Below are 70,620 nucleotides of genomic sequence, written 5' to 3' on the forward strand. Positions count from 1 at the left end.
AGTCCTGACCTGCAGCACCCCCTGCTACTCCCATCGCCACCACACATACACACACCCTCTCCTCCACCACCACCCCTCAACCCCAACCCACAGTTTCCCCACTATTTCAATCCTGACAAACCAATGCAGCAATATTGTGGGCCCAATTCAACAGCCTGTCGAATCCTCTCATGTGGCCTGAGACAGTCAGTTAGGTGAGTGCAGGAGAAAACATCTATGCCTAGTTAAAGGAGTTCTAAATTACCTGTGTACTGTGTTTAATGCAACAGTGGGATTTGAGTGGCCTGTTGAGTGCATACCAATGAGCATCTGACACCCCCCCCATGGCTAGCAGCCAAAGGCTAATACGATTAGCATGACCCATTCTCTGTGCTTGGTTTCATTATAGTCCTTTGATGCCTAAAGTCCTTCCCTGTGGTGAAAGTTCAGTTCTTTGTTACCACTGGAGTAAATTCATCTCATTCAGCTCAGCCACCATAAGTAGAGTAGAAAAGCAGAATCCCTGCAAAGACAAGAACCTGCTTGTGACTCTGAGTCGACCTTTTCTGGGGACAGAAATGAGCCAGCAGAGGAAGAAACAGATGAAGGAAAGGAGTTTGATGAAGCGCCCTCTCCTGGGCATGAAAGATCACTGCATAAGTACATAAAAGGCCAAACGAATGAGAGGAGAAATGATAAAACAATCAGAAAAGCTGGATGTGAAATGAAATCTGGGGTATCCGTGAAATCCACCCACATGGTGACAAGGTGGAGAAAGCACTCACAGTCTCAGTGACCCATAGATGTTTCTGTCCCTGTAAACACTTGGTGACACTTGTTATAGCTTGTCGTACCAGTAAAAGATCATTGTCTTGAATTGTATTACAAAATAAATGATGCAAGCTACTGGCTTGGACCTGCCTGTGACTCCCATGGGCCTACCACATGTTAGAACAGATACCAGCCCTATTGACAAATATGAGAGTGACGTTCACTGTCCACTGTCCAGAGCTTTCGGAGCAGGCCAGCATTCTCCTGAAACACGAAACCAGCTTGCTCCAAAGGAACAGGCCCCAGTGTACCACGTGGACAGTGAACGTCCAACAGTCCTGAGCAGCGCTCAGTATGCAGGGCAGGATGAAATGACTAAGGCCCCATATACTCTAGGAATGTGGCTACCTTGGGGCAGCTGCTAGAACAAGGTTTGGTCCAGTCCACACAGGCGAGACTAAGGTCTGCATTCATTTTAGGTGATCTCTAGGTCTCTTTCTGAAGGAGATGCCACCAGGAACCCAAATCCCATGGTGATGGGCACAGAATAAAAACAAAATAGAGCAGAATGGGCTTGTCTACACAAGGGAGTTTGACCATTTACACTGGTATAATTATACTGGTGTAGTTAAAATGATATAGTTATACCAATATAACCTTCCTGTTATTCTTATGATTATATCCTTATATGTCATACTCTTATTCCAGCATAAGAGTGGCTTTTTTAGTTCAACTTAAACTCCTGTCCAAGTGACATAAACCAGATTGAAAAATGTGCTGGACTACTGAACTAAGAGTTTGCATGTGTGTGTGTTACACCAGTAGAACGGTATCAGTTTAAATCCACATTAATCTTATCTCATGTAGACAAAAGTGCAAGCTCTTTGCGCCAGAGTCCCACATTTTATTCTGTGTTTGTGCAGCAAGCACTAGGATTGCCACCTGTCCAGGTTTTCCTGGGATCATCCATTTTTTGAGGTGGCTGTCCTGGGAATTCTGTGAGGGGGCTCAGTACATGCTGCCAGTTGTCCAGTTTTATGGGCTCACGATTAACCCCAAGGAGCCCAGTTTTTTTTCCTTCAGAGGCAGTGCAGCACCCTACCTAGACTATAACAGCCACGGTTCTGGGTGTTACTGCAACACTTGGGAATAGTACAGTAATACAATTCACCCTGAGCATCATGCCTCTGCTGGGATAAAACATCTGCTTTCTGCTCTCCCCACAGCTTCACTATGCCACAAGGATAAATGAGAGCCCTAAAATCAGTGCTCCCCAAGGGGCAACGGGCCCAGGCTGCTGCGCGTGGGAGAACTTGCAGCAGATCCCCGGGGAATCGAGGTCTCTCATATTCCCTGCAGAGGTGCAGGAGAGTGTGTGGGGCACTATAACCCGGCCACCCACCCCTTTCCCGGCCAGGACCTTGCCCGCAGGTGGGCAGGGACCCCAGGCCCAAGGCGCTGCCTGGTCCCGATCGCTCCGATCCAGCTGGAGCCCTTGCCCGAGACAGGCGCCCGGACGCCCCGGGGAAGGACGCTCGGGGAACCTGCCCCACGCGCGAGCGGGGAAACAGCTTAGACAGGAGCAAATAGGCCGGCCCCGCCCCTTCATGCAAATCGCATCCCGCCCCGTGCCCGCTGAGCCAATAGGCGGCGGGGGGGCGGAGCGTGGCGGCAGGACTTGCCCGGGCATGTGGGAGCCATTGCAGCAGCCGCTTCCGGGAAAGCCACGTGTGGGGAGCCGGCTCGCTGGGTAAGAGATGCGGGGGTCCGGCCGGGGACGGGGGGCTCCCAGGAGGGAGGGGGACCCAGATAGGGGGCAGCGGGGCTTGTAAGCACATGATCTCTCCTGCTGTTCCTATTTTAGTCCTTCCGTCCCAGGCCCCTGCCCAGGGTGGAGCTGGCACCGCAGAGCCAAACTAGTAGGATTGGGATAAGCGCCAGCCATGGTCGTGCTAACTTCTCCCCTCCCCCTCCCCCTCTTGTGGCCGTATCACTCCACTAGGCCTGGGGTGATGCTGGCGCCCCCCAGGCCCGCGTTATGGCTGCTGCAGGCTCTGTCTGCGCTCTGAACCACGGGCCCCGCCCCGCCCTGTCCTAACAAGGCCTGACTGAGTGACCAGCTCTGGTAAACCCCGTGACCTGGAGGAGAGCTCTGCGGAGCTCGTAAGCTTATCGCTGTCACCCACAGAGGTTGGTCCATTAAAAGATATTACCTCACCTACCTTGTCTCGCTAATATCCTGGGACTACAACAGGACTGCATGTGATAAACCCCAGGCGGGCACGTCATGTGCTATCTCCACTCACCAGTGGGAATGGGATAATCCCTCTCAAATCCAGGCGAGGAACATCTCTACTTACCAGGCACTGACTAACCCCGCGTTGTGGGTATCTTTGGCAGGATGTCTTCTGGCCAGGGTTTAACGCCAGGTGTTGTGAGCACAGTGAAGGCCTGTGAGGGGAGGCAGAAGGGGGCCGATGGCTGGTTTCTCGGGTGCTCCAACTCCAGATGGGATCTGTGCTGTCCTCGCCCCAAAGCCCACCTGGCTCGCAGAGCAGATGTGGAAGATCGTGGCTTGCTGCAGAGCCAGAATAAAAAGAAAAGCCGGAGGCACCAGCGGTTTATGGAGCGCAGGACTCTGCTGGAGCAGAGGGGGCTGTTGAGACCCAAATTGGGACACAGGACTGAGCCAATGGCATTCACGCCATCCAAAGAGGGCTTGTTAAACAGAGAAGCCAGCAGATGTGTCCAGCTAGCCAGTGAGGATGTATCTCTCGTGAATAATCAGTCTGTGGGAAAAGTCCATGTAAAGCTCCCAAAGCCCAAGCGGGCTCTGTTGCAGTCTCTGCCAGTCCCTCCGGAGGACACAGCTGGGCAATGCTCCCTTTCACTTTCCCTGGACTCAGAGAGCAGGTTACCTTTGCCTGGCAGTTCCAACTCAGGCAGAGCTTCCTTGTCCCACTCACTGCAGAGACCTGGGAAGTGCGTGGCCATTGATTGTGAGATGGTGGGCACAGGCCCTGGCGGGAAGCTGAGTGAGCTGGCGCGATGCACGGTGGTGAACTACAATGGAGATGTAATTTATGACAAATATATCCGGCCAGAGCTTCCCATCATGGACTACAGGACTCGCTGGAGTGGGATCACCAAGCAACACATGCAGAAGGCTACCCCGTTCAGTGCTGCACAGAGAGAGGTAAACTAGAGGTGTGGTGTGTGTATCTGTACAGTCTGAACAAGGGCTAGATTTTATCCCCTCTTTGGGCAGCTGTCTATGCACTGCTCTGCTGTCGCTGTTAGAACAGCCAGAGTCTGTCACCTGCCCCCCCTTCTCCTTCCAGGCTTTCCCAGGAGATATTAGAAAAGCAGCATGATCTAAGAGCAGGGATCCGCAACCTTTGGCCGGGCCGGTTTGTTTACCTGCTGCATCTGCGGGTTCTGCCGATTGTGGCTCCCACTGGCCGCGATTCACCGTCCCCAGGCCAATGGGGGCCGCAGGAAGCGGCGGCCAGCAAATCCCTTGTCCCGTGTCGCTTCCCGACGCCCCCATCGGCCTGGAGTGGCGAGCCGCGGCCAGTGGGAGCTGTGATCGGACGAACCTGCGGAGGTGGCACGTAAACGAACTGGCCCGGCCTGCCAGGGTGCTTACCCTGGCGAGCCACTTGCCGACTCCTGGTCTAGAGACATGAACGTAGGACCAGGAGTCAGGAACTCCTAGTTTCTGATACTTGCTCTGAAGCTGGCTTGCTGTGTGTCAGCTTTGAGGTGAGAGATTCTGTATTTCTGTGTGTCTTTTCCCCCAACTTTTCTCCCCCTTCCCCAAATTTCCAGCCTGCCTTGAAACCAGAGGATGCTTTGGAACTAGTCTTCTCTGGGAAATGTAGCCCTGCTTCTTCCTTGATTGTGATTGGATAGCTATCACTGGGCAGTTCTGTTCTGTGACATCAGAGAGAGGTCTGACTAGTTGTGGGGTTCGATAGAGCGGGAGAAACCAAAATCAGTGCAAGGAAGGACTTCTAAATCCCTCTTACTCCTGCTGTGATGCCCAACTAACCACCTCTGACACTTCCAGATCCTGAAGATCTTGAAAGACAAGATTGTGGTGGGACACGCCATCCACAATGACTTCCGAGCCCTGAAATATTTTCACCCCAGAAGCCGGACTCGAGACACCAGTCGAATCCCTTTGCTGAACCGGAAAGCAGGACTCCCTGTGAAAGTCAGTGCCTCTCTCAAGAGCCTGGCAAGGCAGCTGCTCCACAAAAAGATTCAGGTAAGGGGCCTTCTGGGAATGGAAAGTAGGATCTGGGGAGTTCTTAACCCCTTCACTGCTGAGATGGCTAAGGCTGCAATTGGATCTGTGTGGGCAGACCCAATGGGAGACCATGTGGGCATAAGAGTCTGCATGTGAGAGGCAGGATGGTCTAGTGGTTAGGGTACAAGCTGGGATGTGAGAGACCTGGGTTCAAGTCACTGCTTCATCACAGACTTCTTATGTAACCTTGGGCAAGTCATTTAGTCTCTGTGAACCTCTGTTCCCCATCTGTACAAAGGGGGTGATAGTACTGCCCTGCACCACCGAGGTGGGAGGGTAAATCCATTAAAGATTTTGAAGTGTTCAGGCCCAAATGCTCAGAGGTATTTAGGCATCTAGCTGCCCTTGACTTCAATACCTCTGGGCCACAGATACTGTGGTGATGGGGGAGGCCCCAGAAATTACTTCCAACAGACTGATGCGTGGATTTGATGGCAAGATGGAGGCCTTGGTGTGTTCGAAGCCCAATAGAAACTGATTCAAACGCCGTTTATCCCCTGGAGCAACAGCAAGTTTTGTTGGGAGTTTGGCTCTGGAGCCTTCACTAGCCCTCCGCTCTAGCGTGGCCTTTTCTCTTTGCCCTCAGGTTGGCCAGAAGGGACACTCGTCGGTGGAGGATGCTCGGACTTCCATGGAGCTTTACAGACTGGTGGAGGTGCAGTGGGAGCAGGAGCTTGCCAGCAGCCAGCCCTCCAGCCCCCCTCGCACTCCTACGGACAGCTGCACAGACAGTGACCACTACATGGAGGACCAGTACTGGCCTAAGGACCTGAATATAGACTGCAAATGAAAGGCTCAGTCTCCATCTTCTCCTTGAGGGTTTCTCCTCCCAGTAGAGAGATTTTCACGCCTTTAGCTTTAAAACTGAGAACAGCTGTTCACTCCTGTTTAATCTTTTTCCCCCTCAGGGTTTGCTCCCCCAACATTGCAGCTTGGTGGTTGTGCATGAGAGCCTGAAAACAACACTGATCAATCCAACTGTGTGGCCCAAGCTGGACACAAAGCAAATGTAGGATGAGAAAATAAGACTTTCAGTTTCATTAACTTGAGTGTAGTAAGAGAGGGAAATTAACCCCTCCTTCTCACCTGCCAGTGCCCTATAATGCCCTTCCTCTGTTTGAACACTGGAGAGGACTAAGATGAAATGTGAAGCACACCTCTGCCTTTCTTTGGCTGCTCTGGAGCCCGTATTGGTGCCCTGGCGGCCATCAATTACACTGCAAAGCATGATGTGGGGAGTCTGGCTGGGTAGTAGATACAGCAAGAGGGAGGGGTAGGAGGGCAGCAGGTGCAGACCCGCCAATGGCATGGAGTGCTGTTGACTAAAGAGAAGTTCTGGGACTTTGCTCCCTAATTCCCACCACAGATTAGTTTGCCTGGAAGGTTGCAGGCAGCTGTTTATCTCTTTAGAGCCCTGCCAAAAGGCCCTTAGACCTAAGGCAAAGGAAATGTGATTACACTTGTTTCTCAATGTCAGGGTCAAAATGTGGCTGATGTTGCTGGGCTGTGGGAGCTCCCAGAGACGACACGAGGTGTTTCTACACTGCAGTAAAACCCGGCTGGCTGGCCCGTGTCAGCCTGCTCAGGCCCAGGGGGCTAGAAAACAGCTGTGCAGATGTTTGGGCTCAGGCCCATGAGGCCCTAATTCTCAGTTGTTCCATTTCAGTCCCAAGTGCCAGACTGGAAGGAGACAAAGGTGGCGCTAAACCATTTTTGTGCTCCCCAGACTCCTGGGCCAGCAGTGGCATGGGCTGCCTGACTCCCCATTAGCGCACAGGCCTGATGTCACTTACCCGGGGCTACAAAGCAACGACTAATGGGGCCCTGAGATCCAGGTCAGGATGAAATGCAATGTCCTGCTTTTTAGGCAGCTCCGCAGTGGGTTTGACTTGACGGAAAGCAGACTTGGGCCCCCTCTTTGCACAGCTTGTGGCTCCTGGATTCAAATCTGTGACATGCCTGGCTCCTTTCAGTACTCGCCACCCATGCTCCTGTGCTGGTTATATCAGATGTAACCCCCCCCGGGCAGATACAAGGATTATTTCTCTAGGCTGCCCCTTATGTCCTGCTGCACTTTAACAGGCTGGATGTGTGATTGCAATGTTGTCTTGTCCCACCTGGTGTGCTCAGACCATCCTTCTGCTCTGTTTGAAACTCTTTAAATTCAGAGAGCTTATGGGGCTCCACCACAGTCTGTGTGCACTGCCCCTGGGGTCTGTATTTGGGATCTTCCTTGGCTAGTGGGCATCTCATAGATTTGGAGCTGGGAGAGGGGAAGCTCTTCTTATGTCCTCCCATGGCTGGGGGAAGCTGCAAACTCCCCTTTCCTGGGGGAAATGTTCCACTCCTTGCAGTATATGTACATCAGGCAGAGCTGGGACCATGCAGGGCAGGGCTGACCCTGCCTGCTAATCAATTTTGGTTCTGAGTTAATGGGCCACTGCACTTTGAAATGATGCAGTGGGATAGCCACCCAGCAGGTTCTAACAAAGGTTAACGCCATGCTGCTGTATAGAAATGTGACATGCACTCCCCTCTGCCCCAACCTTCCTTCATGTGCCTATGTTTTTAAGTTTTATATGACCTTTGTATGCATACCACTGAGCTTTGAGCCTGCATCACCGCCTCTTCATGGGTTGAGTGACAGGATCAAAGGAGTGAGAAATGCTTCAAAGCTGATTTCTGTGATCGCAATCAGTGGTACGGTTTAAAAGGCTAAATGTTTCTCTGGCAGAGCTAGAACTAGTCTCCCTGGTGGGGACTCCGAATTAACCATCTGGAAATCCAAGGCAGTGCATTTACCTCCATTCTAATCTGCCTCAGGTGGTTGTGTTATGCGCAAGGCTGAGTAACTTTAACTATCTCCAAGTGCAATGATTGTGGAACTGCTCTGCCTGGTGCCCTATCGCTGTTACAGATGAAACTCACCCATAGAAATAAGCCGGAGTTGTGTATTTAACTGGCTTTTATTGAGGCATTGCCAGTCAGAAAGGTCTGTCTATATGCAATGTCCTACGGCCAGTTCATACCATAGCCTGTGGGAGCCAGTGACAACCATGGTGTTGACTGCACTATGCTAAGAGAACTTGACTTTTGTTCTCCTCCTCCCAAATGTTTCATTGTTTTGGGGGAGATAGAATTTGTGGGAGGAGGAAGGGGTACCAGGATGACCAAATGTCTTATGTACCTTTTAACCATTCAGCTCTGGTATATTGCTCCGTGGGTGATGGCTTCCTTTGTTCTTCAGTCACTGATTTTGTCTCCTTCTGGGGCAGTGTGAATATATAGGGTGGGAACCAGCCACCTTGCCTCGGATCACACTCCTTTCTGCTCAGCGATGGTGTGTTTGAAGAGAAGCGTGCCTGTATATACTTTCTGTAGTAACAGGCCAAGGAGAAGGCAGATGGTCTAGCTGTGGGGTCTTCCTGCCAGTTTAATGCTTGTCCCCAGTCTACGCTGACCCGTAGGGAAAAAAAGATTCTAGCCTTGGTTTTGAGGATGCTCCCAATGAAAGTGCTGCAATATGGTCTTCCTGACGTGCAGTCTCACAGGCTGAGAGACAGTGTGAGTTTTCCCTCATTCAGTTCACACCTTGATGGTTTGAAGTGGTCCCACTGAAACTATAAAACAGCAGGAAATTCAGAATCAACTCCGTAGCCTCTTAAGGGAGGAGCTCCCTGTTCCGGGCACCAGGGTTGTGGTGAACAAACAAAACCCAGAGTCTCAACTCTGTATCTCTCTCTAGAAAGAGTGAAAAGTGTGTAGTTTGATGCTAGAGGTTTAAAATGAAATATTTATATAATATATTTGTCAAACTGAAACTTGCTGGTGAAAACTTGTGTTTGTCTTGATTGGGGCAGGCTGGGGTAAGGAGTGGGATTTCAGAGCATTTTGACAGTCACCAATCCAGGCACTGATGTGCATAGAATGTAAAAACTGACTGCAAACAGTTCTGTTAAAACAAGTCACTTTCTATGTAGGGACCAAAGCAATAGAAACCTTAATTTAAAATGCTATTCAAAGGTGGGTCTCTGCGGAGGGAATTCCCTGCCTCTGAGCTCATCTGCTCTGAGTGCTGCTTGGTGTATGCCCCATCCCAAACACCTCGGACCTGATCCTATCCTCAAGACAACTTTACAATGGATTTCCCCCCTTTAGAAGGTAAGAATACACTAAATAAATGTATTTTCTAAAGCTTTCTTGGGAGAGGATCCCATTGCCCACCAGTTTCTTGGCCACAGCCCTAAAAGATGCAACTCAATTAGTTCCTGGTATGTTCCTCTGACTCAGATATTACAAGGGGGAGGGAGAGAGAGAGACCGTGAGCAGTAGTATCAGCTGTTGAAGGATCTTCCGATTGGGCCACAATAGGGAAGGTTGACCTATATCTGGTACTTCTCAATTACTGAGAAGCAGCAGTAGTGACTCCTCTTAGTTAAAGATGTTGATATCTAAAGCTTGGTGCTTCTGATTGTTAAAGGAACACTGGCACCCTGAAATTGAGTCGGGTCAGAACAAATGAATCAATTTAGGTTCAGATCCTACACCTGCCAGTGCCTGGTTTTACAATCACACTTTCCTCTGTTTACTATGGCTTTCCACTCCCTGGTGTGGTGTGACAACTTCACCCCCGAGCTACAGGCGTGTGAGTGTATTACAGACGCTCCCTTACTTACGCGAGTGTTCCATTCCGGAACGCCTTGCATAAGTTGAATTTTGCATAAGTTGGGAACGTATCTCTGACAATTACACAAAAAAAACCCCCAAACCCTTTTTCTATAAGTGCGGATTTCCGTAAGTCGGGTGTGCGTCACCTGGGGAGCATCTGTAGTAGAAATATCCCAGCCTTTGCAATGTCTAGTGGCCTCCTGTTTCTGAGCTATTGCGTATTCTGAAGATGAGGGCCCAGTTAGTGCTAAGTATTTTCAGCTGTTCTACCTCAAGGACAAGACAAACCAATAAAAGGTGTTTAAAGAGACTCCACACCTATTCTGGGAGGAAGTGCTTCCCAAACCCTAGCCTGGCAGCCTTCACCTTGCAGACTGAAGCTGGCTTTCACAAATCACACCTGTGCTTTAAAGAGAAGGAGCATCTTGCCAGAATCACAGCCACTGATGCTCATAAAACAAAACAAACTGCCTTGATCACATGTAAGAATGAGGTGAGTTTTGCAAGGGGAAGGAGGCTTGCTCAGCCTTATTTTCCCAAAGCTAATCATTATGTGAGTCATACATATTTGGTAGGATAATTTTATTTAAAATACACTATGGTGTTCTGAACGAAGCTGCATCTTTGCCTGCCCTTCCCATCTACCAGAAAAATGCTTTGCTTAAAGGAAAACTGAAGTCATTTTGATGACAGCATTAGATTAGTGCAGAAAACTGAACTTAAATCAGAATATGGTAGGTGAACCAGGCAGGCTCAGTGCTTCAGCTATAAAAAACCTGCAAATATTTCAAGATCTCTATTTATATGAATTGGGAACTGTTATGAGTCCTGGGGGATGCTTTCAAAATGATAATTCCACTATGAAAAACAATAATGAGGGGGGGCAGTAATGTTGCAAAACAGGATTTGTGACTATCTGAACAGTGGTTTGCCACAAACACTTGTGCAAATAGATTTGTTCACAGAAACGCTCCTCTTTGTGCAAATACCTGTGTTTGCACATCAACAAAGGGATGTGTGTGTCAATACAAGAATTCACTCTTCAAGCAGAAGTGCTTGCTCCAATCAGGGAGTGCAAACACTGCCATATGATTAAGGTGACCAGTTACCCATCACTAATTGTGACTAATCAGAGAGAGTTGAAAGAAATAGCCTACAGCAGGTTATTCACAAACTGAAATCATCTGTAACATGACAGACTAGAATGAATATATTTACCAAACTGTCTGCAGACAACTCAGCATCAGGAAAAAGAGGGCTACTTTCAGACATTTTTTGGAGTACTTTGCCTGGCACATGGTGTTACATGCCTTAAAAATCCCTACAACACAGATCTCTCAAGACAGAAAGATCTGAACTGCAGTGCCATGCACCTTGCACTGACCTCCACCTTTTCTTCTCTGGCTACAGAAGATTCAGAGGGAGCCTGGAGACTCAGAAAACCCTTGAAAATGTTACAGAATTTGTCTAAAAAGAGCTGTGAAGATCTGCAGCCCTTTCTAGCTCTGGCTGTGGTTCTTGTGTTCCTTTCTCAGTACAGGTCACTAGCCTTGAGCTGGTGCTGCTACCTCTATTATTTTGCTTTTTAATAAGCAGCTAGGATGTTTTAAAGACATCCTTGTGATTTAACTATGTTTTACATTACATCATGGGGATGGCAAATATTTTATGCGCCATTGCAGTTTTCCTTTAAAATCTGTTAACTCAAACTTCAGTTTCAATGTTTTTTGGCATGCTAAGGTAACCACTGTTGCCAACATTAATACGCTGAGTAGGTGTCTGGCTTTGGTTTGATGTGGAAGTTTAGTGTGTCAGTTAAATCAATGACCATTAACCACAGGGCTCCAAGGGTGTTAGGAGCGTCAACCAACAGGCTGTCCTGCTGATGCACTAAAAGGGGTCACGTTATCACCCAGGTGCATGCAGGAGAGATGCAGCTAGTTTGAAACTCAGTGATTTGCTCATCACTTATATTTGGGTTCTTTTCCACGAGGGACAGTGGAGAGGATTTAGCTTGAAACCTGTTCTGATTTCACCTCCCCAGTGCTAATTGCAACCTATTTGCTACAAGGAGGGAAAGTGCAAATGCACAATAAATGAGGTTGGGGAGGAGGCAGTATGGGGGGTACAACAGATGCAGTGGGGAAAATAGGCTGATTGGAAATTGCGTTATCTTGTGAGTAAAGCAGAAAAGAGTTCAATCTTCTGAAGAAAGTGACTACCTGTGAAGTCCTGGCCCCATTGAAGTCAACGGGAGGAGGCCAGGATCTCACCCAAACTGTTTGCTTATGCGGCTCACAGGGTCACTGTGTGCGTGAGAGAGAGATTGCAGGCAGAGAGTAGCTGCTGCAGGAGAGAGTGCAGGCAGGTAGCCAGGTAACAACTTGGCGAGCACATGGTCTCCCTAGCAACTTGCTCTTGGCTCCACCTGGGTATAATTAGACCAGGGCTGGAAGAGAGAGATTCTCTGGGAAACTACAGGGTCTCTAATTCATCTGGCAGCAGATAGCAGAGTTTCAATTGGGGGAGATTTAAGAGTCATGGCCAGCACCCCATGGAGCTCTACAGTGAGGCTTGCAGCTGTGCTTCCCTCTTTCAATAAGGAGGCCCAGCACACAGATAAAAGGTGCCAGCATGACGTGCTTCACTTTGAGATAACGATCCTCTGTGCTGGCCCGAGCTAGAGCGTATTAGCTCATCGGTGGCACTGACAGCCTCCAAAGTCCAAAAACCAGGAGTCGGGACCCCCAGATCATGGAATTGGCTTAAAAATTGTTACACTTTTTTTTTAATTGGGGTTATTTTTGTTTGCCTTGTGGTTCTGAGCCTTCAGGGAGTGCTTAGGCTTAAAAATGAGACCCTTCTCCACAACCAGGAAGGCTAGTAACTTTTTGTAGTGAAAGCTGAGATTTTCACATACTCACTTGCTTCCAGGAGCTGGAGCTTTAAGTACCAATAATTGAGAGAGCTGTCAACAATGCTTAAAGTAGCATAGATAAGGCTGGCCCTGTGCTAGGTTATAAACTCCTTGGGGCAGGCAGCGTGTCTCCCTCTGTTTGTACAAGGTCAATAAACAATCTGCTGGTCTCTTGAATGCTCCACTCACAAGGTTGTTGTCTGAACTGAACAACACCCTGGGGAACCGCCTGTGGCAAATAATTCTGCCCTGGCCCCTGCTTGGGTATAGATAAGATCAGCTAACAGGGTGTTCCCATTTCTAACCTGTAAGATCTTTGCTCTTGTAAAAATCCCCAAGCAACCAGTGTCTGCAGTGCAGCAGAGTAGTGGAGTGGGAAGGAGTCAACTAGAAGCAAGTGTGTCTGACACTTTAGCTGATTGAAACCTTTGTTTCCTGGGAGACTGGCTGCATTGACTCTCACAGGTGGGGGCTGTTTTGCATTTGTTCCTATCCGGATTGCATATATTTAACTCTTTTTTTAAGCAGAAACTTTGCTTACCGTAAAAATACTAAACATGCATTGGTTAGAACTAAGCTGTGCCCAGACTCCCAGCTGCTCTGAGAGGTCATGGGACACTGCTCAACTCCAGGACAGCAGGGCCATTTTTCATGTGGATGGGATTTCAAGGGCAGCCAGCATTAAGGACTGTCTTTTTGTTCTGTGTACAGAGCCTAGCGCAATGGGGCCCTCATGACTAGGGCTCCTCGGTGCTACTATAATACAACTAATTTAGGAGGGAAGGAGGCTGTGTAAGGTCTGTCCATAAGAGAAAGCGGTGGAGGGACGTCACAGTGCGTTATAGTGGGGGAGTGGGCAGCGTGAGCAGCCTGTTAGGGGCACAAGGCCTGCTAGGTGAGTGATGGCACCCTGCAGCCTTTCTCTGAAATCCTGCAGCATTCCCATGGTGCCAAATCCCCTCCCTCCTGATGGCAGCGGGCTGCCTCTGGCCTGCCATTCTTTCCCTCACTCAATCTCCACCCTCCTCTGCTCCCCTGCAAAGCTGAGGCACCCTCCACAGGCTGGGATGGGCTGATGCAGGGTTACACCGGGATTAGTGCGTTGGCAGTGGCGGTGTAGCTGTGTTGGTCTCAGGACGTTGGAGACAAGGTGGGTGAGGTAATGTCTGTTGTTGGACCAACTGCTGGTGGTGAGAGAGGGGGCTGAACTGGGGATGGGGGAGGAACTGGGACTACATGCCCAGGCCAGCTCTGCTTCGAGAGGGAATGAAGGCAGGGCTGGGAGCAGAGCAGGGGTCGGAGGTGGGCTTTGGGCAGAGGGGAGCTGTGGCTGTGGGCGGAGCAGGGCTGGGTGGCGCTTCCTCCCTGCCCCTTATGGCATTGGCCCGGGTCCTGCCATGTGTCTCCCCCTTCCCCCCCCCCGAACATTCCTCTGCACCCCTTTGGGGGGCATCCCTCACAGTTTGGGATCCACTGATATAAATGATCTGCATGGGGGTCAGGGAATGTGCTGCAACTGTGTGGGTGGTGGGGATAATGTCACCCCAAATGAACGCAATAGAAAAAGATTCTCCCTCAGACAGTACCTTGCTGCTGAAAAAGGGTTATATCGTGAGGAGTGTCTTGTCTGAAAAGTGCTGGTGTTTCTGACCTGGGGGAGAGACGGGGTCTTTCTGGCAGAATGAAATGATGATTTTTGCTGCATGTGATTCTAGAGGGGTGTGGAACCATCACTCTGGTTTTACAAAGAGCTCCTGCAATGTCTTGGGTGTTGTCTAAGGGATTGAAGCACATTCACGCTTTCTCACGCTTACTGTAACACACACACACATCCACACCCAGTCTGCTTACATTTATTGCACGTGTAATCTTTAAACCAGGCTGAAGATGGTGGAGACTTCTGACATCGTGGCCCTGGACTGTGAGATGGTGGGCATGGGACCATTCGGGACTGAAAATGGATTGGCCCGTTGCAGCATTGTAGATTACTATGGCAACGTGGTCTATGACCAATTCGTCCAACCAGAGGGTGTTATAACAGCTTTCAGGACCTCTGTGAGTGGGGTTCGCCCAGTGGATATGGAAGGAGCCACACCATTCAGGGTTGCCCGGGAACAGGTAAGAGGAATCACAATCCAGCCTTGTCCAAATGAAACACTTGGCCTTTTGTTGGGCAAAGAGTGGCATTCCTCTCTGAGTTCTGCCCCTGAACTGGCACCATGGCATGGCTCTAGATTCGTTGTCCGGTGCATGTGTCAATGCGTCACTGAGCACCCCCCTAGAGAGAGTTTTCTAACTGAAACCTATAAAAGGTTGGGCCCAGCTGGTGGGGTGGTGAGTCTGACCAACCAGTTTATCCAGTTCGTACAGTGACTAAGTCAACAGGATTTGATGCTGGCTGCCATATACTCTCTTGTCGCTGCTGTAGAAAAGCTAATGAGAGAATAATCCTGGTGGCAGTGACTTGTGGGTTATTTACTTGCCTAGGGTCACTGCCGAAGCTGCCAGCAAGGTGGCTCGTGTTTCCATTAGTTCAGTTAAAAATGGAATCCTGATCCAAAAGAGATTTAAAAATAGATAAATGGAGCAAAGGAACAGGGAGCACGTGAAAGAAAATGCTCCCAGTAAACGAAGGTCGGTGAATGTGCTGTCTTTGCGGATGAGGGACTGATAACACTCTGTAGAACTCTAGGCTAGGCAAGCAGCCTTCCTCAATTGCAAATCCTCTCCCTACATTCCAGTCTTGGATCACCCTGGAACAGAGACCACAAGTCATATACCAACAGACTCATTGCATGTGAGTTACCAGACTGCCATCAGCCGGTAATGACTTTCCATCGCTAAAGATTGATATTTTTCATGGAAAGATTTTGATTTTCAATGTTTAATGCATACAAGGTATTTTTATCAACAGTAGAGATCCTCCCTCACAGAGCAAACCTGTGATCTGATTGGTTATCCTTATCCTATGTGTTGATGATGACGATTATAAATTTGTATTCTAGTAGCACCTAGGAGCCCTAGTCATGGATGAAGATCCTAGTGTGCTAGGCTCTGTACAAACAGAGAACAAAAAGACCATTCCTAATGCTGGTTGACATTGAAGTAAGACTCTAGACCAGTGATTTTCAACCTTTTTTTTCATTGTGGATCTCTCAAATTGTTTTGAATGGAGTTGCAAAGCCCTTTGGAAATCTTAGACATAGTCTGCAGATCCCACGTTGAAAACCACTACTCTAGACCCACACTAGTCATGGAAATTGTTTTCACCCAGTAGTGTGGAGGCCAGAGTTGAGAATAGAGGAAGCTACAAACAGAGTCTTATGGATATGAGCACTTACAGGCCCTCTGACTGATGCTGCATTTAAATAAGATACTGACAAGAAAGGGAAAACATTAAGCAAAATATGTAATGCAGAAATAATGATAAAATACCACACGCTAAAGAAATGGAATTGAAAGAACATTTCTAAAGTGCTGCACATTAAAATGCCTCAGTGTGGGTGATGTTCAGATTTACAATTGTGAGTATCAGATCTACTAGAGGGACAGAGTTTCAAAAGGGCCCAGCACCCACAATTGGGCCCGGGTTTTCCCTCATTCAGTGCTGTTGAGTGCTGAGCCCTTTTTGGTAATCTGGGCCCAATTGTGGGTGATGAGTGCTTCTGAAAATATCACTTAAATGCATGTGTTTCTGGGTGAGGCAAACAGAGAATGTCAGAAGCCTTTGGCAAGCACGATGCTTTGAGACGGGTGCATGCTGCACCTATCCTCGTCTCTAACAAGTTCAAAGCCCCAGTTCTGAACAGTCCTCTGGCCTTTGGGAAAGTTTTGACTATAATGACAGAGCTAAGGCTTAACCGTCAATGCTTCTCTTGGCCTTTGGGGCCTTTTTGTGGTGTGAGTGGTGCTTCTCTGCCACCTTTTCCAGATTTTACAGATCCTGAGACACAAGCTGGTGGTTGGCCACGATTTACGTCATGACTTTGAAGCACTGAAAGAAAACATGTGGCGCTACCGAGTCTTTGACACATGCAATGACTGGCTGCTGAGAAAGGAAAGCGGGCTGGGAAACTCCAGGCGGGTCTCCCTCAAGGTCCTTTGTGAAAAGCTGCTCAAGAAAAGCATCCAGGTAAGAAGGAAAATCACGCCAGGGCTAGTGGGTCGAGAGGGCTGTTACTGATGATCCCGCTATAGCTGCTGAAAGGGGTGTGGTTTCCCGAGGACCCAGTCTGGCTGATGGAGGAGAATGGCAGGCTGGAGTATTTGCTATGAACAGCATTACAAATGTAGCCCCTTTGTTGCTTAGCAAATCATTCAAGAGCTAGCGTGGAGTTTCTCAGAATGTTCGTGAATATTCACCTAAAGTTTCAGTGAATCACTGTTTGCGTCAAATAGCTATTATCTGCATTGTTCTATCACCTAAGTCACATGGTGGTGTTTCTGCTCCCCGATTGGATGACTGAACACTTTTAAGCAAGAGGGTGACAAGTAGTGAATGTCTGGACGAATATCCATTATGCTAAATTTCGTGTCACTTTTAAGGTTTGCAAATAAGTGGCTTTCATCAAAATACTCCTGAATAATGACTAATAGGAGCCCAGGAATCCTAGCAATGTGAACTCAAGGCTCTTATAAATTTTTTTTCCTCAAATTAGCTTTTCAATCAGCTGCAATAGCAGGTAACTGACAAGCCTGTCATTGGAGTGAATTTTAACCAATGAGAGAAGGTGAGGTGACACAAAGACATTTACTTCTGTCTAGCAACAGCCATTCCCGGAGCAACATGTGACAATTCCAGCTGAGCTCTGCTTTCACATCTTTCTTATTAAGCTTTTTTCCCTTTAATTCTGTTTAAAAGCCTTTTTTTGTAGAGGGGCACCTTGCAATTTGAATCCTATAATGGATTGTCCCCCTGACCTTTTGTACATTCCTGGCAGCCTTTCCTTTCCCACAGGCACTTGGATGTGGGGGAAGTTAATGGAACCATCAAGATATGCATGTGCCTCTGTCCCCGTCCTGCAATGAGCTCTGCTCCTATGCGGTGCCCCATTATTACACCTGCACGCTTGTCTATGGACTTGCCCATTGTTAGAGTCAGTGGGGCTGCAGGTTGGTGCGGGGGTCTGTCTGTGCAGAGCTCGCTGCAGGATCAGAGCCTTGCTGAGTAACTGCATGATTTTATTGCTCCCCTTGTGCTTCCTTTCCCTTGTACGGCCTCTGTCTGTTTGCATCCTTCACTCATTGTGCATGTCTAACTGTACCCTCTCTGGGGCAGGGACAAGGTCTCTGCTTGTTTTGCGAGATGTCTAGATCATTCGTGTGGGGGGTGGGGGGTGAAGCAGCAGCTGAGGGAGACGAGTGCTGACTCTGAGCTGGGAAACCCATCTCACAGGATTTGTCACTACTGACCTGTTGCCTCTGATTCCCTGGCTCTCGTGGTCCTCTGATGGAAGTTCTGGGCTATGGATTTTCTGATGTACCCCAGTAAACTCTAGCTCTTGTGGAGCTGTTAAAGTTTTATTTGTATGGGGCCTTCAGTAGGGGATGGTGAGGAGAGGATCTGGAGTATTTCACAATGCTCAGTGTGATTTTTCTTTTTATCACAGTTCTAGCTTTAAAAGGCTGGACAAAGAGAACCTTTCCTTGCAGTAACCCCAGATTCCCAAGACTAGAAATGGGAGGTATTTGTATTACAGTAGTCCCTAAAGCAGGGGTGGGCAAACGTTTTGGCCTGGGGGCCACATCTGGAAATTGTATGGCGGGAGTGCAGGAGGGGGTGAGGGCTCTGGTTGGGGGTGTGGGCTCTAGGGTGGGGCTGGGGATAAGGGGTTTGGGGTGCAGGAGGGTGCTCTGGGCTGGGATCGAGGGGTTTGGGGTGCAGGAGGGTGGGCTGGGATCAAGGGGTTCAGAGGGTGGGAGGGGTATCAGGGCTGGGGCAGGAGGTTGGGCCACAGGGAGAGGCTCAGGGTTGCAGGCTCCAGGCAGCGCTTACTTCAAGCGGCTCCTGGAAGCAGCAGCCATGTCCCCACTCCAGCTCCTATACAGAGCTGCGGCCTGGCCAATGGGAGCTGCGGAGGCAGCGCTTGGGGCAGAGGCAGCACGCAAAGCGGAGCCCTCTGGCTACCCCTATATATAGGAGCTGGAGCAGGGCCATGCCACTGCTTTTGGGAGCCATGTGGAGCGGCCCCCAACTCTGCTCCCCGGCCGGAGTGGGGCAAGCCCCAGACCTCACTCCCCAGCAGGAGCTCGAGGGCCGGTTTAAAATGGCATGTGGGCCGGATCCAGCCTGGGGGCTGTGGTTTGCCCATCCCTGCTCAAGAGGTTCCATTGTTAGGTACAAACACATAGTGAAGGGCAGCTCCTTCCCTGAAGAGGTTACTGTCTATTTAGACAAGACCGAGGAAGAAAGGATTGTAATCCCACTTTCTAGATGGGGAACAGAGGCACAGATTAAGTGGCTTGGCCAAGGCCACAAAGGGAGTCTGTGGCAGAGTCAGAGCTAGAACCCAGGCATCCTGCATCTCATCCCTGTGCCTTTGCCACATGAATGGCTGCCTTCTTGTTTCTCTTGGGATTGTAAATTTGAAGGCAGAAAACCTACAGTCAGTTTAAAAATTAAAATCACAGGAGCCTTAATAACCTGCTTGGCCAGCAGGAGCAATAGGTGTGAGCTAAAAATGAATAGGCACATCTGCCAGTCGCTTAGCGCTTCAGTGTGTGTGAACTCCTGCAAAGACCCACTGATTGGTTGCAAGGAACCATTTTCACCAATGAGAGGGATTGGTGTGGCCTAGCAACAGCCTTTCCCTAATGAAAACAAGCCACTTAAACATCGTGACTGTCTGCAGATAAGAGAAAATGGCAAGATCCTCTCAGAAAGTGCCCAATCCTGGGAGGCAGTGAGTGCCCTCCGCTCCCTTGGATGTCAGGAACTGAAGTTGATGAGAGCTGGGAGCACTTGGGACTTCACAGATGTGGGATAATGGAGACAGAACCATGGATGCATCCTGCATGGTCACTCCAGTTCCTCCTTTCAGCCTCCATGTACCCAGAGCTGAGTGTTAGCAGCACAGGAAGAATTCTCCAGGCAGTGCAGAAAAGAAGCGAAAGCTGGTTGGCAGCTGCCTTGGTATAACACTGACGCTTGCACGGCACTGTGGGAGAAACGCATCTCTCTGAGCCAAAGGCCCACTCTCAATCAGAACACGTGCAGCTTGGTGGATGAGGCCCAGGCCCAGATGCTGCTGTGATGGCAGAAAATGCCCAGAGAAAGAGAGAGTCCCACAGGCCTGTAGGAGCTCAGGGCATGTCCAAGACACAGCCCTTGATGGTTTAGGAATCAAGCTGGGGGTAAGTGGGAATTGGACCAAATCTTAAAACACCCAGCAACAGTCTGCGGGTTGCACTGGAGGTCATGGCCACCTTTTGGATAAGCAAATCATTGCTTGGCATTCCTGTCCCCAAGCCCTGGAAGTGATCCTATGGGACATTCTTCGTGAGAAGTAATAGCACTGATGAGCTGGGGCAGGCGACCCTGGCTAACAGAGCTGCCTTTGGGCCCTGTGCAGGAGAATCTCGGTTTTAACTTAAAACCGACAATTTCTAGTCCTTTTCCTTGTGCAGGGGTTTGAAAATGCAACTGATGTTAAACTGATGCAAATCAATGACTACAAATGAAAGGAATAGACAGGCAGGCTCCAAGCTGCAGCGTTAAGCTGGAGAAGAAGGATCTAACATTCCTTTGCCTGCAAAACACCCCCTAGTCCTCAGCCAGGCTCTGGGCACTGGCCAGTGATTGTCACAGGCAGAAACTGGTTCTTTTTGGAGGCAGCCAACCACAAATTGTTTCTGACCAGCCTCAAAATGCCTCGGCCAGCTCTGTTCATTACAATGTTCAGCCCCCTGAGTGCTGCAAGGGGAACTCCCCTCCCGTGTCCTGAGGAACCCCTGTAGTCCCTGCACCATGGATGCAACTCAGGAGCAGGAGAGGAGAGGGGCCAAGCTGCTGCTGTACAGAGTGGGGAGACTCAGTCCCCTGACTCCCCACAAGCTGCCCCACTGCCAGAGACTGCAGGACAATGCACCCACCGCTGCTGTCACTGTGAAAACGGATGTTGGGTAGGGCAGCCACCTAGATGTAGCAGGGAGGGGAAGCATGGCAGGGGAAGAGGTGCAGGGCTGGAGAACGTAGGGCAGGGACTGATGGTGCTGGGAAGGAGGGGAATGTTTTGCTCACATCTCACTGAGGGCGGAGGAACGCTGTGGAAAGAACCCCTTGTTCATGTTTTGGCACCACTGCTCTGAAGAAGAGCATTAAATATTGGGGAGGAGCTCAATGGAGTTTATGAGCATCTAGGAGAACTGTCAGGCTGGACCCTGGAATTAGGCCCAGGAGTCACAACCCCATAGGCAAGTGTCTACTGTGCCATGGGTGGCATCAGGCTCGTGTGGGGACAGCTGGAGGGAATCCTGCCCTGCCTCATCAGGATGTCTGCTCTTGGCAGAAACAACAGCCAACTCTCCGCTGACTGGCACCTTTATAAACACAGTAATAAAATAATCACAGTGTCACTCGGCCTGGCTGTCGAATGAGTCTAGGGACTGCAGAGGAGTTATTATGGGGCTGACGTGCTAATCACGGAGCTCATTTCTGTGCTCGCTACAGATTGTGGTGGAGACGCTGGAGCGCTGAGCTCTGGCATGAGCGTGCTGAGAGCCAGTCCCATTTTGCAATCCCTGCCTGGCACCTTCTCTTCAGGCATCTCTGCCTGGAAACGGTTCTGCCTGGAATTGTATCATTATAGAAATGATACAGTTCAGTCAGCATTAACCTCCCTGGAAACCAGCATGGAAAATAGAAGTGTGGAGCTGATGGCTCCAAGGTGAGCAGCTGGGAGGCCCTGGGACCAGCAGGCGAGAAGACCACACTCTGCATACTAAAGGGCACACAGACTCCTACTGGGAGACTTTCTGACTATCGCCTCCACCCGCCCTGTATTTTCCTCTAGTAAAATCACTCTGGTCTGTTGGTGTTTCAGGGGGGTGTGGAGTACCTGCAGGGAATGCTGCAGCATCTAAGGCTCATCTCCTTTATCCCATCTCATGATCAGAACGAGGACCCTCCCAGTCCTGAGTATCAGGATTTTTCCACGGCTTGACACCATGAATTCTACTCTCCCCTTGATACGTGTGTGTCATTCCCATTCAGGGGGCAGGTACCTGGTGCAAAGGGAAGAGAGGCTAGGAGGACCCCTGCCAATCCAGTATAATAGTGCCCTTGGGTTGTGTATGTGCCTGGATGCCATTGTGATCCCACAGCCAGAGATGACATACACAGCTGAGGAGCACCTCACTGTCAGCAGCGTTGTTTCAGTAAAGCCTGGAATGTCCATCCGGAGACCTTGATCTTTCCAGGCTGGTTTTGCTTGCACTACGTCACTCTTGGGGCCCTTCTTTTGTTTTACAGACTGGCAGAGAGGGCCACTCCTCTGTGGAAGACGCCAGGTCGGCCATGGAGCTCTTCAAGTTTGCCAGGTCAAAAGGGCACGGATCCATTTAAGGGACTTCTTGCTTCTCTCTGTCTCATCGGTTCACCTGTGCAGCTGCGCTGAAAGTTATGGGACGGGCTCCTAGTAACGTGTCCAGTGATGATCTTGTTATGGGCCGAGCGAATGTCCCACGTGGGTAGGGTGACCATATTTCCCAAGGGAAAAACAGGACACCATGCGGGGCTGGCCCGAGCGCCTCCCTCCCTTATGGGGCTGGCCCTAGGTGATCGCCTGAGCCCCTATCCCCCCCCATTCAAGGCTGGGGTTGCTGCTCATTAGAGTTCTGCCTGCCACGCGAGGCTGTCACTGCTCACTTGAGCCCTGCCTGCTCCACTCCCAAACTGATCAAGTTGGCAAGAGCAAATGGGAGAAATGCCCACTTTAACCAAAAAGTCAGGACAGCTTAAAAAAGATTGTCCTGGCCAGTACAGAACATACGGTCACCCTACACATGGGGTCACTTTAAAATAAGCTGGGTGGCACTAATAAAAAGGATCTGCATTTCATTTACTAAATGATGTTTAAAAATTAGAAACCATTGAACAATTGGCAGCACTGCAGCCAGGCTTGTAGCAGAGGCCATGAAAGCCTGGCTTGGGTCAGCTGTTTCAACAGCTGGGAACAGGGGCGACAGTGGGAGGGCTTCCCTTTTGCAGGGATATGACCCTTTTTCTGCAATATAAAACTACAATAATGCTCAAGAATTGGAGGAGTTTTGATCACCCCCCGGTGACGTGTTGTGGCCTCTCATCTTGGATATAAGTGTAGAAATACAAGCCCAGTATGGATAATAAACCCATCACATTAGTCTTGAGGCAACCATCCCATGGGTCCCCAGAGCTTCTGATATGGCTACATGCATAACTTAGGCTCCATGTGGAATAAAAGCTAGAGATCCTTAGTGGCTGGTATAGGGACTAGTATGTAGTGCTAAAGAGTCTTGCGAGTGTTTTGAAAGAAGTAGAAACATGTCTCGTGAGAACCGGGCAGCTGTGGACTGAGGCTGGGAGTCAGGTGATTGAGTTCTCGTCCCCAGCTCTGCCACCGAAACACTGTTCCACGTTGGCCCAAATAATACCCGCGTCAGCGTCTCCATCTGTAAAAGGGGAGGTAGGGAGTGATCGTGCCGCTTGCCCAGCGTCGTGAAGTGCTTTCGGGTCTCTGGACACACAGTGCTATAGAAGTCTGATTATTGTTATAAATGAAGCTCATGGTCCTGGCATTGCAATACAATGTTTTGAATAAAAGTAAAAGATGCTGTGACAATCAAAATATTAACCTCTCTGCTCGTTTGACTGGTCCCCCTCTTGACCTTATTGACGTAGGGGAGTGCAGACACAAGGCTGATAGGCCCAGTATAAGAACCCAGACTGATAGATACTACCTGGTATATTGTTCATATGGACAGGGACAGATCCTCCAAAGGTGCAAATGCTCATAATTCCATTGTAGTCCGTGGAACTATGACAGTTTGCACCAGGGGAGGGTCTGACCCATCAATTACTACTTTCTTTCTCCCACCTTTTGTCTGTCTTTTCTATATTTAGATTGTAAACTCCTGGGGACAGGGACTGTCTCTTAGCATCTGGTTGTACAGTGCCTAGCACCAGGCACCTTTGATTTCTGGTGGGGCCTCTAAACATTGCTGCAATACAAATAACTAATAATGATAGATAAGAACAGGAGCAAGAGGTGACGATTACACCACCTGCATTGCTGAATACCCAGCCCTTAGTTACCCAGCCTCCTGTTTTATTTCTACCAGTTTAGGGATGTAGGGTCATGTTTGTAGAGTTGCTCACTAGGTGGTGCCCTTAGGCTGCTTATTTTTGTCTACATCATACCTACCAGCTAACAGATGGGTATATCATACGCACCTCTGGCAGGCAGCCATTGAGAGTTTGCCGGGGAACGTTTTAGGATGGTTCAAATGTGTCTGAGCAGAGAGAGAAACTAAGCGAGCTGCAGTGGCTCACCGAGGGGTGGGGTGGGGAAGGGGGTTAAGGTACCAGCCTTTCACTTTTATGAAGACCTGGATTTGCACGTGACTTGGGTCACAAAGAAAATGAAACTTGGTCATTCTTAGCCTAGTCCAAGGCTGGCACCATTCAGCTGGGCCCAGTGCAATTTGGGTGCATGACCCACCCACCAAGCCACACCCCAGCACGGCTAAAAACCCATGCTTTTTGTGCCTACAACTGGGCTAATCAAACTACTCCATACATGTTGGCCACAAGCCCTTTGTTTGAAAACAATGATAACACTAAAACGGAAGTAACAACAGTGCTGTGACTGCAGCTGGAAGATGCTGAAGCAGCAATATTATGCCTAGCTTAGCATGAGATGCAACCAGGAGAGGGACAAATACTCATCTGGCAAGGGACTGTTCATTCCCAGGGGCTAATTTGCAACAGGAGGCACAAAGCACAAATGCAGGGGCAATGGCGGGGGGGCTTGGCTTTGAGGTACAGACTTGTCCATCCCACTATGCAAACTAGCAGCGCGTTCTGGTTTATTCCTGAGGGACATAGTTTAGTTTTTACATTGGCTTTCCTAGAAGCCAGAGCAAAAGGGGTGTCCCAACACAGAGCGCGAAACTTGATTGCTACCCAGTTAAAACCACAAACCTGTTCTCTTCCAATTCTTTGCATTTATTCAAGGTTTAAAGTAAATCAGAGTTTATGCTGGGGAACCGAAGGAGCCTAAGGCAGCAGGGAAAGCCCAGAAGGGAATCGCACTGTGAAGGTGCAAGGGTTTCCCCATCTTTCTAAGCTGGGATCTCCTCTGTCAGTTCCTAGTGTTGATGGGCTCCTCACTGTCTTCACATGGGGGCTGGTTCTCCCCCTTCCGGCTGCGCTGGTTCTTCTCCAGTGTCTTCCCATGCTGACCTCCCAGCTGCCTTCCTCTCTCTCTCTCCTCTACAGCTTCTGCACGGATTTCTGACACTATCCCAGACCCATTCCTCATGCTGGAGAGTGTCCATGGCTCTTTCCTCTGCACGTGACTTCAGTTTTGGAAGCTTCACTCTTGGAGTCCCAGAGTCTTCATTCCCCTGCTTGTTTCCTGGCTCAGTAGCTCCTGACCCCTCCCTCAGACAGTTTCCCAGGGGAGAAGCTTGGGGATGCATCACTTGGGACTTGTAAAGCTAGGTTAAGAGGGAACAATCTTGCATTGACTGGTGAAAGACTGGACTGGCGAGGAGCTCATAGAGCAAATAGGGCTCAGCAGAGGTTTCCATCTTGTAACTTCTATGACTCTTCCGGCATTTCCCCAGCTCTCTATATGTGGTGTCCAATCTTCTTGCATTCAGTAGTCAAGCAGGACAGCAGGTGCTCTCAGCACCATCACCTGATGCTGCCCAAATGTCTCAGCATTTGAATTTTGCACCTTTGCCTCCATTTGGCTCATGCAGACAGACATTGAGTTCCTCAGAGCAGATGAAGCAGAATTGCCCCATGGATGGGGGTGCAAACACGATTTCCTGAACACAAGGAGTGGGATTCTCAACCTAAAAAAGCAAACGCCATCACTTAAAAAACCCAGGTGCTACATTGCTGACCCTTGGGAGGACTGTCGCAGGAGGTTAAAAACCCCTAGCTAAGTGGCAATTTTAGCCTTGGCCCGAGACAATAATTGTTCACTTAAAAAAATCTAATGAACGATAGGGCAAGATTGCCAGTCTCTGTGAGGGAGGGGCCGCGGATTGGAATAGCAAGGGATGATGCAAGTCAGGATTGTGGGACATCAGCTGAGCTGTGTTGGGATCCAAGGCTAGAATAGCAAGGAGTGTTGCAGGTCAGAGGTAGGGTATGTTTGCAATCCTGTATGGAGAAGCTTGGATGGTTACTGTTTCCACTCACCCTCCAGCTAACCAGTACTGAGAGCCTTTCATTTTTACTAGAGCCAACTTCTCCACATTTTTAAAGGGAAAGCCACAATAAACGGAGTGGCAAATTCCACTGAGAGTCATACAAGGTCGCTCTGGCATGTTCCTGTGCCACTTGATCCCTGTGTCTCTTAAAATAACAGAAAGGTGGAAAAGATCAAAGCCAGCGCCACACAGAGCAACATTTGTTACCTTTTTAGGATGACATTAATATGTGGTTATGGTCAGAAAAGTCACTCTAAAAATGGCACCATGTTGCTGAATATATCTGCCCCTCGAAGCAATTTCTGAGTCATAACTGCTGACAGAAACAAGGTTTGGCTAGTTCAGGCCCTGTACACCCGATATAGATGTGGAAAAACCATATGTTGTCCTGACTTACACCCCATCCTAAAATCTCAATTCCTCTTGATGAGTGATGTATGAATGAGGAAGAACTTGGCGTGAGTTTCATTTACTAGATCATGCTGGCTGTGAGACTCCTTGTTTTGAGTTGTACAGTGGGCAAATTCAAGCTGGAAATCACAGAGGTTGACTTATTAATCGTTTGTTTCTGGTAGCAGCCAGAACATAAGTAGGCACTTTCTGAAGTCCTCACAGCCTGAAGGAAATAAAATGTTACTCACCCAGTGGGACCCAAACCCATGAGCTTTGGCATATCAAACCATTGTCCCTAATAAAGAGATGCAAAAAAGGCCAGGTGTCAGTTACAACCCCAAAGGGGAACGTAAAGTTTACGTAGGGTCATGCACAAGGCAGATTTTCTCACACTGAAAGTATCAGCCAGCCCAGGGTCCTACTGCTCAATTTAGTGATCCTGGAACTCTTGTCTCTACCCTTTTGTCCATGTATTTTGTCATGTGGAGGACAAGATAATAATAATAGGAGATATACCAATCTACTAGAGCTGGAAGGGACCTTGAAAGGTCATTGAGTCCAGCTCCCTGCCTTCACTAGCAGGACCAATTTTTGCCCTAGATCTCTGAGTGGCCCCATCAAGGATTGAACTCACAACCCTGGGTTTAGCAGGCCAATGCTCAAACCACTGAGCTATCCTTCCCCCCATGATAGTAGATTACATGTGAAAAACAGAAAATGACAATTGCCACTGGGGCTCTTTGTTAACCTTTAACTCAATCACTGTTAGAGAAACGATTAACCGACCCACAAAATAAAATTTCAGACACCTATTAAAATTATTCTCCAGCTTTGGAAAGATGCACGCCAATCCTGTGTCTCCTAGTGGGTACATTCCGTCCCCCTGACGCTCCCACTTGAAAGCATATTCATCTCAGAATATAAGGCAGAACTGTTCCATAGCGCAGAGAGGCCTACAAATAACTTTCTGCATTAAAATGGCTCAGAAAATCTCATTTTTATCCCACAAGTGCAGGTTAATAGATAATCTTGCAGCCAGGTCATATGCTATTGTACCTCAAATACCCAATTGTATATTTTCGTGTAGCTTGGCTATTTGGAAGCATCTAACATATAATTTCTTTTACCTTTATAAAAAATGCAATCAAACCTTTTCCAGTATGTACTGCATTTAGTATCAATGTGTTCTCTGTATGATGGTGTCACGGACTTACAGATCGTGCCCACTCTTGGCCCCGTGCGGTCTGTGGGGGGTGCCCCTTTTAGTGCGACAGCCCTTCTTGGGGGTCCACTCTCTCTCGGGGTCAGGCCCCTCCACCTCCTGGAGCCGCACCTCTCTGAGCCTTAGCACGTCGTCTCTGCCGTGGGCCCCCTCAGGGAGTCCACGCGCTGTGGATCCCCCGGGCCTCCTCACCCCCGAAGGGGTTGATGCAACCCTGCTCTCTAGACCGGAGTGACTCTCAGCCCAGCATAAGACAGGAGGGTTTATTGAGAGTTGAACGCAGCACAGGAAACTCTCAGGGCCTCAGGCCTGGCCTCTCTCAGCACAGCATAGCCCAATCCCCCTGCATCCAGGTGGGCTCTGCCTGCTTCCCCTCTCCAGCCCCCAAAGTTCCCCTGCAGCCAGCTGGGCCTCCAATATCCCCGGACCCAAGCCCCACCTCTGTCCATTGTCTTTTTTCCAGGTAAACAGGGTCGTAAACAGGAAGACCTGGGTCTCCTCTCAGCTCTCCTCTGGCCCCTCTGGCTGGAACCGGCTGGTCAGGTCACCGGGGTCCTCTCTCTGCAGCCCATTGTCCTCCCACGGGCCAGAACCGGCTGGGTCTCCGGGTTACCAGTCGCTGGGGTCTCCATCCTCCAGGCCACCGGCCGGGGTCCCGAGTCTCTCTTCGGTTCTCTGTAACAAAAAACTCCCTCTCTCCTCACCTTGTTAAACCAGTAGCACCCAGGGACATTGAGTCCCATCCCCTGTGCATGCAAACCACTGGAAAACACAGAAAACCGCAAGGAAACCCCCCACTTAGTCACAGATGGTGATGTATTTTATACAAGATATTGGCCATGTATTTAGTAATATACATGGAACATTGTTTAAATTATTCCAAAGTTGGCTGCTTCCCAATATTTAAAATACCTGTGGTAACACAATACGTTTTAAATATATATCAGGGCATAAAACCTATGGGGAATTTTATTCAAACGGGGGAATTATGCATCATTATATGGTGAAACCGTTTTAAAGATGGCCTCATATTTTGAATGTCAGGAAAACTGACCAGTGTTGTGTATTTAGATGGGTTTTGTAAATGTGCAAAACATTCCACAAAGCACCATATACTCCTTGGAAAATATATATTCCCTCATGGAAATGTTTATGAAACATTTGAAGGGCTTTGTAAACTCAAAGAAAGCTCCCCGCCCCCATCTTATCCCAAGTTATTCCATCGTCCCAGCCATTCAACACACATTGAGTGGAAGGGCTGGATTCCCCCACATAAGGTGACCAGACGGTAAATGTGAAAAATCGGGACAGGAGGTGGGGGGTAATATGAGCCTATATAAGAAAAAGACCCAAAAATCGGGACTGTCCCTATAAAATTGGGACATCTGATCACCCTACCCCCACAACATGAGAGACTGGAGGATTGTTCCCGAGAAGATACATTAGCAAACACAGTTGGTGTGTCCCCAATTACTGGGAATTAAATGTGCCTTAAATCAAGGCACAAAGACTCCCTCCTAGGAAGTATGTGTCTGAACTGTATGAACCATGCCTGAACTGCACAGGTATCTGCCCAGCACTCACTGAATTCCCAATGTCCTGATTCAGCATAGGCTGGTCTCAGTGTGTAAACTGGGATGGATTCTTCGGGGCTGGTCTCTCCTCTGGTTATTCCAAACTCCTGGTCAGGAACTGGAGGGGAAGACCCCTCAGCCCAGACAATGCAGTCAGATTCACCTTTATAAAACAGGGCTGGCGGCATCCCAGCTGAGAGCTCACACAGTCAGGGAGGCCATAGCAGGCCACTGCAGTTGCTTGTCCTACCCACCTGCCTCCTGGGAACTGCTGCATATAGGTGGTCTCTGTCTCCCCTCTTAAAGCTCCCTCTGTTGACGCTGGGCAAGCAAGCAGCGCTGGGGCCCAGGAGGTGGTTAGTGGTGGCAGAAGCTGCTGAGAGGGGCCAGGGTTGGGAGAGGACAGAAGCGAGCAGGCTAATGGAGAGACAGTTAGAATGGTTAAATCTTCCTCAGGTTGCTACTATGCACCCCATCCTCCTCCCACAATCCCCTCAGGCTGGTTTAGGCTTCCACTGCTCCAGAGCTCCACTGCCTCCCCACCCAACCCTGCCTGCCCCCCCCAGCTGCCTAAAGCTCCCACTGCCCCCCACAAACTCCTTCCAATCCCATTGATTTGTTGTGGTTTTTTGAGCAAGTCACTTCACCTCCATGTGCTTCCATTTCACCACCTCCGAAATGGGGTAATTATAGTGTAACAAGTCAGCGGTTCTCTAGGAGGTCCTGGCTTTCACAGTGCTGCACACAGGAGTTACCTGGAACGTGAAAGTGACAGCAGGACTAGAACTCAGAGCCTCCTACTTCCATATCAAAGACTCCTAGCACCTGAACTAGAAGGGAATCTTCATTAGTGGATAGCAGTGCAGGGACTGTGACACATGGTTGAACAGTTCCAATCCTATCCAGCAAAGGACACATGGATGCTAGCCAGCTTATCGGAATACCTACCAGGCAGAGGGGTCAGATGAAAGATGCTTTACAAAGGCAGGGTATTGTTATTTATACCAATTCAGAGCACCGCTTCTGTATTCACCTTTTGCGAGTACGTGCAGGAAGGTTTAATCCTGATCTGTGAATTTCCATCCTTATGGCATGCGTGTCTTCACCTTGTGTGGGAAGAACATAGGAACAAACCTTTCGCTCTTACGTGCTGCTGGCAACAATACAGAAAAGGCTGTTTGTTTATATACGACAGCCGCGTTGAGTATGGTCTGTGCAAATGGCCACTGAGTGTGTGTGTGTGTGTGTGTGTTACTTAGAGTTTCATTTCGTTCCCAGGAGCAAGGCATGTATCGACCTGCTGCTTCAGGGCGCCTGACAACAGAACGTTTTGAGCAAGGGCCTTATGAAAACGCTTTTCATGGGCCTCACAGAAGGATGGTTGTTTCTGGGCCCAACCATTTCCACCCCTCCGACCTCCCCATGTGGGACACTTGTCTGTTTGAAATATATGGAGCCCGGAGAGAACAAGACAAAGTGAAAAGAGGAATTTACGGCTGCTGAGATCCAGCCCTGGGCTGCGATTCAAGCCCAGCAGCAGCCGTAGCTGCACTCAAGCAGGTTTTTCTGAGCGGCCCCGGCCCTGTGGGAAGCAGGGAGAGGACCTCATCAAGGCCATCACTGTAACCAGCTGACGCCAGCATTGCTCTGCGGCCTGAGGCCCTTCCAAGGAGCGAGCCAGGGCACAGATGTTCCCATTGTGCATCTGGGGAGCCTTCTCGGAAAAATCGAGCAGCTTCACTCTGAGTCTGCTTTTTTAGATTTAGTTATTAATTTTTATTTCATTTCTTTTTTGGAAAAGAGCCTTTTCTCTCCTGCTTTTCGTTACGAGTTGCCAACTCCCTCTGGCCAATTCTCTTTTTTAAGCCCCCTCTCTACCCTGAATGATGCCTGTGTCTGTGGTGGGTTGGCACCACTCTGCCTAAATGTGATATCAGTTGTGCCAGAGACAGCTTCTTCTGCATTGGGAGATCTGTTGGACGGCACTGAAAATGAAGCAAATGGGAGGAAGGAGGGTCTTGGGGTCAGGACAGGGACTCTGGAATCTTGGGTTCTATTCCCCACTCTGCCATTGGCTTGTTGTGTCGCCTGTACAAGATCACTTCATCTCTGGGCCTTAGTTTCCCAATCTTTAAAATAAGGAGATTAATAATACTTCATAGGAGAGGTTTGTAATGCTCTGAAATCCAAAGTTCTAAAAGTTTTTCTATAAGGGAAAAGGCAGCTAATGGAGGGAGAACACAGGTAGTAAGAGAGGAAGACAAATAAAGAGGCAGCTATCAGAAAGTGGTGATGTTAGGTGAGATAGAAAGGTGATAATTTAATCATTAGATACTATGGTGATGGACACCATGGCTGCTGCGGGGAGCCCTGGGCCCTTTAAATCGCTGATGGAGCCCCGTTGTCGGAGCCCCGGGATAGCGGCGGCGGCCCAGGACTCCAGCTGTGATTTAAAGGGCCAGGGGCTCCAACCGCCGCTACCGCCCCGGGCCCTTTAAATCTCCACCAGAGCCCCGAGCTCTGGGGTAGCGGTGGCAGCCGGGAGCCTCTGGGGCTCCATCAGCGATGTAAAGGGCCCAGGGATCTGCTGCAGCTGGGAGCCCCTGGCCGTTTAAATCACCACTGGAGCCCTGGGGGCTCCGGCAGAGATTTAAAGGGCCAGGGCTCCAGCCGCTGAGGATGATGCCCTAATGCAGTGTTTCCCAAACTTGGGATGCTGCTTGTGTAGGGAAAGCCCCTGGCAGGCCAGGCTGGTTTGTTTACCTACCACGTCCGCAGGTCCGGCCGATCGCGGCTTCCACTGGCCGCGGTTCGCTGCTCCAGGCCAATGGGAGCTGCTGGAAGCAGCGGCCAGTAAGTCCCTCAGCCCGCACCGCTTCCAGCAGCTCCCATTGGCCTGGAGCAGTGAACCGCGGCCAGTGGGAGCCGCAATCGGCCGGACCTGCGGATGCGGTCGGTAAACAAACTGGCCTGGCCCGCCAGGGGCTTTCCCTGAACAAGCGGCGTCCCAAGTTTGGGAAAACACTGCTCTAATGCATCTATACCTAAAATATTAGCATATGAAAATCAACCTCTCACAGAAACAAAAATGCCAAGAAGAAAGCACATATTGTTTTTATAGCTGGTAAATGACTGGAAGAGCAAATTTTTAATAGCAAACAGAGGCAGGAAAAACTGTCTTTCCAAAGGGAACAGTAGGTGCCTTTATTTAAAAATGATCTGCACAATCGGGAAGGGGAATTAAAAAAGCAAACACCATTCTAGGAGACATTGTAAAAGCCATGCAGCGGGTGGCCGAAATTACGCTTAGATCATATGGGACATCCCAAGGAAGAATAAGTGTGAATACAGTTTAGGTCCAGGAAACAAGGGGTGCTCAGTGAGTGGAAGTGTCCAGGTTGCCTCTATGGGATCAGCTATGTTCTGGTTATTCTCACCTTGTCACTTTGACAGCATGCACAGCTGATTGTGCCCTCAGACTCTGCTCCTGCATGTTGGGAGGGGTGGAAGGTGAGATTAATGAACATGCTGTCAAGGGGAAAGAAGACAGAATTCTGTCTCAGCCCTCAGTCTCCACCAAACTCCCAAGACAATCCAAGCACTGCACTTTTATCTGTACACTTTAGATATATTTTTCATGTCCGTTTCCTCCATTAATCCCGTGGCCCTCGAGAATTAAATGCATTTCCCTCTCATTGTAGCCTTTGTTTCCTCCAGTCTGTTTATAGCAGAGCTGGAAGGTAGCATGGTCCTTTTCTTGTTCATGTGCTAGCTGTGTTAATAAGTGTCAGTGTTGCACTTTCAGGTAATAGTGTTTAACGGGCTTTTGCAGAGCTAGGAGAGGGAGTGCTGCATTGTGTTCGTGTAGGATCATGCCTGGGGCCCATCCATTGCATGTGTTTTGGTAGATACAGGAGAGTTCTAACTCCACCATTAACATTTATAAACCAGAGATCCCAGGAAGGGAGCGTGATCAATACACCCAGCAAAGTTAGGCAATGGTAGTTCTAGTCACAGGTCTCACCAATTCACTCTAACAGTGGACAATTCACTTCACTTATCTGTAAGTGGAGAAAATAGTTACCTATCCCCAAGCAAGGGTTAGTGTCAGCCCTGCTGTTACTTATTTGTACAGCATCAGTGTGCTTGGCACCAGGGCCGGCTCCTGGCACCAGCGAAGGAAGCAGGTGCCTGGGGCGGCCAATAGAATGGGGCGGCATGTCCAGGTCTTCAGTGGCACTTCGGCAGCAGCTCAAGCGCTCTGCTTCAGTCTTGGGCGGCAATTCGGCAGCGGGTCCTTCACTCCATCTCTTCCTCTTCAGCGGCAGCTCAATTGGGTTTTTCTTTTCTTCGCCGCTTGGGGCGGCAAAAAACCTGGAGCCGGCCCTGCTTGGCACTTTACACACAGAAACAAAGACATGGTCCCTACCTTCCCAGGGCTACCAAGCTTTGAGAGGCATCATACATAAAGAGAGGGAGAAAGGAAAGAGCGAAGGGATCAATAGTGGCAGTAAGCATCCATCTTACTATTATGCATTTAAAAATGTTTGATGCCCTGATTTTTTTTCAGTGGGACAGAAGTGCTGGAGATAGGGGTGACCACAGGAGGCTCAATTAATGTTTATAAAGCACTTGAATAGCCTCAAAAGGGAAGCACTACTGAACCCAGGTTACCAACACAAGACTGTTAAGGTACATCTACACAAAGATAAAAGATCCACAGCACAGCTACAGCGAGCCAGGGTCTGACACAGGCTTGCAGGACTCAGGCTGTGGGGCTAATGAAGTGAAGCTAGCTAGGATGGCGCCCATATATCTACACAGTAATTTTGAAGTACCAGAGCCAAAGTCAGCTGACCTGAGTTTTTTATCCTTATGTAGGCATACCCTTAAGGACTAGCCTGCTTTTAAACCACTATGGTGGGTAGGTTAGTCTGTATCCACAAAAAGAACAGGAGTACTTGTGGCTTATGGCGGGTAGGTTTCTCTCAAGTGTTTCTAATATATCCATCTCCATAGTACCTAAGCATCATTTGTTCTAGGCTTCATAAATATCTCTAGCTATTTCCCTACAGCAACCTCATCTGTATTAATAACAGCTATCCCCCTATACTCCAGCCCCCAGAGCAAAAGGAAAAGCCTATGCTTATTGAACTGGCCTTTTATACCTCTGCCCCCGGAACAGCCGGGCTCAGCTTTGTTCTGAGTGGGTGATTCTCTGGCACCGCCCTATTTGTTCTCCTAGATAAACCAATAGCTGCACTACCCCTGCCCCTAAGGGGAGATGTATTCACTGTTCAGATTAGCAGCCTTGTTTGAGTTTCTGGGGTTCCTCTCTTATCTGAGCTAAATGTAGGGGCCATTGTCAGTGAATCAGCAGCCAAACTTCTCATCTACACAGGATTCCACCTCAGCGTGGTACCACATTAAAAACAGGGGGAAGGGCTGTCTCATTCCCTGCAGAGCCTGGGGTGCACTAAACTCATCTAATTAGAACTGGGATTGGCCTAGGAAAGTCAGAGTCAGACCCTAGAGCCCATATTGCCTAAATCTTACCCCAGGCTCTCCGGTCCTTTTACCTTCCTGCTGTGAACAGCTTTTCAGTAGTAGTCAGGTGAGGTCACTCTTTGGGTCTTCATTTTCTTGGTGCTGCCTCTTTAACCCCTTCCCTGCTACAGCAATAATGTTTGCTGGATCCTCTGTGAAGCAAGGCTCCTTTTGGCTTTCTCTTTTCTCTGCTGCCAATCATGTGAGTGAGTGAGGGTGGGGGGGAGAAGGGGGACAGCTAGTTGTAGGCACATTTTCTTTACCAAAAATGAAATTTTAGGCAAGGTGGTAGGTTGGCTGGAGGCCAAAGGCAGAGAGACATTCTTGAGCTGAGCCCGCCCTCTGTGATTGGCATTAGGAGAGGCAAGTGCTGGTGCTGCAGCAGGAGCAGAAGATGAGCTAAACTGGGTGCTGTAATGGAAGTACCAAGAGGGAGAGAGGATTATAAACACTCAGGGCTAGATATGGGACCCAGCTGCTCAAAAAGATGTTGCAGGTCAGGGCTGAGGTGTTTTGGCAGACAGTGTGAGAGGCCTACACTAGCTTAGACCTAGCTGGTGCTATTCTTTCTTCACTTTCATGGGTGCCAAAACTGCCTAAATATTTATAATGAAAAGAAGAGCTCCTAAGTGGCTGTTTGGCAGATGTGGTCAGACTATACCATGCAGCTGCACATGCACTGAAGTTCCAGTGAGATGGGGCGTTCTCTTGCCCAACAGGTGTGACTGATACCTGAGGCTGATTGGAGCAGACATATAGGAGATAGGTCTAACAAGATCAGCAGCTTCACCGTGGGCTCTGTACATTAGGTGATTATAAGTACTATCAGCAGCATAACATCTATTACTTAAAAGAAATCAAAGGAAACAGACTGCCTTACTGGAAAGGATTTAACTCTCTCACACACACTTCTGATTGCTATTTTTCCTCTGAAAAGCTTGCTAGGGTTTAGGTGATGTGGCCAGTTAATGCTACACCTTGAGATCTCAGAGGCCTGAGTTCAAATCTGGTGTAGATCACAAGCAGAAAGATCAAGGACTAGAATAATAGGAGTAATATACATTAGGATGTATGGGTACTGGTTCAGCTATGGGGAGGAACCCAGGACTGGAATAGTAGAGAAGGCTCTGGGTCCGCAGACCATGAGTGAGTGACCATCATTGACAGAGCTGGGGAGCAGAAAAACTTGCATCTACCCCAGACTCTTGTTTCAACAGTTACCAAATATTTTCAAAAGACAAATCAAGGAATGTCTAGTTGGTTGTTCCAAATTAGAAAGAAGGGATTGATTAGCCATAAGTTTGCCCCTGATTGGGAGGATAACACATACTGGGCTTAAACATACTTCCACTGGCAAAATTCCATCCATTTCTTCATATGAGCAGGTCCCTGTGTATAAATCCTCTGTTAATTTACACTCCGAGTCCTGACCATTCCTTGCGGATCTGGATCTTGCCACAGTTATGCAGGATTCTGTCCCTTCCAGGCTGGTTCTGCTATAGCTTCATGCACATGAGGCCTCTTGGATTCTGATTTGCAGAGTAGCTATTTGGTGCAAATCACCCCTCCTCCTCCTCACTCTTCCTATGTGAGAAATGCTGGAGCAGCCTTACAGCTGATTTTATTAGGCAGCAGAGAACATGTCTCAGGAGCTTCCAAGCTGTTTGATTTATTTCTCCTTTGAGATCAAACCTTAAAAAAAAAAAAAAAGCCCTTTGTCAGCATTTGCATCCCAGAAACCAGGTGCATGCAGCTCCTGAGTGCTGTCCACTCCCACCTGACTCTGATAGTGCTGGCAGGATGTGGGATGGGAGGAGAGACACAAGCCCTGTATTCATTTCACACAAACACGCTAATCACCTCTGCTCAGTTTCTAAAACAAATAGCCATTTTCCTTCTCTTTTCACCTTTTCTGCCAACAATGTGCACCAGCCCCACTTCTGGAACTACATTGTGTTTGCAAAGGACAATGCATACAGGGCTGAGCAGGACACCATGATGAGTAGAAGTCTAGCAACATTTGCCTTAAATGAGTTGAAGAGGAGTAAGTGCTGCTCTGTGCTTGTAAAAGGCCCATTTAATTCACTTTCCCCAATTCCTCCCCTCCCCCCGGCCTTACTGGCATCCAGGACACAGGGACTTTTATTACACCATGAAATACCTGGAATGTGAAATGATTGAACAGTTTTACAGGAAAATGCGTCACTTCTGAGTGGCCATCAACCCTACGTGCCTGCTGCCACACACCTACACTCCGGATAGCCAACAGGAAGGCTTGTCTGGCCAAGGTCTGCTTCGAGCTGAAAGTCACACACAGGTGGGGTTTCTATTTTAATGGGAAGGGCTCGTTCAGCAGTGTCTCTGGTCAACCCTTGCTACAGTTAACAGCACCCAAAGAGTCTACTGCAGCAGCAGCACAGACATTTGGTAATTCACCCCTTCATTGGTGGGTATGGGATGTGGCAGAAAGCTTGAGGGTGAAGAGCTGAGTAAGGGCCCAGGACTGGAAAAGCCGGGGGTGCTGCAAATCACGGCTCAGGGGCACTATAGAGCTGTGTGGTAGCCCAGGACTGGGACTGCTGGGGCAGGGATGGGCTGCAGATTAGGATGGAGATGCTTTAGCAGAGCTTTGTGGGAGTCCCAGATCAGAAGGGCTGCTGCTAGTAACACCTTGGCTACGTTTGTCTGGACCCTGATCATCTTCTGTCTGTTACTGCAGTGACCTCCTCTCCAGTCCTCTTGAACCCTCATTGCCTCTCCAGTTTGTCCAAAATGTAGCTGCTAATAGGATCATCCTCACTAAATGCTCTGACTGTACCTCTCTGCATCCCCCACATCCTTCTGTGGGCTCCCCTTCCCTATCCAATCGAGGTTACATCTTTTGTCCCCCCCGCAAGGCTCTGCCCACCTCCATCTCAGCCTACATCTTGGCCCCGCACTTTTAGTGTGTCTCCCCAGCCTGCTCCACTCTGCCAGCAATGCCAGCCTCAGTGCATCTTTCTCTCCTTCTCCTGCTGTCACCTCCATGCTGCCTCCTATGCATGGTATGAACTCCCTGCCCTGGTTCGCCAAGCTCCTGGCCCCATTGAAATCCCTCCCCAAATATGACATCTCTGTGATGTTGTGACAGTCGTGGGATTGCTCTGAACTAATCTGAAACACTGAGGTGCAACCATTGTCTGAACATTACATGTCACCTGGTCAGGGAGGTAACGTTGCTGTATATGGTGGCTTATTAGAATTTCCAATATGACAGTTTCAAGCTAATTTAACAGGTGGCTGTGGGAAGATCATACAGGAAAACAACACAGTAGCTCTGGATTAGGACACCCAGCCAGCACCTCCTTGAAAGGCAAGGGGGCAGGCAGCTAGCTTCAAGAATCCTGATTCCAGCTTTGTTTTGCCAACGTGAGGAGCCTGGAGATCAAAAGCACACTACTGAGTTAAAAGGTGCTGCTCAGGGGAAAAGGAGGTGCATGGGGGGGCTCACTTGTCAGAGGTTGTCCAGGGAGACCGGCTGACACAAAGAGACTCTGCTGAGGGAGTCTAGAGCAGTTGGGCCTTCCCAGAGCCAGGACATCATATGCCTTAGGGCAGCGTTTCCCAAACTTGGGACACCACTTGTGTAGGGAAAGCCCCTGTCAGGCCAGGCCGGTTTGTTTACCTGCCGCGTCCGCAGGTCCGGCCGATCGTGGCTCCCACTGGCCGTGGTTTGCTGCTCCAGGCCAATGGGAGCTGTTGGAAGAGGCGGCCTGTACGTCCCTCGGTCCGCGCCACTTCCCGTCGCCCCCATTGGCCTGGAGCAGCGAACCGCAGCCAGGGGGAGCCGCGATTGGCCGGACCTGCAGACGCGGAGGGTAAAAAACCAGCCCGGCCCACTAGGGGCTTTCTCTGAACAAGCGGCGTCCCAATTTTGGGAAACACTGACCTTAGGGCAATGGTTCTCAAACTGGGGGTCAGGAGCCCAAAGTGGGTCGTGACCCAGAGCCGACATTAAACTTGTTGGGGCCCAGGGCTGACGCCAAAGCCTGAGGCTCTCTGTCCCCGGCTGAAGCCCAAGCCCAAGGGCTTCAGCCTGGGGTGCAGGGCTCCGGCTCCACCCCATTCCCCCGCTCTCCTGTCTGGGGTTATGTAGTAATTTTTGTTGTCATAAGGTGGTCGCAGTGCAATGAAGTTGGAGAACCGCCGCCTTAGGGAAAACCTAGACATGCGTATTGGCTGTTTTGTTGTTTTAAGAGCTGTTTTCTCTGAAATACTGTGGTTCTAACTAACCAATATATTGCTTCAAGGAGTCTGCCTGATCACTATATTAACCACTGGTCCCTGCTTCAGAGGGAACAGAACAGCAGGGTCTGAGCCTCTGTCGGACCTGCTGAGGTAATCGCAGTTAGTATCAGGGCACTGTCTGAGAGTGGAGCATCCTGTGATTCCATCAGAGCCAGACAGCAACCCAAGGCCTGAGCCTCGGGAGGCGTGCGCTCGACATGACCGCGAGGGGTCAGAGGTGCAGTTCGCCTGGGAACTGTGACAACTGCCCACAAACTGTGAGACCTTAATAAGCAGCCCTCCCAGCATGTCCCATCTGACCAGTTTGTATCTGGTATCGTGTGAGCTGCTATTTCAGAGCGGGGTGCATTGCTGGCCCTTAATCACTGATAGCGCAGGCCTGGGACTGGGGTGAGTTGTGACCCAAACCACCCAGCTAGGCTATTGCAGGGGTTCTCAAACGGGGGGTTGGGACCCCTCAGGGGGTTGCGAGGTTATTACATGGGGGGTCGCAAACTGTCAACCTCCACCCCAAACCCCGCTTTGCCTCCAGCATTTATAATGGTGTTAAATAAATAAAAAAGTGTTTTTCATTTATAAGGGGGGTCGTACTCAGAGGCTTGCTATGTGACAGGGGTCACCAGTACAAATGTTTGCGAGCCACTGAGCTATTGCAATGTGCCCCACTCTTGAGGAGCATGTGGAATGTTCGGCTGGTGCGGAATGAGGCTGCTCGCCTCCGGAGCAGGGTGGGTAATTGCGAGTCCATAGAAAACACCCACCCCCATTCTTTGTTGACTATCTGTGCTCTTCCAAGGACAATTCCAGTTGCTAATTATAATCTTCCAAGCCCTACAAGATCTGGGACTCATCTAGAGCCTGTGGGCTGGATCCTCCGCTGGCATTAATTGGCGTAGTTACCTTGGAAACAGTGGAGCTATGCCAGTTTACACCAGCTAAGGATCTGGTTCTATTTCTCTCCCTGCTGCTCAATCATGGCAATTGTGCTTCCCTGAAGCACGCTTTTTATTGCGACCTCAGTTTACTTCATCCCTCGCCTTCCAGGACACTCCATCCTCCAGATCCCCAAGTGTTTTGAACTTGGCTCTTGATTAATTGACTCCGTTTGACATACTATTAAGGCCAGAGATTTCGCTGGGCAGGCGATGGATGCTGAGTAGCTGCATTGAGATGACTCGCATGTTTTTGTTTGTTTTTAATAAGCTGTACGGCGCCCGGCTGCTGCACTCTACCGGCCCCACACAAAGCCCTATAAATAAACCCAGCAAATAAATAACATTAGCTGTGTGGGAGGCCAGGTCTGCAGGAGCAGGTGCTGCAGGTCAGAGGTGCAGCGGCAGAGCTGTGCGTGGGAATCTTGCACAGCGCCTGCCCATATAAAGCCTGATGCTATCTGAAATGTTTGCAAATGCTTTTAATTCCCTCTGTGAACCAAGCTGTGAGTGAGACACACAGCAAAGCCATGAAGTGTGTGTGTGTGCCGGGGGGGGAGGCTACTGAGCATCAGGAGGGACTGGAGATGAGGCACAAAAGAATGAGACTCATGAGCAGAAATAGGCCTGAACCCCAGTATTCAGATCTAGGTCAGAACATCACCCAGGTTCAGGGTGCTGGACCTTGGATTTTGAATTGATTCATAGATTTTAAGGCCAGAAAGGACCATTAGATCATCTGATCCAGGGATAGGCAACCTTTGATACACGGGCCATCAGGGAAATCCGCTGGCGGGCTAGGACGGTTTGTTTACCTGCAGCATCCGCAGGTGCAGCCGATCACAACTTCCACTGGCCATGGTTCGCCGTGCCAGGCCAATGAGGGCTGCGGGAAGCGGCAGCCAGCACATCCCTCAGCCCACGTCACTTCCCGCAGCTCCCATTGGCCTGGAGCGGCGAACCACGGCCAGTGGGAGCTGCAATTGGCCGAACCTGCGGATGCTGCAGGTAAACAAACCGTCCTGGCCCTCCAGCGGATTTCCCTGATGGGCTGCATGCCAAAAGTTGCCAATCCCTGTCATAGAAGTTCACGCAGTTACTGCTGTGTTGAGCCCAATGACATATGCTTGACAAAAGCAGATCTTCCAGAAAGGTAGCCGATCTTGATCTGAAGACATCAAAAGATGAAGAATCCACCACTTTCCTTGGTAGCTTGCTCCAATGGTTAATCACCCTCACTGTTACAAGTTTTTGTGCCTTATTTCTAATTTGAATTTGGCTGGCTTTAATTTCCAGCCTTTGGTTCTTGTTATGTCTTTCTCAGGTACCACATGTGTTGGAGGGATCCATCTAGTCCAGCTCTGTGCAGGCTTGGTTTTTCTACCCCTTCAACTGAATGTGCGCTACCTCCTGTTTCAGACCTTGCACTAAAGCTCTCCCCTGTCCTACAAGCACATTTCCTTCAGTTCTCTCTGGTCTGATTACCCTCATTATCTTTGTCCTTTTACAGTATGTTCATTTCTCAGGGCCTGGCTATTTCATAAAATATATCTGAGGCCCAGGGAATGTCTCTAATTAATGGATCAATTTTTGTGCTACACCAGTTTTCCTTTGTGATTTCCCCGTGTCCTGCTAGAAGCTGATGGCTTGTCCCTTAGATCTGTTGGGCTTTGGGGCTTGGAAAGCTTACTTTCTTTAACAGAAGATCCTTTATGTAGGCACTCTACTGCCCTTTGATAAGGGAAACAAGCAGCCTCTTGATACTTTTAAGCACTGTGAGCCCTCAAATATAGTAAATGGACAGCACAGTTTAGGGGAAAACAGTGGTGAAAACAGCTTATTTTCCTCATTCGCTGTCCCTGCTGCTGAACATTCAGGGCCAAGATCATCCCTTGTATACCAGCAGCACAGTCAGTAGAATTAGGCGGGGGATTACTCTGGCTCTGAACGTAGCACTCCCTGCTCGCCACCAGGTGACCTGCCAGCTGCAGAAGTCTAAGCCTGAATGAACGAAAGCTAAATCCCATGCTGCAACAGATGGATACAAAATTTGCCAGCAGCTAAATACTTAATTAAAACCTCTCGTGGGCATTCACCCTGTTAAAAAGCTGAACAGAAATTGGAACCATTCTCTGAAGAGCTACTTTAAGAGTAAAAGACACGTGTGTGCCAATCTGTTTGTCTAGCGTATTTTCCCATCCTTGGTCAGCTCTGCATTATTTATTGCCCCCTGCCTAAAGAGTCTCAGGTTATTCATGTGTCACATAGTCCCCAGGGGAGAGTTCCCCATCACCCAGCCAGCATCCCATTTCTCTCTGTTCCTGCTCCTTTTATACTATCTGTAGATGCCTAAGGAAGAGTGGCAGGGCTGTGGTGGAAGGAGCTCACTGAAGCTGGGTACACAATGGAAAAGTTGGGACCAAGAATTCTCCACTGGTGGTAGAAATGGCAGAGGCTATAGCATAAACATGGGTCAAGTGTCAATACCACTGTGCCACCAAATCTTGCTCTAAAATCCTTAAATAGAAATCATGTACTATGGACATGTCCTCATGGAAGTCAATGGCACAGCTTTCATGGGGCCCAAAATATTTTTTGGGGGGGAGGGGGGAGTATTTCCTGGGATATAGTAATAAGACTCGTATTTAATTATATAACTAATATTGCATTTGGAAAGAAAACCAAATGACTAACAATAAAGTTGTTTTTCCTCTTAAAATATGTAAATAAATAACAGGCAGAACTCATCCCCAAGGACTCATTACCAAGCCGGTTTCTCCAGTCCTGATTTTGCTATTCAACTTGTCTTTTTCCAATAGACTCTCCAGGTGCCATAAAAGCCCAACATTCCATTCTTCTCCAAGGCAGACACACCTTTTCCAAGTATTAATCACTTTAGCAACTGTGATTTCCGTACAGTAATGGAGGGTGAGGTTCATGCTAAAAACGGTTTTGTTTCCCAGCCACGTAGAGTCTCAGGGTGGGACAGTTGTGCTTACCATGAGGAAGTCCTGCAAAGCTAAATTAGTTACACAATAGGAATAAGTTGTCTTGAATATTTAAAATGATATCCAAACCTTGGAGAGGACATAAGCATGTGTCATTTCAAACTCCCCTGATTCCAGGACATGCTTACTGTGACAGTTCTTCCAGTTGGCAAGAGCAGATTTACATGGAGAACAGATGGGCACATGTCTCTAACCGCAGTAGTGTCACAGAACTGAAGCATCATCTTAAAATAAGCCTCACAACTATATAATGATAGTGACATAAGGCCAGATTCTGATTTTGATTACACTATGATAAATTCAGAGAAACACTATTGAAATCAGTGGAGCTACTTTGGATTTGCTCAGATGCAGAAGAAAGCACATTTTTTGAATGTTTCCAAACAGGTTTTGTTTTCTCTTTACACCACTTAGTTTCATACTCTGAAATGGTTTGCAAAGCAGTATGAGCAAAATCAGCCAGAGCATCCTTGGGTGAATTTAAATCCTGCAGCAGACGGATGGTAATTCTTCCTTCCATAAATATCTTGAAAGGTAGAAAGGTCTTAGTTGCATGGCCCACCTGTAATGGGGAGAGGTGATGAAATAATGCTGAATCATAGAATATCAGGGTTAGAAGAGACCTCAGGAGGTCATCTAAGTCCAACCTGCTGCTAAAAGCAAGGCCAATCTCCAGACAGATTTTTACCCCAGTTCCCTAAATGGCCCTTTCAAGGATTGAACTCACAACCCTGGGTTTAGCAGGCCAATGCTCAAACCACTGAGCTATCCCATAGCTAAGAAGAGAAAAATAGGAGTTTAAAAAAAAAATTTAGGAATATGAGTGAGGCAGAACAAAACAAGATTACAGTTCTCCATAAAGCCAAGAGTTCCCCTTGTATACTTCATGCCTTTGTCCCACCTGGGGCTGCAGATAGTTGGTTACACCTGGCTTAGACATGGTGTTCTGCTAATTAGGATGCAAAGGAGACAAGGCAGGCACTTTTTATCCAATATTCTCCAGGGCACACTCAGGATCTCAAGAGCAGATTAAAACTATCTGCTTTGAAAATTCACAAGTGAAACAAATGGAAGTCAAATTATGGTTTCTGATTAGCTCTCCACTTGGCTAAGCATGTTAGTGAATATCCTTTTGCCTCAGTAAGGATGGGTGAATAACTGGCAGTGAATGATTTATTGGCTGAGTTTTGTCTCTTCTTTTCTCACAAACTGCAAAAATAGTACAATTTTCTCAAATTTATTCAAAATGATGCACCAAATAATTTTGCTCTCTAGATTTCACACCAGCAGATCACAATGAATATTTGGTATTCAACCTGCATTGCTTTCTCTGATGGGACTCTCAGCTCATATGGCATGTTTCTGAGCCCTATTGAATCCATGTAATTCCTAATACTCCCTAATAATTGCTTAAAGTTCACTGTTTCCACAAACACACTGCCAGTAAACTCACTCACTAGAATACTTGCAGGTGCAAACAGTCAAAAAGAAAAAAAAGCCAAGTAATCCCATTCCCCAGAGTTATATTATCACATATGTTATCTTGCATGATGGTTCAAACTCAAGGTTGCCATTAATAACTATTATTATATTGCTAATAATAACCTTCAAAGGCAAAGTGGTTACAGAAAGGAAAACTTGCAGTTAGTAACCAGGTCCAGTTTATGCAAACACAGCCTGACTCACAAAGCCCTACTCAGATGGAGAATGAGAGCTCCTTCTGTTGTCTCAGACCTGGCTCTTTCCAGCCCTAACTGGGCTGGGATAAGCTGTAGCCCCGGCTGTTTTCTGTACCAAAGCCTACTGTGAGAGTAAAAATAATGTGTCTCTCAATTTCCCTCAGGGTGACGCAAGACCTGATTTAAACCTTGGCTCCATGCACACACCACATTGCTCCTTTGGATACACTTCTATTTGCAGTTCATCAGTTACAGAAAACCTGAGAGATGCTGAGTGCCATTGACTCCTATTGACTTCATTAGATGTTTAGGGGCAAAACCCTTTGTAGGATCATGCTCTTACATGGCTTTTCAGTGTGCCAGTTGCCAAAGGGTCCATTCAAATGAAGAATCCGATGATTCTTTCCAAGTCTATCCCATGACAGCGATGGTATAATTTGCCTTAAATGGGAGGTGGTGAATCCTGTCCTCTGACATGCATTTGCAAGTCTATACCCCAACTGCTTGTTGATCACTGATGGTTTTCTGTAACAACCACTCCTTCTTTCCATTTGGAAACAGGTTCTTGAAAATCGCCTTGGATTTACTGAGAGGTAAAATAATCCTGAATAAAATGAATATACATTACAACATACAATACACTGCGACTCCCTTGCACAAGTGGCATTGTTTCACAGAGGCATTGGGCACCATGGGTATCATAAACAGAGTTGGAGCTAATGCTGAAAAATGTGTATGCACGGGCCAAACCATTGCCTCTGTCTACATTCTGTAGCTATCACCTCCCTCTGGTTCTGTTTTTCTGAGGGGAAAAAGGGTTGTTTTTCAGTGGTGCTAGATCAACTGTGTTTGCTTAACATGATCGAAAAGCCCTGTCAGAGGTAAGCTAACACCTCTGAAGCTGTGTTCCCTGGCTGTGATGTAGCCTAGGGGGAAGAGAGCAGAACTTTGCTATCCCATTTCCACATCATGTAGTGTTGGAAAACAAGCAGTACCTGCTATGCCCCTCTGCGTCAGATCTGGTAGATGAGCTGCAGCTAAAAGAGAGAGGAGATCACATGCGTCTGACAAAGTGGGTATTCACCCACGAAAGCTTATGCTCCAATACATCTATTAGTGGCCAGGGTTTTGTTATGCAGCCTCTCTTTGTTTTGTTGTGAACCTCCGGAGCTCCGTTTCTACCGGAGCTGCTTATCAGCTCCTGTTTGCTGTGATCAATCTGTGAACAATCAAATGAGATCCTCCTCCCTGTTGTGAATGAGCTCTGTGGTCGGAAAATGTTCTGATTTTTCAAGTCAGGAAGCTAACACACAGTGTTGGCTCCAAAAATCCACTCTCTCTTTCCCCCCGCTCCCTGTCACACTAGACCCCACTCCACCCCCCTCTTTTGAAAAGCACGTTGCGGCCACTTGAATGCTGGGATAGCTGCCCATAATGCATCACTCCCAACAGCGCTGGAAATGCTGCAAATGTGGCCACACACCAGCGCTGGTAGCTGTGAGTGTGGCCACACACCAGCGCTGCTCCTACACAGCTGGATGACCAGCGCTGCAAACTGTAAGTGTAGCCAAGCCCCTAAGTCTTTAAGGTGCCACAGGACTCTTTGTTGCTTTTTACAGATCCAGACTAACACGGATACCCCTCTGATACTTGACATAAGGAACTGTGCATCGGGTACTGCAAAGGGCTGTCAGTGATGGCACAGACTGGGCCTTCGGTGCACTGAGCCAATGATGTATTTTTGCCATGGAGCTTTCTTAATCTGCGTAATGTGCAATCTACTAAACCTCGTGGCTTCCAGGGCACATCCTGCTTGGCGCCCTGGGTTCAAGGTGTTCCAGAAAGGGCTTGATATCAGAAAATAGAAGCTGCTTTGCAAAAAAAAAAAAAAAAAAAGAGGTCCTTAGGCCATATGTAATGGATGCAGAGATAAAAAAGTTTCTGTCCAGTAAGTGACAACATATCTCCAGTGTGCTGAGTCAGGCCCGAGGCTTCCAGTTCATGTGTTCCAGGGGCAATTACAATGCATTTACAATGTATTGCTGTCATCTTTCTCCCCAGACATCCTGGCTCCAGTCTCATTGGGTTTCCATGGGAACCACAACAGCTCTGCCAAAACTCACACCTTATAAGACTTTTTGAGTGGAAACTCCATATGTGTAATTTGCACATTTAAGAAACTGCCCCCTGCCCCAGATACCTTCTTCCCCAGCCCCAGCCTCCCTTGTTATCCGACAATCCTTTTGTCGAGAGATTAGACAGCCCCACTCATTTCAGCATTCGTGTTGTTTTGCAGCTCTGGGCTGTGTTTGCCATTGGCATTTTCAATGGAGCCATTGATAGTATTGCTAGTTAGTTTTGGCATCTGGCTCAGCTGCTCTGATACCTTGAATCAAGAACACTGGCACTTACCCGAGCCACATCTAGGAATAAAGTGTTTCATGAGGAATCCAAGCTCCGCGTCTTGGTAAATGCAACTGAATGCTCACAAGGACTGATTTGAGTAATTCCCTTATCTCCAGATGGTCACTACACCAGATACATAAGGCAATGAACTTCCCAAGGCAGACGCCTGCACAGTAGAACATTTTCTGGGCTGTCGGGGTAGGACCTTAGGGAGCTTGTAACTTCTCCCTGTTTCTGTGCCAGCCCAGCCCCAGCATGAATTGGAGCAGCCTAGGTGCTGCTGTAATTTATGCCATTAGTGCAAGATCCCTAAAATGCCACCGTGTCCCCTCCCTTCCCCCAGGCTAATCCCTGTGTTGGGGAATATGGTGAGGACAGATCCAGCTGGTGCAGGGGCTGCCTTGGCTGGCTTTATGCCAGTGGAGAGCTTCGCTCATGTCATTTGCAGCCAGAATCTGGTCCTCAGCTTAGCAAGGACAGAGCCAAGGTCCCAGTGTCATGACTTGTGGGTTCTGGTTGACGAGTCCTAACATTCTGTGAGATTGTGGACTTTTGTAGCTTACAAATGTACAAGTCACACATTTTCTAGAACAGCTGGTGGGAGATCTTTTTTTAAGCTCTTATTTGAAACTGTGAATGTTTCGTATTCCCGAGCTTCTCACTTATTTTAACCATGTCTATTCTGAGTCATTGTTAATGGATTAGTTACGTCTCTCTCTCTTTCACTTTAAAGTTAGAAGTAAAGACAAAGGGATATTAGATATAGCAAGGGCTATTGACAGAGATGAAAGATGGGAAACTTAGACCTTTTACAGGGACTATCTCAGGTGATGCGGGGAATCTTGGCAAGCCCATTGTGTGATTTTTTACCCTGAAGTGAACAGCTTAAATTTTTGATGATGTAATAATATATACTGTGATGGGTTCAGTCACAGAGACCCCCTTGGGACTGTCACCTGATGTGCTGAAACTACCTCTGAGCCCGTTTTCCCTGTCAGCTTGGGCCTCTAGAATCCTGTCTTGTTGAGTGAGACTCGCAAGCCTGCTGCAACACAGACCCAGGGTCTGAACCATGTTCCCAAAGCTGCAGGCTTTAACTGAAAACCACTCAGCAGGTACTCCTGTCTCCAGCACCCAGACACCCAGCTCCCAATGGGATCCAAATCCCAAATAAATCTGTTTTACTCAGTATAACGCTTATACAGGGTAAACTCATAAATTGTCCGCCCTCTATAACACTGATAGAAAGATATGCACAGCTGTTTGCTACCCCAGGTATTAATAACTTACTCTGGGTTAATTAATAAACAAAAGTGATTTTATTAAGTATAAAAAGTAGGATTTACATGGTTTTAAGTAATAACAGACTGAACAAAGTAAGTTACCAAGTAAAATAAAACAAAACACGCAAGTCTAAGCCTAATACATTAAGAAACTGAATACAGGTAAATCTCACCTTAGAGATGTTTCAATCAGCTTCTTTCACAGACTAGACTCTTTCCTAGTCTGGGCCCAATCCTTTCCCCTGGTACAGGCCTTGTTAGTTCCAGCAGGCATCTTAGGTGAAAAGCAGAGGATTCCACATGACTGAGACCCATTTGTTCTGTTCCACCCCCTTTTATAGCTTTGGCACAAGGCAGGAATCCTTTGTCTCTCTCTGGGTTCCTCCTCTCCTTCTAAATGAGAAAGCCCCAGGTTTAAGACGGATTCCAGTTTCATGTGACAGGTTCACATGTCCTGTGAGACTTCATTACCCACTCCTTGGCACACACTTATACAGGGAGGCTTACAAGTAAAACAGAGCCATCTACAACCAATTGTCCTACTTAATGGGGCCATCAAGAGTCCAAACCACCATTAATGGCCCACACTTTGCATAACTACAGTAGGGCCTCAGAATTATATTTCATGTTCCTCATTTCAGGGACAAGAATGATACATTCATACAAATAGGATGAACACACTCAATAGATTATATGCTTTGTAATGATACCTTACAAGAGACCTTTTGCATAAAGCATATTCCAGTTACATCATATTTATACTTATAAACATATTTCCATAAATGTACGGAGGGCAATGTCACATATACACACTAGGAGAGAGAGTTCTTTGCTAATGGTAATGACTGGCATTTATAATAATGCCTTTTATACAAGGATCTCTAAGTGTTTTGCAAATTATCTGTCTGAGATCACTTCACCCACCACTGAAATACAGCCCGGGCTGGAACGGAAAAGGACAGATGATTAACAGTGCACAGCAACACTACGTAACAGTTTGGAAGACAGAGTGAAGAACACAGTATCCAACTGAAACTGCAGGGTAATTTAGGGAGGCAGAATGAATACCCACATTAGAACTTAGCCAGCACAACCTGGTTAACATCCCAAGTCTTATAAGAAGTGCCATGGAATTTTTCATGACTACAGCAGTCAGGGCCTTCGTTTTACCTCTCATCCCAAAGGCAGCCTTTCACGAGAAGTGTAACTGTGCTCATTGTTTCCATTCGAAAAATTGACAAGTGCCGACAAACTTCTTCATCAGATCTCATGAAAGCTCAGCAGTAGATGTCTGTCACCAAGGCATAGTAATTAGGAACAGCCAGCCCGTTGGTGTCATTGACAGAGATTGCTACATTGACAAGCAGAGACTAGTATTTGGAAGCAAGCTTGCATCTTGTGCTGTCCAGAGCATTGGAGATGAGGCTATCCACTTCACCTACCAAGAGAAGAGGTTGATGTGTATTTTTTTTATATCCTCCTTACCTTGTGCACTTATCTCTTCCCCTAAAATCTGTATAAATGAGATTAGGCTTGATTAGGGCTCTATCCTGAAACAACTTCTGGGTCGTCTGTTAACTTGGTAACTGTGCATATTAATTATTATTATTATTTTATTATTTTACATTGCCGTAGCTCCTAGAAGCCCCAATCACAGACCAGACCCCCATTGTGCTAGGTACTGTACACACAGAACAAAAAGATATTGCCTGTTCCAAAGAGTTTACAATCTAAGTAGTAATTGTAATCTAAATAATTACAATCTAAGCATCTTGATTCATGGCACCTGTCTGGGGAGGGGAAGAAATACTCTGTTATTGCTATTTATTATTTAGATTGTAGTAGCACCTTCTATGTATGAGACCTTTTCTTAACACCGGGGGTAACATAAACCTGTCGTGGGAGAGCTGACACTCTAAAAAGACAATACAGACAAAAGGGAGAATACAGAGTAGGGTGGTGACAGGTCAAAGCTTATTAATTACATATATTTTGCAGGGCCGCCCAAAGGATTCAGGGGGCCTGGGCCTTTGGTGGCGGGGGGCCCCCACTTCGGTGGTAATTCGGTGGTGGGGGATCCTTCCGCTCCGGGACCTGCCGCCAAAGTGCCCCGAAGACCAGCAGCGGGGGCCCCCCGCTGCCGAATTGCTGCCAAAGACCCGGCACTTCAGCGGCGAGTCCCAGGGCGGAAGGACCCCCCGCCGCAGGTCTTCGGGGCACTTCGGCGGTGGGTCCCGGAGCGGAAGGATCCCGGGCACCGTATTGCCGCCAAAGACCCGGAGCGGAAGAAGCTCCGGAGGCCCGGGCCCCGCGAGAGTTTTCCGGGGCCCCTGGAGCAAGTGAAGGACCCTGCTCCGAGGGCCACGAAAAACTCTCGTGGGGGCCCCTGCGGTGCCTGGGGCAAATTGCCCCACTTGCCCCCCCCCCCCTCTGGGCGGCCCTGATATTTTGTCATTGTTGCTTTTTTAAATTAAAGACTCTAAATTGCTGGAGAATTCAGCCTTCTGATCTGCCTCCCATACCCATTTCTGGCTCCAGTTCCAATCTCTATTTTCCCCTGTCTCCAACATTCAACATCCTCCCTCCACCCAGGTGAGCAATTCACTCACAAGATAAATAGATGAGCTAGACTCTGGTCCAGTGAAGTGCTTACACATGTTTAACATTAAGCATGAGAGTAGTCCCATTCCACAGCCTGAGCCCCAGTCTACACTACAAACTTATATCGGTATAATTTATGTTGCTCAGGGGGCTGGAAAATCTACACCCCTGAGTGACGCAGTGATACCAGCCTAACCTCTGGGGAGTATGTAGCATCTTCACAAAGTGCTACAGCAGCACAGCACGGTACGTGTAGACAAGCCCTTAGTCAGCTAGTTGCTTGTAGGGGTTGTAGGAGAAGTGGGTTTCTGGGAGGGATTCAAATGAAGAGGAGGTTTGCAGATCAGCTGAGGAAGGACTTGGAGGGTGGCACGGAAGGAGGCACACAGATGTTTTTGGGAGAAGCAGACAATATATCTTCTTATTGCATAGACTGCCTTTGATAACACCAACAAGACTGGTTATGTCAAGTCAAGCAATCCAGAACCACAAGAGCCATCAGTGGCTTCCAAGAGGCTGTTGTGAGACTTTCAGCAAGGCAGGAAAAGAAAAATAGACAAATTCAGTGTCTGATCTTCATTGCTGTTCATTCCCATCCAGTGGTGAGAGCTGAGATTGTTGTTTTCCCCCAAGTGGATTTCATGGCTCCCATAACATCTTCTAGAAGCTGCAGCCATTTCTGCAGATTCTAAGTCCTTCCTTTGTTCAGCTCAACGAAAGCTGCGCACAGACATGGCTGGCTGAAAGTATGCTCCTTCTGAAGACCTGTTCCTGCAGTCAAGGATGATTTCAAAAAGAATCTCTTTCAATTCCCTCATCCACTAGAGACTGATTGACATTTGAAATGTTACTTTCAACTGAAACTTGCCATTTCTGGCCCACTCGGGCCATGAACTTTGGTGTAAAGGTCGTTTGTGCAGCATCCTAGATACAGCATTGGACTATGGAAATTTTACAAACAAATGGAATGAAATATTGGTTCATGTAGGTCATATCACGTATTTCCCCCCCACTCTGCCCCTCTTCTCCCTGCTCAAGCAGAACAGTATGGCTGAACGATCTCTGAGTTAAGGTCAAACTATGCATATCAGCACAAGACGTATTTCTTTGACGACAGAATGTGATATACTTCTGCACTGATCGGAAGTTCGGCGTTAACTGATTATCTCATTTATCTATATGGCCTTTCCCAAGAGAAGTATGCAGTCTGCATTTGGGGCAGCTCTTACCCAGTGCATACTCATTTCCCCCAAACACAAACTGAATGAAAACATTTTTCAGTTGGTTCAGTTTATGCCAAGTCCTCCCAGCTGCTTTCGAACTTTTCCAGTTTAAAAAGTTAGTGAGATTCCACTGGGCCTATGCTAGGCAGCCCCTTTGAGCCCAGCAATTGACTTGAGCTCAGCAGCAGGACCCATAAATGAACAAATGAATGAGGCCCATAGCTGAGGTATGAATGGGGCTGAACAGAAGGGTGCCATTGCTAATATCAGTACAGCAATAAGGCCCTGTCTTAAGGGCATAATGAATGGGCTTAAGGTTCTATTAGAAAATGAATCAGAGACGTCTACCCCAGTATAGACAATCCATGAGTAGAGTTCCAGTAGAGACTCAATAATCTGTGACTTAAATGGCCTTAGCAAAAGAAGAAGGTAACATGGCTTCGGGCTATCCTCCCCTGCATCCCTTTTTATTTTACTCTGTGGCCCTTTTTCTTGTTTCTCTTCCTTTCCTCTCTCCCTGTCTCTTCTTCCTGTCCTCACTCCAACTGTCTCAGATTAATTCCCTGCATTTTTTCACTGAGAGGGCTATACAGAGACCTCCCAGTGCCAGGTTGCCATTCCTAAAAACAACCTTGTTCTTCCTCAAGGAGGCCCAAATACATTCATTCATTGACTGGGCCATGAGCTGATACTTGATTTCCCCTCTCCTGGAGTTTCAGATACATTTTTTTCATTATTATTATTAAACTGCTCTAAAAGGACCAACAGATTGCCTGTGAATGACCACACAGTGGAATGCTACAAAGCTGCTATTCACGGCCAAGAAAATTGTACAATCCCAGTGGCGCAGCCTAAAGACAGCTCTTTATAAACCAAGTTGCATTAAAGGTCAATGGTCATAAACCGCCCGCCCTGCCTTCCAGATTTTGAGTTTTTAATAGTAATCGGAGCTTTTGACTATTGTAATGAAAGATTTTTGTTTGTTTGCTGAAGATTGCTGGGGAGGCTGCGTATCATGGTGGGTGATGAATGTCACCAGCAGCCACATAGTCCCCATAGTTCTTACCCAGCCAGCAGTTGGGCTGGACAGGTTTGATGCTGGTTTTCTGATTTTTGGATCACTGGGCTTGGACAAGGAGATTGAGTCATTTGGAGTGAAGCTGATGTGAAGCTGGGAAAACAAAAGCAAACCTGCCAGAGAAACAGTGTTAGTCCAGTCATGCACATGGCCTCCAAAAGGTAGAAAACCAGTGAAAAGAGACAGAGACGCTCAGTACTTGACCTCACAAAGTTCTTCCTCCATGATTGCCAGGCACGGCAAAGTGCAGGCCTCTGCTTGAGTGTTGGGTACCCAGATTCAGATCACTTTCTTTGTTTTGAGGAGGCCTGTAAGATGCCGTCTTCCTGGCCCTGTTAGTCTGTCTGTCTGGGTTCTGCATCTGTCCCCTGCTGCAATAACCCCATTAGTCTCATCTAGGGCTAAATCTGTGAGGTCCTTAACTTAGTTTTAACCCTATCTTTTTTCAAGTAAAACTCCAGTGGATATCAAAGAAGGATTTGCTAAAGCATGGAATAAAGGCTCTATTATGGGGCCTCCGTAATGTGCTGGCAATGAGAATGATTCTCATACAGGTAAAACCCCTGTTAATATCAACAAGAATTAGGACTCTCCCTGGAAGAAAACACCACCCATAGCCAAGAGTGATCAGCTCCTATTGTCTAGCCTAAAGAAAACCCTTGAGTCATCAGTTTACCCATAAACAAATCTAGTGTTCTCCCTTGAACCATTGTATTTTCTCTACAAAAATCCCTACTCACCCTCCAGTCAGTGTTCTGACTATGCATCAGTTCCACTGGGACTCTCTATTCTCTTGACTGATCGTGCTGGGGGCTCTGCCTGTCTCCAGCCCTCAGGACCATGAACTACCACCATCACCTGGGAACCCCGACCAGTTCAAGCTTCAGGGAGCGGTGAGATCCCCTTCTCTCTCGCTTTTTCTCTCTCTCTCTGTTTTCCTTTCTACCCTAGGTATTAACCTTTAATAATGTAGGTTATGTTGGTTTAGCCTCCTTGTGTAATTATCACTATTATTCAATAAATAACTTTTATGGTTAAGTTGGTTGCTTCTCTCTCTTTTGCTGAACTTTACTCTTTTTTGTTTTTACCTTCCCCCATTCACTCTACAGCAACGCTTCTTTTACCTAAGCTAAAGATCCCTGCAGTGCCCAAAATACTGTGGGGTTTGCTCATCAAGTAGGTTACTGCCAGTACAATTGTGATGTGAGAGTGGGGACAGGGACGTGCTGAACCTGGGACACATAAGGGTAACAGCTTGAAAGTGCTGCTTGACCCAGTCCATGGAGCCCAGGGGCATATAAGGAGAGGCAGCTTAAAGTGCTGCTTCTTCCAGCCCAGTGAGTCCAGAGACATATAAGGGGTCAGCTGGACAGTGCTGATTGACCCGGTCTGCTCAGACTTGCTCTGTTAATGTATGTGTGGGTGTGGGTATGTTCATCCGGTTCTGGGGCTGGAGGAACCCAGCCCTGGGGAACCTAGGTCCTGCAGGATGGCTCCATTGGGAGGGGAGCTGCAGAAGGGAGAAGTAGAGTTCCATATAAAAACACAAGTGACACAAGCAGTACATTGATAGAATTACAGAACCCCCCGAAAAGAGTAACCCGAATAAATGAGCATACCCCAAAGTAACGGGCAAATCTGGTAACAGAAGCAGGGCCGGCTCCAGGCACCAGCCGAACAAGCTGGTGCTTGGGGCGGCAGATTCCAAGGGGCGGCATCCTGCCGAATCCTTTTTTTTTTAATTGCGCTTCCTTCCTCTGCTCTTGCAGGTTTTTTTATTTTTGGTTTGCTGCCCCTGCCGCCCTGTAGGGGGCGGCAGCGCAGAGGAGGGGAGCTGCTGGGAGCGGTGCCACGTCTGCAGCAGCCCCGCACGCAGACCGCGTCCTTCCCTGCCTGCCCCCCGGAGCGGCGCGGAGCCCTCCCAGCAGCCGGCGCGGCAGGACCGGCTGTATGGCGAGCGCCCCGCTTAAGGAAGCCCTGGCCACCCCCCACGCCCCCCCGCAGCTGGGGTGTGCACTCCGCTGCCCGGGGTCTGCAGGGCTGGGAGCCCCCCTGCACCCGCGCTCCCGCCGCCCCGCAGGTATTGGTTTTGTTTTGTTTTTTCTTCCCTTCCCCGCTCTGGCCGGCCGGGCAGTTTGTTTTGCACCGCCCCCGCCCCCGCCCTTTGCTGCTCCCTTCGTCACTCCGACCGGCTGGCAGGTTTCCTGCCCCCCCCCCCCTTTCATTGCTCCGGCCGGCAGGTTTGTTTCTGGTGGGCAGGTTTGTTTCCCATCCCCCCTCCTTCATTGCTATGACCTGCCGGCAGGTTTCCTTCCCCCCCCCCCCCCCCGCCCTTTGCTCCGGCCCCGCGCAGGTTGTTTTTTTTGGGTTTTTTTTTTGTTGCTTGTGGTGGCAAAAAAGCCAGAGCCGGCCCTGCGCGGGCAGCGGGGAGGGGGGGCAGGCTGTGTGCCCTTAGGGCGGCAGGCGCGTTTCCGCGGCGGCAGCTTGTATGTTTAGCTGTCCGGGGCGGCTTCAGCTAAACATAGAAGCTGCCGCCGAATTGCCGCCACCGCGGAAATGCACCTGCTGCCCTAAGGGCACACGGACTGCCCCCGCCCCCACCTCCAGCCCAGGGCAGCAATTCGGCGCGCTGCTTGGGGCGGCGAAAAGTGTAGAGCCAGCCCTGAACAGAAGGCACAGAATTCCATTGTGCTGAAAGGCACGGGTGTGGCTGGTGGAGCGATGAGTGTCGCTGACTGACTATTGAGAGCCTGATTCTCTCTTGCCTGGCACCTTGTGGCATCATTTCCACCTGTGCCAAGTGGCTACAAAGTGCTGTCGTTCAGATCTGGGAGTATTTTATACCCACCTTATCCTTGCGTAGCCCAGGTGCTGATGACAACACAAAGTGCAAGGCAGTGGGGAGCTGGGCCCTGTGTCTCAGAGACCAGCCCTTCCCGGGGTGAATGGCTCTATCACAGCAGCTACTATAGGTGGCCTGTATGCTTACTCAGGGACTGCACGATTTCTGGATTACAAGACTATAAAAGTTATTTTTAAGGCTCAGCCTCATAGGTCTTTACTGGTACTTAGTGATGACATCATTTCCTGTCTCTCAGTCACTTGAATCTCTGCAGTAAGTCTTTCTAATGGGCTGCAGCTAATTGAGACAGCTCATGTGCTTTTATGTTCAAGGGAGCATGAAACAGCAGCTGTTTCTGGAAAATGTTAACATTTTCCTGTTTGATACACTCAACTGGAATTCATTTTACAGAAATGCTTCTTTTCCATCAGACTTCTGGGAGGGGGCTCCATAGCGCTACTTCCTGTCAGCTGCAGTTCATGACTAATATAATATAAAAAGCATCAGGGAGGCAGAATTTTAGCCCAGCTACTGCTTCAGGAAAGATGGCATTATTATTATTTTATGGGCAATATTACATATGTAGAATTGATAGGCTGCAGTGAGTTACAAGGAAATAATTCCACTGAAGAGATCTGGTGAAATCGGAAACCATGAGAATGCAAAGCCGGCGTCACCAGAAACCCACAGGAGACTGGAACTTATTCCACCATAATTTACTGCAGCCTATCCATTTGTTGGTGTTTGAGGTAGTCTCTTAACATTAAGAGTTTGTTTCAACATCTTAATACATTTGCTAGGGCAGTCACAACAGTATGTTAGAATGATTTAAACTGTTAAATGGATTCTAGACCCTTTTCAGAGTCAAGGTTTGAAGTGGGATCATTTGAACGACAATTCCCAGAATGCTCCTGGAAACGACACATCTGAAAGTTCTCAAGAAATTCACACTTGGGAACAAGGGCTTTTATAAAGTATGACTTCCCAGATAATGATTAAATATGACTTCCCAGATAATGATTCATGCCATCCGTATTTTATAATCTCCATGTGATGTCTACTTTGGTGCTAAGTGCTATTGCATAAGACAGAAAGGACAGTATTGATGCTCCTGAGCTGAGAACCCAAATAAGCTAGACCATAACCCCAAAGGGACACCCTCAGGTGTGTGCATTAAAGCATGCCAACATGCTGCAGAACTTTTTGCTCTTTCCTGAAAGTTATATTGCATACATCTCCAAAACCAGGAGAGATTGGCGTTGAGCAGGCTGGGGTATTCGAGATCAGCAGGAACGGGAAGGAGTTTGAGCCTCAAAGTCTAAATGACATCAGATGTACAACTAGGATGTCTGAGGGTGCGACTGTTCAGCTGATAAAACAGGGTAGCAGGGTAAGTTTCTGCTCCTGTATTATTCTGCACACACACAGACTGCTCAGACATGCTGATCGTAAACACCACACGTTTTATTTACAGTGTTCCCCTGCCACCTTTACAGCATTGTGCCGTTCCTTATTTAGAAAAGCGTATCATCCTCAGACCCCTACGGCAAGGAAAGGAGAAAGAGGAGACTGCTCTTGGACTCACTCTAGACTTTGGCTCTCTTTCCCCCTCTCGCCTGGTACTTCCTGCCTGTGCCTTTTCTACTCTCTGGGCTAACGGGTTAATTAGCCTTGGAGCTCTCTCCAGCCCAACCCCAGTCTATTAATTAGGCACGGCTATTATCGTCAGGTTTATGCCCAAATAATTGGAGTTCTGCCCAGCAATCTGTCACAGGGAGTTATTCAACTTTTTGGTGTTCTTTTTCTCCTCCTTCCGTCCGCTCCAGATTTCGCCACTGCATTTCTGTCCCCGCTCTCTCAGTACAAGTTCTGCAACACTGGCTGGGAGAGGACAGCATATCATTTTCTCTCACGCACTCATGATGGAAATACATTCAGTCAGGGGCAGCTCTAGAAAATCCGCCGCCCCAAGCAGGGTGGCGCACCGCGCCGCTCGCGTCGCCCTTCCCCGGTCCCGCGGCCGGGGCAGAAGTGCCTGCGGACCGTCCCATGGACCCGCGGCTCCGGTGGAGCATCCGCAGGCATGCCTGCGGGAGCTCCATCTGAGCCGCGGGACCAGCGCACCCGCCGCAGTCATGCCTGCGGGAGCTCGAGGGGAGCCACAGGAAGAGGGCACCCTCCGCAGTCATGTCTGCGGCAGGTCCGCTCGTCCCGGGGCTCCGGTGGACCTCCCGCAGGCATGACTGCGGGAGGTCCGCCGGAGCCAAATGCCGCCCTGCCCCGACAATGCCGCCCCACGTGCCTGCTTGGCGCGCTGGGGTCTGGAGCCGGCCCTGCGTTCAGTCAATCTGTAGTTAGGGATGTGACTATCTTTTTGGCCTTTGCCTATAAGCCCTTCAAAAAAAAGTTGTGCTTCACACATCACTTGTGTGGTGTGTGGCTAATTGTTGGATGTGTGCAAAATTTGAGATGTCTCTGGTGAGCTGTTTCTAAATTACAGATTTTAAGGAAAATCTCGGTGAAATGGCTTCTTGAAAAGCCTTCTAACTTTTTCTGTCTTGTCAAAGCTCAGAAAGGGCTTGCACTAGAGCAGTGTTTCCCAAACTTGGGATGCCGCTTGTGTATAGAGAGTCCCTGGCGGGCCGGGCCAGTTTGTTTACCTGTTGCGTCCGCAGGTCTGGCCGATCGCAGCTCCCACTGGCTGCGGTTCGCTGCTCCAGGCCAATGGGAGCTGGTGGAAGTGGCGTGGACCGAGGGATGAACTGGCCACCGCTTCCAGCAGCTCCCATTAGCCTGGAGCAGCGAACCAGTGGGAGCCACAATTGGCTGAACCTGCGGATGTGGCAGGTAAACAAACCGGCCCAGCTCACCAAGGTGCTTACCCAGGAGGGCCGCGTGCCAAAGGTTGCCAATCCCTGATATAGACAGTGTTGTGATGCTCTTTCTGAGAGAGAAAGAGAGAGAGATGGGGAAAGAGAGCTGCAGGGAAGGAGGTGAGAGAGATGCAGACATTTATTTCAAGACATGCATGCTGAAAAGTTCCTACTTTCTGAGGCATCATTCATGCATTTTCAAAGTTGGGACTCAGCCAAGGCTTAACCCATTGTAGAGTGAAATCAGGCCTTATGAAGAGATGGATGGTTGTAATTGAAATAACACACACACACACACACACACAAAATGAAAAGTCTGTGAAAACAACAATAACCTTTTTTCTCTACCAACCAAATGATCTATTCATGTAACCACCTCTGATCTGTGGGTTCTTTAAGGAAACGAGGAGCTCATTAAGTAGCAGGAAGGAGGAATCTGAGTGGGATTTTCACTTTGGGAGACCAGGGTTTTGAATTTTGGATTGGGTCTGAAGTATAACAAGTTTAGCAGGGTCAGCTCAGTCGCTTGTGGCCATTTTACATACTCTCCATTGTCAAATAGCTGCCCACCATATCTGACAATAAACGATTGAAAAGAAATCATTGAAAAAATACTTTGTGATGTTTTAGCAGATCCTTGAATTTTGATAGCCACCCCATAATTGCCACCAGTGAAACTAGTACCATTGTGTCATAACCTGTTATTTATAGTAAGTGTGATGGAAACCTCAGAGAAAGTCCTCTGGGTATGCACTAGAGTCAACTTTCAGGTGATACCTTCTTGGCTACTAAACATACTTAAAACACAAAATACAAATTTTCTCCATGCACATGACCAGGCACCTGCCAAGCACCAGCAGTTACGTTTATATTTGGCGTGGGAGGGGAATTAACTAGTGCCAGAGTGGCCTTTGGATCTAGTGTGATTTCAATGGATGTGTCTCAGTTCATTTTCCACAGCTCTCACATCTGGATGGAACAGCTATTCTGATGTCACCCATAGGCAAAACCCTGAACTGGGGCCAGATTCATTCAAAAAGGTGCATGAACCTTAGGGAATGTCTACGCTGCAATTAGACGCCTGCAGCTTGCCCATGGCAGCTGACTTGGGCTTGCGGGGCTGTTTAATTGCAGTACAGACACTAAGGCTGCAGCCCAGGCTCTAGGATCTGTGAGGTGGAAGGATCCTAGAGCTTGGCTGCCTGAACATCTACATTGCAATTAAACAGCCCCTGAGCCTGAGTCAGCTGGCACAAGCCAGCTGTGGGTGTCTAATTTCAGTGTAGACATATCCTTAGAGAACATTTTCTTATTGTTATTATTTATATTACAGCAGCTCCAGAGGCCCCATTGAACACTCGAGCCCTGTTTTGCTAGGAGCTGCATGAAGCCATAGTAAGGCACAGACTCTGCCCTAATGAGCTTACATTCTAATTAGACAAGACAGACAAAGAAATACAGCATTGAAGTGGATGGGAACCAAGGCACAGAGAGATCCAGTGACTTGTCCGAGGTGACGCAGGATGTCTTTGAAGAGTAGGAAATGGGGACTCGGTCTCCTTAGCCTTAGACCCGTGCACCAACCACCAGGCCACCCTTTCTTTCCATCATCTTGCTCTGAATTTCCAGATTATAGCAAAACCAGAACTGAAGTGAGATCTTTGTGTGGTTTACCGTACAATTGTGGGTGCTTTGTATAGCTCAATGCATGCCCCAATGACACAGGCTCTTTCTTGATGATGTCTGGGGGAGGGAAAGGTGTCTTTCTTTTTTAAAAATAATTATTCAGTCTTCTTGTTTTCTTAGAGACTGAGCTTTGCCGGCAGATTCTACAAATCCAGACTAGCTGCTTTGTGTCAACAGAGCAATCTGTGATGCTGGATGCAAAATAAAATAAAACCAACAGTGTATAAATCTATATCTCCAACTGCTTCAGTCTAATATAGGCTTCCCTAAGATGAATTCTCTGCTGTTCCCCCTCCGGGACACAGCAGTCTGCATAACAGCTTCCCACGAGAGAGGGTATTTGTGAAAAGGATTTTTTTCATAACCAGTTAAGGCATGTCTGTGGCTACCATTAACTAACAGCATGCCTATGGCTAGTGACATAAAGATATAGTTGCTTGGTAAAAAGCAGCAAGAGATCATTTGATGATATTGGTTCCCTATCATTTGTTATGGAAGATATTGGGTTGGAGCTTTTTAAAACACTGCAATATGCCTGGTTGTCAGTATGGGCCCAGACAGTTCCAAAAATCAACATCACTCATCATTTTCCAGGCACATGGAGACTACACAAGCAGCACCTATGGCTCTCTAACTAGCAGATATTTACCGTGCAAAGAGTTACTATTATGCCTGGTTCCCACTGCAGCCTTCCCTCCCTAAACGCCCAACTAACCTGATCTATCTTCCAGCCCAACCTCACTGCAGGAGTCTGATGGGCTTCTCTGATGTTGTGTAATTCAGAAAGGCAGAAGGGGTTCGCAAGACAAGCATTTAATCGTCTTCTCTTCGAACCAATCTCGGATTTCCTTAGTCTCTGCTTCTCTGTCAGCCCTTGCATTCTATTTACCATTCCGCATTGTATCCTGCCCACCTGTACCTAACTCCAAACACGGTGACCAGTCCTGGGCATTGTATTCCAAATGAGGTCACATCAGCGCTTTGTAAGACTTGGACTTATACAGCACACCCCTCTTGACACAAACCAACTTTCTATTAGCCTTCTTTCCTGTTGTTGACCCTAGCCTGAGAATGCAAGCGTGGGAGTCTGTCGCTGAGTCCAGTTCCTTTTCCTCTAATTCACTGCAATTTAAATTATGCTCAGTTTGAGTTCTGTTTCTGTCCCTATCTGATCCTTTCTCCTTGTTGGCCACGTGCATATATTCAAAGGAACAAGAATGTGCTAATATTTTAGAGCCAGATTTGCTGGCAGGTTAGCCACAGAATTTGCATGCACAAATATATCCGATAGGCTATTTGCTTGTGCAGTTACCTGCTCTGCATGTATGAAGGCTGCCATTTTGGCTGACACGTGGGCTCTCCACAGCTGAATGACTGAGTCTCTACTGCTGGAGCTGAAGAGCCAGGCTTTGGAGCTGGGGGCTGGAACAGATTCACATCCTCTGTGAATCCAGCACAGAGGGGAAGACATAACACTCCCTGAACAGTGGATCACACCTGCAAAGTGCAATAATTGCACATGCAAATGAGATGTGTAAAAGCGCACCCATCCTCTCTGATAATCTGGGCTGTTAGGGGAAGGTCCTGTTTATACAACAAATGCTTTATTCCCTGTAATGAAATGAGCTGGAGTGAAGCCTCCATATTCTTTAGTTGTTTTATGAAGCATGTTTGCTTGAGTTTGAGGAGGCCCCTGCGATGCCCATACTTTCCCCATTTTTCTCTCCCCACTATCCTTAGTGCCAACTGAATGCAGACTCTCACTCCATCCCAGTGGGCTCAAAATGTCTCCCACCAGAGCTGTCATGTCCAATTTTACATTGGCCAGAGATTGGGTCACTGGAGAACAAACTGATGTGCATCCACCTCCCCACACTCCCAGGGCTATATGGAGTGTGAGGTGCTGCGCTCAGCACCTCAGTGCTGCTCCTGGTCCTGGTCTACACTGCGGGGCGGGGTGGGGTGTCAGTCTAAGTTACGCAACTTCAGCTACGTGAATAATGTAGCTGAAGTTGACGTACTTAGATCGACTTACCGTGGTGTCTTCACCGCGGTGAGTCGACTGCTGCCGCTCCCCCATCGACTCTGCCTGCACGCTAGAGTACAGGAGTCGACGGGAGAGCGCTCAGGGGGGTCGATTTATCACGTCTAGTCTAGACACAATAAATTGATCCCCACTGGATCGATCGCTGCCTGCCGAGCCGATGGGTAGTGTAGACATAGGCAGCATAACTCCCTGCATCTGGACCAACAAGCCAGCTCTTATTGTAAAGTACATTCCAAATTGCCAAGGAGACACAGCTTGTTCTCCGTTCCGTGGGTCTGAATGCAAAATAACTCTGCTGGTTTTCAGTGGGGATCACTGTGGATTTGCACCATTGAAAGTGAGAGCAGAATTTGTTTCCACATAGGGGAATGGCATGGTTCAATTGCTATATACGTAATATAAGCGGCTGGTATTGCCTCTGCTCCTGTTTAAGAACAGTTAATTTTGAGCTACTTTAAATAAAATATGCCATGGGATTGAATGGCAAAGCTAGGTAGCCCCTTAGCAGAAAGTGCTGCCCATATGTTTATTTTAAGAGAGAGCAATCCAAGAAGAACATTCAAGAGAATTCCCAAGAGGCATCAGGGGCTCCATTGGAGCGTCCAGTTCCTCTGAACCAGGTTTCAGATTCCATGAATCCTGCTGCCTCCATACGTCTGTCTCCAGCCCAGCGAACAGGGCTCTGCAGTCTGGCGTTGTGACAGACTGTAACTTCTTGAGACTCAAAGACTGGAAGTGCTGTTCTAGGCATAAGGAAACAGTGTTTCACAGAAGCCAGTTTCCAGGGCCTTCTCCCCACAAACTCTGTGATTATGTCATGTCTCCAGTGAGGTCAGTGTACATTTATCTAAAGGGAGTTTAAATCATGCTAGGGCTTCTTACTCTTTCTCTCAGTACATTTGAAGGTCACCACCAGAAGCATACACTGAGGTTGCTTCACACCAGTGTTCCTTTCTTTGAGGGCCAGATCTTTCCCCCACCCTTCACACACCCACCACCCCCTTCTCTGGAAAGAAAGGAGCTTTTGTTCCATGCCTATAGCAAGTAGAGAGCTTTAGGAGTGTAAACAGAAATGGCAAATTGACTGAAATCTGAAGCCTCTCGCGCTTCTGAGGTGGCCAAAAGTAAACGACTGACTTCCAGCCAGTCTTGAGAAGCCCCTTTTTTTTTTTTTTTTAAAGAAGTCAACCGTTTGGCAACATTCTGTTAAAAATGTATATTTTTCCCTCTAGAAACAATAAACTGTGTTAGTAATGGGCAAAGCTGAGGTCTAGGTTGGCCGCACACTGAGAAATTCGGCTGATTCTGCATACGGCACCCCCACTATCTGAGTTGAGCTTCTTGAATCTGCAAAGCTGGGCTTGAAATCTCACTTCCTGGTGAGATTTCTGGTGATTCCCGCTTCTGTTGGGAGCAGAAGTACAGATGGAACAAGCATTCTTTGGGTATTTTGGCACTTCCTTCCCAGTTCCATCCAGAACTTGGAGAGTGCAGGTGTAAGAAAGGCAGGGCAATGCCCTTTGCCACATTGTGTCAGTGTCTCTGCTCTCCCACTGCTGACCTGCAGAAGCAAGGGACTCATCTGGAGTTCCAAACTCGATTCCCCATTTGGCAAAGCATGACTGACCTGACCTAGCTTTGACCAATCTCATCAGAATTGAAAATCAACATCCTGAAGAACGATTTGGCTGGAGATCTGGACAGAGATAGCAATGCCCTTTCCTCTGCTAGAGAAATGAGCATGGGCCGTGGGTTGTGTTTGAATCCTGCCTGGTCATGATTTGGGTTAACTCAGTTCCATCCTAATCTCCTGTTGGAAGAGGGAGGTTTCTCAAGCAGGTTATAATGAGAGGCGATTAAGGAGGGGGGCAGTGTTCAGCTCAGGACTAGGTTTAAATTAGGGATCAGAGAATGGCTTGGAGATACTAAATTCTCACCAGAAGCCCTTGCAATATCTGGCCAGCTTTGGCCATAACCAGTAAACACTAATAACAGGATATGGACTCATAGACTTTAAGGTCACAAGGGACGATCATGATCATCTAATAGCATGAGAAGATGTCAGAAAATAAAGACAAAGGGCAAATAAATAGCATCCAGCTTCACCTCACAAAACCAAGCTATTAAAAGACCCTGAGGGTGAGCTGACTTCAAAGAAAGCAGAGGGAAAGAAAGCAGAAATCAGTCCGGCCCATTGATCTCCCCCACGCATCTGATACCAAACGACTCCATTGATTTATATTTCCTCCCATCTCCTTTCCAGCTAACACACAGCAATTCCTCTGCACACATTCCCCTGCCCATCCACATCCCCCTACCCCCAGACCTGCTGCAGGCGGTGTCCTGGCAGCAGTTATGCAGACATTGCTGATTGATATGTCATCACCCTAAACATGCCTCTCCCGGAATGTTCAGTCCTTTGGGTCTTGGCACATTGCTGGCTATCTGCAGGGCCAAGTGCTTGTGCCGGCATGAAGTAGGGTACTGGGGCAAATGCTGCGGGAATGAGAATGGAAGACATCTCCCAACCTGACACACAGCACCCACCCCCTCTTTTCATGTATCGGCTGTCAGTGAATGTGATGAGGAGCGGGGAGGATAGCGAGACTAGAGGAGAGGTGAGGTGCAACGTAGGAGCTCTTTAGCCCTTTAGGATGAATGCTGCGCAGATCCCAGCAGGCTTGAGGGCCAGGCTGAATGGAATCCTTTCACATCCACCTGATGGCAGAGGGATTGAATAGGCCTCCAAGCAGCACACAGTGACAGCCCTCCTAACCCAGGAGATACAATGCACTGCTCACATGGCTCAGGAACCAAAATAAATATGTTCTTGCAAAGACATGGCAAAGAGGCTTTTAGTGATTAAACACACCTACCCGGGCTCGGTTGGGGGAGTGGAGGTCTAGGAGCAGGACGCTGCTTTCTCTTTGCTTTCCGCATCACACTGCTCTTTCACTGAACCCAACCTTGGGAGGGGAACATTTCCAGATACGCATTTCCCCAAGGGTAAATAGAGCTGATGCATCTCCTAGGTTTGTTCTGAAGATGCAATTGAGGGATCTGGCAAAAAAGCAACCAGGGAGATGGGATTAAAGGAAATAAAAAGGGGTCAAGAGGGATGCGGTGAGCCTGTTTGGGTGGACCAGAGATGATGGCCTTTTCCTTTGGCTACAGTTGCTTAGGTTCAGTAAAGAGGGAGAAGGCTTCTTGCCAAACTGGTTTGGTAGCAATTGCAACAGCAGGAAACACAGTTATAAGGACTTGTCATTAGTTATAAGGACTTGTCATTTCACATTCATTGACATTCATTGACTCGTGGACAGTTTGGAGTCACTGTCCTTGCACAGTTCCATGGATCTTCCCCTGGAGCACCCAGCATTCCTTAGAGATGGGGCTTCCTACTAAGCAGCTGATTGGTGTGCCCCAGTCTAGTAACTCCTTTCTCCTTAAATTCTTTTGGGGCTTTTCCACTGTACTCCAGCAGAATACTCTGCATTTACTACATAACAGAGCAGAGTTGTCCTATGTACTCTATATGGCAGTGTTTTACTGTCCTTATTGGTGTGATAGTCTGGTTGATGAAAATGGCATTGCACTGTGTGGAAATGGTTCTGCATAAGTAGAAGTAACTCTGTTAATTTGTTTACCACCATTAAGGTTTGTGTTCCCACATGAAGATTATCATTGTTCTAGGAAGCAAGGAGATTCTAAAATTTCTGCCAGGCGGTTGTGCAGGGAATACTGCAAAACTTAGCCTTTCTGCTGAAATCTCTCTCAGGCCTGGTCTACACTAGGACTTTAATTCGAATTTAGCAGCGTTAATTTGAACTAACCGCTCAACCGTCCACACCAGGAAGCCATTTAATTCGAACTAGAGGGCTCTTTAGTTCGAATTTGGTACTCCACCCCGACAGGTGGAGTAACGCTAAATTCGACATGGCTAGATCGAATTAGGCTAGGTGTGGATGCAAATCGAACTTAGTAGCTCCGGGAGCTATCCCACAGTGCACCACTCTGTTGACGCTCTGGACAGCAGTCCGAGCTTGGATTCTCTGACCAGCCACACAGGAAATGACCCAGGAAAATTTGAATTCATTTTCCTGTCTGGGCACTTTGAATCTGACGTCCTGGCTGGACATCGGGGCGAGCTCCGCAGCACCTGCAACGATGCAGAGCTCTCCAGCAGAGGAGTTCATGTTATCTGTGAATAGAAAGAGGGACCCAGGATAGACTGACTGGGAACTCTTCGATCTGATCGGTGTGTGGGGCGAGGAGTCTGTGCTTTCGGAGCTGCGCTCCAAAACACGGAATGCGAAGACCTACGAGAAGGTCTCCAAAGCCATGAGAGACAGAGGATACAGGCGGGATGCAACGCAGCGCCGCGTGAAAATCAAGGACCCCAGACAAGGCTACCAAAAAATCAAAGCGGCAAACGGACGCTACGGAGCCTGCCACCACTGCCCCACCAGTGACCGTGGACTCTGACGATGGGACAGTGTCGACGGCCAGTTCCTCGGTGATGTTCGCGGACGGGGAAGATGAGGAAGGGTTTGTGGAGGATGAGGCAGGCGAGAGCGCTTACAACGCTGGTTTCCCCGACAGCCAGGATCTATTCATCACCGTCACGGAGATCCCCCAACAACCCTCCCCAGCCATTAACCCGGACCCTGAATCAGGGGAAGGAGCAGTCGGTAAGTGCTTTAACCATGTTAACTTTTATTCTTAATATAACAGGAATCTTAACTGTGTGAAAAGGAGGACTCCCTATATATGGGGATAGAACAGAAATCATCCTTGGAGATCTCCACGAAGCTCTCCTTGCGTTAATCGAAAAGCATCAGCAGGAGGTTCCTGAGGAGAGCTGCCTTATTGGGTGCTCCGTGGTAGCACAGTTTTCCGCGCAAGGCTTTCATGAGGTACTCAGGGAGCACTGCCTCCCCGAGCACGGCTGCATCGGGCCCTGGTTCGTGCTAGCTTTCACGCAGCATGCGCTCTCTATCTCCTTCAGTGACCCTCCTCAGGGTGATTTCGCTCGGAGACTCCTGCATCTAATTAGGTTAATTACTGTAATTTTACGCCTGGTCAAAAGTATTTTTAAAAAATCTACGGACAGACGGCATAGCACAGACTCAGCACGCAGCTGCGTGACGAGCGTAACGGAAAGCCAAAGAATATAATGGACGCTCATGGAGGGAGGGGGGAATGAGGACTCAAGGTATCCCACAGTTCCTGCTGTCTCCGAAAAGTATTTGCATTCTTGGATGAGCTCCAAATGCTTCTAGGGTCAAACACAGTGTCTGCGGTGGGTCAGGGCATAGTTCGGCAATTTGCGCACACCCCACCCACCACCAGAAGTGAAAACAATCCTCTGTTGACTCTTTTACATGTCACCCTATCTTTACTGAATGCTGCAGATAGACGCGATGGTGCAGCACTCAACACCAACATCCTTGCTCCCCCCACGCTATGGATGGCTGATGGTACAAAATGATGGAAATCCGTCCTCATCATCAGCCTATTGGCACATGGGGCAGTGCAAAAGGGCTGGTAACCATGCCGACTAGCATCAGTAAGGTCAATCAAGGGCGCCTGTCCCTAATTTTTGATGGCAGATGGTGCAATATGGCTGGTAACCGTCCTCATCATTGCAACAGGGGGCTGAGCTCCATCAGCCCCCACCCTTCATTGTAAATAAAAGATTCAATTGCCCCTGGACTAGCAGAGGGATGATGGGCTCCTTCATCCACACTCCTTAATGTCCTGCCTGGACTATCATTGCAGCTGGAGGCTTCCTTCCACTCATTTCTCACAAACAAGTCACTGTGTCTTATTCCTGCATTCTTTATTACTTCATCACACAAGTGTTGGGACAATGGTATGGTAGCCCAGAAAGGCTGGGGTAAGAACGGAATGAACAGGTGGTGTTGTTGCAGGAGCACCCCCTGTGAATAGCATACAGATCATAATTTCTGCAGGATCTGACACAGAGCAGCTGTGCTCTCTGGTTCTATGATACAGTGGTTATCTAGTACACTTGCCTATATTCTAGGCAGGACTGATTCTATTTTTAGAGACCAAAAAGGAGGGATTGACTCAGGGAGTCATTCTCAATTTTGGCTTTTGCGCCCCTGGCTAAGAGCAGCCAGGGACACTTATGACAGCAGCAAATGGTACAAAAGGACTGGTAGCCATGATCATCTTAGTTCCAATTTATGGAAGGGTTTGGATGGTGCAATATGGCTGGTAACCATCTCTGCTGTCATGCAAAAGCAAAAGCATGCTGCTGTGTAGCGCTGCTGGCCCGCCTCTGTCAGCGGCATCTAGTACATATACGGTGACATACACAAAAGGCAAAACAGTGTCCATGGTTGCCACGCTATGGCGTATGCCAGGGCAATTCTGGGAAAACGGGCTTGAAATGATTGTCTGCCGTTGCTTTCCCGGAGGAAGGAATGACTGGCGACATTTACCCAGAATCCACCGCGAAAATGATTTCTGCCCCAGCAGGCACAGGGGTCTCAACCCAGAATTCACAGAGACAGCCTAGACTCAGTTAATTGTTCGCAAAAATGTATCTTTGCAAGGAATTCACTCCCTGTTTCCCATCTCACAGCTTCCACTGTCTCCAGACCTGCCACAGCATCCCCCTCGCAGAGGCTGGCAAAGATTAGGCGGCGAAAGAAAAAGACAAGGGACAAGATGTTCGAGGAACGTATGGGCTGCTACCTCACAGAGGCGGACCAGCAGAGCCAGTGGAGGGAGACCGTCTCTCTGTGCCAGCGCTCACACAGCGAACGGGAGGAGAGGTGGCGTGAGGAAGACAAGCAGGCGACTGAAACAATGCTTGGACTAGTGAGGGAGCAAACGGACACGCTCAGGCACCTTGTGGATGTTCTGCAGGACCGCAGGAGGACAGAGACACCCTGCAGTGTATCTGCAACCGCACTCCCCCGCCACAAAGTCCCATACCCCCCTCACCGAAAATAATCAGGAGGAGGGGCGGCCGGGGACGTGAATACTGTCACTGCACCACAGCACAGTGCTGAAGTACCCAAAAGCTATCATACCCTACATTTGCCGAAGGCTTTCACTTCCAGACTCACAGTAGTCCCAATCCCAGTCCCATCCCCTAACTATCTACTTAATTAATAAACATGCTTTGCTGTTAATTACTGTTTCCGTTATGTTTTTTCAAAGAAGACTGTGTTTGAATGGGGGGCGTGGGGAAGGGGGTGGTTAATTGCATAGGACAGTCACCTTTCCCAGGGTACAGACACGGGGGCAGGATCAGCAGCGGGTCACACACACGGTGCAGTCAGTAGGCACCCTGGTCGGTTTTTGGAGGTGGTTTCCAGGATCTGTGTGGGCGGGGGAGATGTGACTTTGCAGCGGGGGAGGGCGGTTACAGATCTTATACAGCGGTCCTTGTCCTGGACCGCTGAGTCACGCAGCTTAGGAATCTGTATCCGTCCTCCTCCACCACAAGGTCACATATCCGCCCGCACACAGAATTCCATAAAGAGAGATGGCAGGCTCCGTTGAAAGAAGCCTTCCGGCACTGCGGACCGCTCTAGGAGCAGGAGCCTGTCATTCCTTGAGTTTAGAGGCGGTCTTTACATCACCGCACACCCTACCCAGCACAGCCTGTGTCCCAGTTTCAACCCTTTCACGAAAAGTCATGAATAAAGAAACCTTTGTTAAGTAATAATGGGACATGTATTTTATTTTTACACGTGTGCTGGAAGTGGGGGTAACGGGGTGAACGGGGTATGTAACCGAAGAGGAGAGTCAACAGTCAGTGGGTAAAGAAACAGGGGCAGGTTCAGCTTCTCTGTAAAGAAACTGAACAGTCACAGGTCACGCTGCT

General features: G+C 48.4%; 2 protein-coding genes across 8 annotated transcripts; both read left to right on the top strand.

Annotated features, from left to right (window-relative positions):
• The first annotated feature begins 2,407 nt into the window (after window positions 1-2,407).
• Window positions 2,408-8,805, top strand: AEN (apoptosis enhancing nuclease). Of its 2 annotated transcripts, none has more exons than XM_044980389.1 (4): window positions 2,408-2,500; window positions 3,151-3,946; window positions 4,823-5,023; window positions 5,652-8,805. In XM_044980389.1, the coding sequence occupies exons 1-4, from the start codon at window positions 2,439-2,441 to the stop codon at window positions 5,853-5,855; spliced, it is 1,263 nt and encodes a 420-aa protein (XP_044836324.1). In that variant the 5' UTR covers window positions 2,408-2,438; the 3' UTR covers window positions 5,856-8,805. The 2 variants fall into 2 exon arrangements, with proteins under 2 accessions (XP_044836324.1, XP_044836325.1); XM_044980390.1 differs by having other exon boundaries at window positions 2,419-2,500; window positions 3,722-3,946; window positions 5,652-8,802.
• Window positions 8,806-9,121: 316 nt separating this feature from the next.
• Window positions 9,122-23,550, top strand: ISG20 (interferon stimulated exonuclease gene 20). 6 transcript variants are annotated; one of them, XM_044980395.1, is made up of 4 exons: window positions 9,122-9,226; window positions 14,531-14,768; window positions 16,582-16,782; window positions 19,502-20,975. In XM_044980395.1, the coding sequence occupies exons 2-4, from the start codon at window positions 14,538-14,540 to the stop codon at window positions 19,634-19,636; spliced, it is 567 nt and encodes a 188-aa protein (XP_044836330.1). In that variant the 5' UTR covers window positions 9,122-9,226; window positions 14,531-14,537; the 3' UTR covers window positions 19,637-20,975. The 6 variants fall into 6 exon arrangements, with proteins under 6 accessions (XP_044836330.1, XP_044836327.1, XP_044836326.1 ...); XM_044980392.1 differs by lacking the exon at window positions 9,122-9,226 and adding an exon at window positions 10,036-10,226 and having other exon boundaries at window positions 19,502-20,974; XM_044980391.1 differs by lacking the exon at window positions 9,122-9,226 and adding an exon at window positions 11,247-11,473.
• The last annotated feature ends 47,070 nt before the right edge of the window (window positions 23,551-70,620 follow it).

This window comes from Mauremys mutica, chromosome 11, assembly GCF_020497125.1.
Source record: "Mauremys mutica isolate MM-2020 ecotype Southern chromosome 11, ASM2049712v1, whole genome shotgun sequence".
NCBI classification, from domain to species: Eukaryota; Metazoa; Chordata; order Testudines; family Geoemydidae; genus Mauremys; species Mauremys mutica.

What these genes read in the sequence shown, in the direction of transcription:
- ISG20 (XM_044980391.1), top strand. Translation starts at nt 11,454, where the DNA reads ATGTTTTTTGGCATGCTAAG. An exon ending in TCAGGGTTGCCCGGGAACAG is followed by an intron (nt 14,769 to 16,581) that starts GTAAGAGGAATC and finishes CACCTTTTCCAG; the next exon opens with ATTTTACAGATCCTGAGACA. An exon ending in TGCTCAAGAAAAGCATCCAG is followed by an intron (nt 16,783 to 19,501) that starts GTAAGAAGGAAA and finishes GACTGTCTGCAG; the next exon opens with ATAAGAGAAAATGGCAAGAT.
- AEN (XM_044980389.1), top strand. Translation starts at nt 2,439, where the DNA reads ATGTGGGAGCCATTGCAGCAGCCGCTTCCGGGAAAGCCACGTGTGGGG. An exon ending in GTGGGGAGCCGGCTCGCTGG is followed by an intron (nt 2,501 to 3,150) that starts GTAAGAGATGCG and finishes TATCTTTGGCAG; the next exon opens with GATGTCTTCTGGCCAGGGTT. An exon ending in TGCTCCACAAAAAGATTCAG is followed by an intron (nt 5,024 to 5,651) that starts GTAAGGGGCCTT and finishes CTTTGCCCTCAG; the next exon opens with GTTGGCCAGAAGGGACACTC.